At 42.0% G+C, this 72089-nt stretch overlaps 1 protein-coding gene across 3 annotated transcripts; it reads left to right on the top strand.

The window, feature by feature from the left end:
• The first annotated feature begins 1625 nt into the window (after positions 1-1625).
• On the top strand, positions 1626-22254 carry temp (protein prenyltransferase alpha subunit repeat-containing protein tempura). Of its 3 annotated transcripts, none has more exons than XM_076205544.1 (4): positions 1626-1898; positions 9203-9296; positions 9865-10022; positions 21078-22254. In XM_076205544.1, exons 2-4 carry the CDS (start codon positions 9229-9231, stop codon positions 21941-21943), a joined length of 1092 nt encoding a protein of 363 aa, XP_076061659.1. In that variant the 5' UTR covers positions 1626-1898; positions 9203-9228; the 3' UTR covers positions 21944-22254. The 3 variants fall into 3 exon arrangements, with proteins under 3 accessions (XP_076061659.1, XP_076061661.1, XP_076061660.1); XM_076205546.1 differs by lacking the exon at positions 1626-1898 and adding an exon at positions 1958-1980; XM_076205545.1 differs by lacking the exon at positions 1626-1898 and adding an exon at positions 2283-2419.
• The last annotated feature ends 49835 nt before the right edge of the window (positions 22255-72089 follow it).

Raw genomic sequence — 72089 nt, forward strand, 5'->3', positions numbered from 1 at the left:
ACAAGAGAGTTCCGAAACGTCGGCCAATATAAGAGATCTCCTAAACAGACTTACAGAAAATGATAAGTCAACTATTCGTCGTATAGAGACTATACGCAAGAAGATAATCAAAAATGAATCTTCAATAGCATTTAACCTCGTCTGCCTGCAAGAAAATATATATATATATACGTGCTCGCAGCCGATGGTTCGCTCGAGTCCTCGGGCGTAAAAGATCCGAAAGTGGGTCATTAATATTATATATATATATATATATATATATATATATATATATATATATATATATATATATACATACATATATATATATATATATATATATATATATATATATATATATATATATATATATATATATATATATTGTCAGACATTTACACCACCGTATCTGAAATTAAAGGTGATTTATGGCAACCGGAGAATAGAACACAATTAAGTAAATACATTTCTCAATTTGTTTTGTTTATATTCTTCATGTTATGAAGGGCTTTTGGCAGTAATCTCACCTCACTGCCAACTAGTTTCTGGTGAGATATTTCTCTGGTGTTACCTTATTCATTATATTCGGTTAAGTCCTATATATCTATAGGGTGCCCAATGGTCCACGCCATCATTATGACGGTACTCCATATATCTATGGGGAATTTCCCTGTTCGCCATTAGGGACATACTATAGTTAGCAGTGGGTCCTGCGACTGTGTGTGAGCTACTCAACGCTGAGAGACCGAAAGAGAGCATACTAGAGTGAAATATATTGTGGAGGTGGTGAAAGAGAGGAAACGGAATTGGGCAGGTAAGTTAGTGCGAACGACTGGTGAGCGATGGAGCAATTGTGTTATGGAATGGACGCCGCGAGATGGAAAGCGTGGAAGGAGACCAGACAGGAGGTGGAGAGACGAGATTGAGAAGTTTACAGGAGTGACGTGGCAGAGGTTGACGCGGTTGTGTGAATCATGGGATACCATGAAGGAGGCCTTTGTTCAGCAGTGGACTCAGGATGGTTGATTTGATTGATTGATTGATTTCTCAATTTGACCTCCCTCACCCTGTATACCTATCAGATGCTTTGCCATTTCTTTACAACCACTCTTCATATGCTCGTTTATTATTTTTTTCCTGCCATCCCCGTCATAGCGTCTTCATCCTTCCATCCGTTGCCTCTTCAATATCTTATTATCTTCCTCATCCCACATACAGTCTTTGCGCGCTTAACACTTCATCCTTTAAACATGCTTATTCTTCTTTTACTGTTTCTCTCAGCTTCATCCGACATTCTTTATTCTTAGGTGACAGAGTCCCTAACCTTAGACCCTTCACAGAAGATACGAGTATATAGTTTTCAACGAGTGAATGAGTGATAGACTTCGTCTGCAGCCTATTTCGGAAAAAACAATGGGAATCCGGGTAAATCGAAGAACTCAGTGCCCAGAGCTCAGAGGTTTGTATTTCCCGGTTTAAAAGGCATATCCCAACATTGTGATGTATATATGTATGTATGCATATATTTGGTAGTAGGAAGAGAATAAGGAGATTAATATTTTCATAATTCGTAATATGCTAAAGAAACCAGAACCCTCAAAGTTTAGTTAGGAATTATCTGTTCACTGAGAGCATAAGTGATTAGAGTGAATGGGTTGAGACGTGCCAAACAAAACATGTTTTCGTTAGCTAAAAAAATACTTCTGAAATCTGATAGTTTATCTAACTTTGTATGGAATTTTATTACAGAAGGAATCGTAGTTTTCATTATTTTAGAATAATTTTCAACTATCATCACGCTTTACAAGTATGAAGGTTTGATTTCAGATTATTAGTAGCAAACGTTGCTTTATAGTAATAATGTCGTAATCAGCAGAACTCAAACGTCAAATGCGTGCAAAACATTACCCAAAACGAAGGTGAGAATGAAAGTATTTCCATTTATGAATTGGTGTGTTAATGTCTGACCGGAGTGACTGTTACCCCCAGCAGAAGTGAAATGTAACCAATATTCGTGTTATCACTCATATTTTGATTACGAACGAAAATTATAGATGTTTACATTAACATTTGTTACTGAGGATTGTACAACTAAGAGGCTAGGCACTAGCCAATACTCATATAATTATGAAATGAAGAAATATGAGCCGTATCATGAACAAATGTTAATGTAGTGAGAAAAAGGTTGGACTAAGGATAGCTTCCAAAGGTGTCGTAATTAGTGGTGGTTTTAATTAAGGTGACAGTTTATATGACAAATTGACCTGGTCATAAAACTCGATATTTTGAATTTTCAGTTTTGGGTGCAAAGTGAGGTGCATACATCAAGAGATGTTTGGCTGCGACCGGAGTCATCACTTTTGCCCTTAGTACTCTGTTTGCCAGAACAAGTAGCAGGAACGGTATTTTAGGATACAAACATGAACCTGCTGCATATGAGGCAAAGAAGGATGTTACTTATATGTATTATGTGTTACTTGCTATGCTAGGATTATTTTGTATCTAAGCTATTGTAAACTTTTACTTTATCAAATGTAAGGCATGGAATGTTCAAGTTCACATTTGATGTGTTTGGCCTTTCTAATGGCACACCTTTACTTGTGATGCTTTTTTTTTTATCTAACTCTGTCAGATTACCATAAAGCAATCAGTAGTGATTCTACTGGGTTAGCTAGGTCAAACACCGCTAGAGGTGCCACCGTCTATGATGTCTGCCAATAGCGTGTCATTTTATGTGCACGCCATTCAAACGGGCAAATTTACATATCGCGGGAAATCTAATTAATAAAAATGTCATGTGAGTGTATTTACTATGATCATAGTAAATTCAACCAATCAAATCATCAGTTACATGTCGGTACATAAAAACATAAGATAAACATGGCAGCCTGCTTTCAGCAGTAAATCGAAAATTTGTTTTATATTTCAACATGAAAAATTAGCTAAAACAAAAACCCATCAAATGGGCAACAAACCCAAATAAACGAAATCTACTAGTCTCACGGATTATTCTAATACCAAAACCAGGGCAGGGTATTATGGGAGAGCTGAGAAATTGTAAATACAAATTAGTTTTTTTTCCTATCGGGTCGGATTACAGGTTAACGTCAAATGTATTGTGACATTTCAACCGCTGATGCAGATGTGTCCGTCAAAGCATGCTATAGCCTACACACAAAATACAACTAGGTAAATACATGTTTTGGCCTGATTTTCTGGGACAAAATAGGCCTGATTTTGTACCCTTCAAAATGCAATATCTCAGGAACCAGGACAGTTAGATGGATAATTCAAAATGCATTGTACTCATAGCGACTTTCTGCATCCCATGAGAACAACTTCAGCTCAAATATCAGGAATTCCATTTTTATGTAGACCTAGCTAACTGGGTATAGGTAGATACGCGCGAATCCGAGCACAATGCCACAATCGCCGACGTATTGCTTACACGGCCATCATTTGCAGCTGGTTGGAGTATGTATGCATCAGTTTTAATGCTTGTAGTTTATGCCCAGTTTTTCAAAACTTAACTAATTTTTACCGAAATGTAAACACAAATTTTGATATTAGCCTTGGTAAATTAGTTTTCTGAGTAAAAATCTAAAGGCTAGAAACTATAAAATATAATATTTAATGCATTTATAATGTTTATTAGCCTCTATTCTCCTAGATATGAGCAACTTTGAAATTGTTTGTAATAGCGCAGCTGTGCAATCACAACCCTCAGATTGCTCGACATATCGAGATTCTCCGATACTCTTGTTTGTAATAGTCGTAGTACGTAGTCGTAGAGGGTGTTGTTGACAACTAATACATCGTTCTGGTATGAATTTTAAGATGTTGGACAGGCTATGGCTATGATAGCAAATATATGAAATAACTATTAATAATATGGTCAGTATTCCATATCGTGGACCATGTCCATGACCATGAGTCTAGACTGGTAGAGGTCTAGAGACAAAACTTAATTTTCTTCTTGGTTTCATGATAATAGACATGAGCTACTGAAATAAGGCTGTTTATTCAGATTATCATGATTATAGATAGCATGATTAAATAAGATGACTCCTTTGAAAGTAAAACTACTTTATTCTTTTTTCTATTTCAGTAAGTTGTTGTAAAAAATAATGCACCAGTATCAACGTAAATTTAAGTTAGGTCTTAGAATAGTTGCAGTACTGACTGGTTAGTGTATTGAGAGGCAATTTAAGGTAAGGGCTAAGGCTATATATGCACTTTTTAGTATGATAGTAGAGTTCTTTTATACATTACATTGTGCATACATTGCATTGATGGAACATGTTACATGATAAATGTTAGTAAGAATAGTATAAAAGGAAGGTCCTACGTTGTTTTTGACATACTCAGGTGATTTTATGACCCATAAAATATGTATATGCCAAGTTGCATGTCAATTGTGCCAGGGGTTTGGATTTTACAGATGATTATCTCAAAATTGACAATAGTTGCTATGACAACATGAAAGGTGTTAGTAAGAATAGGTTTGTGTCTTCCAGCATTTTCGAGTGTTCACTTTCATTCCATGCATGAGTTTAAGTGGTACATAAGTCACTGCATACTTTCTATTTTTCATATTGCTATCCTCCACATTGTTCTCTCCTCCTGTGATTTTTGTTGCATTTAGGCCTTTCTTGGTTAGCAACATGACTCTTCCACCCTGCTTTGTTTCTCTGTTTCTGATCCAACAATCCTTGGCCTATACTATTTGGTGGTAATGATCCTTTCAATTTCGTCTCCACAATCCTCATTATATCTGGTTTTTCTTGTTCCAGATAGTCATTCAATTCATCTATTCCTGATATCAATCCATCTATGTTGGTATATGTTACCTTTAATTTTTTTCCTTTTCTGCCTTTTCTTCTTGCTCCTGCATTTCCTTTTCCCTTATGTACCATTTCCTCAGTCTCAAGTCCATCACTCTCCAAAAAAACTCCTTCCTTTCGTTCTCCATTCTTTTCTTGTTCTTTTCCTTAGCTTCCTCTTTTAGTGTTTTTTCTTTCTCTTTTTCCTCATCACTCAGTTCCTTTTTTATCCATAAATTTTTGTAGTTATTACTTTTTGCTAGTCTTCCTGCATTTGTTAATATTTCTTCCACTATCCTCTGCGAATTTAGTTTTACTTTGAGAGGTCTATTCTTCTCTTCAGAATATTTCCTCATTCTGTATATTTCATCTGTTTCCTTTTCAAATCCTTGTCCCTCTTGTATTTCTTCTAGTATTTCCCTCGCTATATTCTTCTCCTCTTTTTCACCTTTTTCACTTTGGAACCTGATTAGTCCATGTTTTTCTTTAATACCATAGATTACAATACATTTTTTCTTGTCTGTTGTGTCTCTTACCCAATCTCTTTTTTTTCCTTTATTCCATTACCGTGTCCTTTGTACTTTCGTTCATTTGTTCTTTGACTATTTCTTTAAATAGTATTTTTTTGGTTTTATTTCATTTGGTTTTTAATGTCCATGTTTTTTATTTTTTATATTTTCACCAACTTTGCCTGCCTCTATTAGTATCTTCTCATTAACTTCCCTCAACCATGTATTTACCATGTATTTACCCAGTTATATTTTAAGGGAAGGGGAGCTATGCTCGTGGTGTCCTGTCTTCATATCTCATTTTATCTAAACTAGTTTTAAATTCATGAATTGTTCTTGCACACACCACTTTTTCATCCAACTTGTTCCAGATGTCTGTTACTCTGTGGGGAAAGCTGTTCTTTTTCAGGTCCCTTCTATAACTGTCTTTCTTGATTTTCTTTCCGTGTCCTCTTGTATTTCTACTATCCCATTTTATTAGATCCTCTCTATCAATAGTTTCTATGCCTTTCATGATTGTATAAATAGTTATCAAGTCTCCTCTCTCCTTTGTTCTAATGTCTGTAGTTCAAGTTTTATTAGTCTCTCTTCATATGATAGTTCTGAGAGTGTTGGTGTTAGTTTTGTAATTGCTCTTTGTATTTCAAGTTTTGTTATCCATTTTTTTGTACTTGGTGACCACATCGTTGCTGCATATTCCAATCTTGGTCTAATCAAGGTAACTAGTATTTTCTTCGCCATTTCTTCGTCCAGGTATGTAAAAGCCACTTTGATTGTTCTTATTAAATTATAAGTTTATCCAAAAATTTTGTTTATATGCTTCTCAGGGGACATATTATTCATAATAATGACTCCCAGGTCCTTCTCATTTTCTACTTTTTTCATTCCTTCTTCTCCCAATTTATATGATCCCACTATTCTTTTTTTGCTTTTTCCAAATTCCATTATACTACACTTCTTGATATTGAATTCCATCTCTCACTTCCTACTCCATTCCCATACTTTATTGAGATCACTCTGTAGCGACTCACAATCTTCTTCAGTGTTCACTTTTTTCAACAATTTTGCATCATCCGCAAAGAAGCTCATATAACTTTCAATTCCTTCATCCATATCATTAATATATATATATAGCAAACATTATTGGGGCCAGAACTGTTCCTTGTGGGACACCACTTATCACTTCATCCCAAAAAGAGTGTTTGTCTCTTATCGCCTCTCTCATTTTTCTTTCATGCAAGAAGTCTTCCATCCACTTCAGTAGTTTGTCCTGTATTCCTCCTGCAGTTTCTAATTTCTTAAGCAACTTCTTATGTGACACCTTATCAAAAGCTTTTTTCAGGTCTATAAAGGCACAATCAGCCCATCCATTTCTTTCTTGTATTACATCTATTAGCCTTGAATAGAAACATGTTAAGTTTGTGATGCATGATCGTCCTTGTCTAAATCCTAATTGTCTTGGATTTAGTACAACCACTCCTCTTTTAACGATGACAATTGGGACCAGCGTCGCCGTCGTTAACCAAATTGGTCATTAAGCGAAAGTGTATACATATACGCACATTTACTGTATGTACAATGTCCAGCAAAACATATATCTTTAGCTTCGTGTATTTTCCCTCTTTTATACAGTACATTAAAGCTTTATTTACTGTTTTGATAGTACAGAAAACCCTCAAATAACGTGGTGGTTAGGTTCCTGATATTACCGTGTATGACCAAATCCGCGTATGCTGACATTCCATATTAAATACCGGGGTATTTTTTTAGTTTCGACCATGGGCGCAATATAGCAATAGAAAATTAATTATTAATTTTGTAAATTAAAATGTATCAACGTAATATGCAATTTTGTGGGCGGAAATGAAAATAAAAAATACCTTGCTACAAGCAAATATGCTAATGAATGAAGTCGGTAGCATAGGATCGGGACGCCATCATGTCGTCTGTCAATTGACGGCCTCGGTACTTCCGATAGTACCTTGCCAGGTATATTTTCTTGAAGGAATGTTATGGAGCGGAGGTACATGCATTCCTTCAAGCTGCAAGAACTTTGTATACCCCGGAAGCTAAGAGAGTGGTTGAAAAGCCCGCCAACGTCTCTCACGACGACGACAACGAAGACGAGCCGGATGACATATAACTTGCAGGTAATGATTTATTAAACACAGGTTAGGTTAGTTTAGGTTAGACGAATTTATCATCCTTTCATTTCTTCGATGTCGGCATCTATCATAACAAACATGGCGTACCATTCGTCCGACACAACTTCGTTACTTACGAAATCTGTTTTAGCACCTTTTTTGTTTTATTATTTCCGCTCACAAAATTGCATATTATGTTGATACATTATAATTTACAAAATTAATAATTAATTTTCTATTGCTATATTGCGCCCATGGTCGAAACTAAAAATTTACCAATACCGGTATACTGTATACTGTACCCTAGGTAGTTTTTGCAGCTTGCATGATGGTAATGTAGACCTAAGCTTCAGAACACTTTACCTCACAGCTAATATCCACAGTACAAGTTTATTTATAACATCAAACAAAGTTGCCTCAGCCAACTTATTGTACACAACGTCGTAACTTTGGGAGATTTACGTTAAACGAATAATGGTCTGTCATAAAGCCCGTCGTTACTCCGCGTTGTCGTTAACCGAGTAGGTCGTTAAATGAGGAGTGATTGTACGTTGTTTTTTTCTAAATGCTTTACCCATCTAGTTTTGATAATTCTTTCACAGATTTTAGCTATCGTACTTGTAAGGGAGACCGGTCTATAGTTAGTAGGGTCTTCTTTGTTTCCCCCTTTATATATAGGTACTATATTTGCTCTTTTCCAATCTTCTGGAACTTTTCCCTCTTTCAATGAACTGTTTATTAGGCTATGTATTTTGTATGTATTTACCTAGTTGTATTTTGTGGGAAGGGGAGCTATGCTCGTGTTGTCCCACCATTGTATCTCTCAGTGTCTAGTTTGCTTTTAAACTCGTGAGTGGTTTTTGCGCCTACTATTTCATTATCCAGTTTGTTCCAAGTGTCTAAAACTCTATGTGGAAAACTGTTTTTCTTCAGTTCTCTTCTATACCTATGTTTTCTTAATTTCCTTCCATGTCCTCTTGTGTTTCTCTTGTCCCAGTTTAGTAATTCTTCTCTATCAAGTATCTCTGTGCCTTTCATGATTCTGTAGATGGTCAGTAGGTCTTCTCTCTCTCTTCTTTGCTCCAGTGTCGGTAGCTCCAGTTTAGCCAATCTCTCCTTGTATGATAGGTTTGCAAGTGCAGGTGCCATTTTTGTAGCTGCTCTTTGGATTCTTTCTATTTTCTTTATGTTCTTTTTGGTACTGGGGGACCACAATGTCACCGCATACTAGTCTAGGCCTTATCAATGTAACCAATATTTTTTTTATCATGTCTTCGTCCAGGTAAGCAAAAGCCACTTTTATTGATCTTAGCAAGTTGTAAGTCTCCCCGACAATTTTGATAATCTGTGTATCATAGGACAAGTCGTTTGTGATAATAACTCCCAAGTCTTTTTCGGATCCTACTTTCTTTACTTCCTTGGTTCCAATTGTATATTTTCTTGATATTCTGTTTTTGCTTTTTCCAAACTCCATTATGCTACACTTCTTAGTATTAAAATCTACTTCCCATTTCTGACTCCAGTTCCATACCCTATTCAGATCTTCTTGCTGTGTTCCCCTGTTTGATTTCTTAAGCCAAGGGATGAATGTACAGTAGATGGCAATACAAACTTTGTTAGTCACCTATGGCCAGCCTGGAGCTGTGGCTACCTTAGGGTTAAAATTCTCCTGAAACCTTTGAATACAGAGATCTGTTACCTATTTTTCAATTATTTTATCTTTAACTCAGTTTTGTTATACTTGCAGCTGAATGAATTTTGGATATAGAAGAAATGGAGGAAGCAACTTGTGAAAGAATCATCAACCACATTAATGAAGTACTTTGTAAAGATCCATTAGTGTAAGTAGTATTAATATTTAGGGAATATGTTTTGTACTTGTAGTTTCTTTTCACATTCTTTAGTTGGCACCAATTCCTGCTTTTGTATTTTTCCATTTTCAAAGTCCTTTTCTATATTTTTAACTTATTTCTCTCATTGATACACTCATATTGTTTCAAATCCTCCATTACACTTATGAGTAATTGAGTTTTAAAGGTCCATTACAGCACCATTACACACTAGATCTAACAAATGACCTACCACTTCATTTATGAAACACAGCACTTTTAAGCATGCAATTAGTTGATTCTTCTTATTCAGTGTAAATTGGCTGTGAACTAAAGAAAATAAAGTGGAAATTTTCACAGAAAGCAGTGTAGTGATACTCTTGCATTTTAGCACATTGAGTTCTTAGAAAATAAAAACAGATTAACATGGTATTTTATCATTACATTTTAGAATGTCTTATATTCTTCCTTCTTTCAAATTTACTCACTTTTAATTAGTATAAAGTTACTTTTTAAAGGAACAAAGAATATGATCCAGAAATACCCAAAAATATATATTGATATGCTACTCTATATTTAGGGATGAATTTGAAGTTGTGGTCTCAGGTGGAGATGTGAATCGATGTCCAGTGTTACACATTGACCACAAACTTGGCCTGGAGTCATGGTGTGTTCAACATGTCTACTCATATGCATATGCCAAGATCTTTGCAAGCCGAGTAAACAAAAGGAGACAAGGTAAGAAAAGATGGAAATGAAATAAGTTTTTCATGAAGTTCCTATGTTGAATATTTTTGAGACAAGGTATTTTGAGAAAGATGTTAGGTGTTTCAAGAATGGTTAGAGTAAGAAATATGGAATTGAGACAAAATGTGTGGGAAGAAAGCTATTAGATGGAGTAAAACAGTGCTTACCAAGGTGGTTTTGGCATATGGAAAGAATGAATGAGTCGATACTAGCAAAAAGAATATGGGAATATGAATCACATCAAGCAAAACAAGAATAAAATGGATGGGTGTGGTGAAGGAGGCTTTAGCAGTATGGTATGTCTTGAGCAGGGAAGGTAGGGTGCTCCAGTAGTGAATGGAGGGACATTGTGATTGGGTGAAGAGATAGCATAGTGTTAAGGGATGTTCTAGTCTGTTTCATAAGTATATTTTGAGTGGATGAGAGGATCACATATAGTGAATCATACATACATATACCAAAAGCTTTTTCCCCTTTATAGGGGATGTAGCCAAAAAACAAAGGCATAAAAACCACTCCCAACCATTCCATCCCTAACATACTCCACTCCCCTCCACCCTCTTCCCTCCCTCTTATCTTTGCACCTCCTGGATGATGGGTCATCCCTACATCTTGCCCATTGCCCTGGGTCAGAAGCAGTGTTGCAAGACACAGCACATCCACAGCAAGGCCGCTTATTTAGATTGGTGAACTCCCCTTTCCTTCCCCTCATGCAGAAAAGGAGATGGGGAGAAATCCCTTTGGGCTGCATCAATTTATTTCTCACACTTACTCCCTCACCCCCCATCCCTCACTCACTCCCCATCATGCATCACAGCATTATCCATACACAACCATTCTCCATTCACCCCTATCTTCTGTCCTCTCCCGTCCTTCCTCAACTGACATTCCCATCTTTCTGCCCCTTTTACCCCATCCATTCATCTCATCCTAGGTCGACCCCTCATGTTCACTCCTTCCACCTCTGCCTTCCACATCTCTTGTACTAGTCTTTCTTCACTCATTCTTTCCATGTGTCCAAACCATCCCAATACTCTTTCATCAACCCAATCTCCCAACTCTTTTTCCACCCCTGTTCTCTTCTTCGCCTCCTCATTTCTCACTCTCGAGCCTAGTAATGCCTATCAAACACATTAAAACTCTTCTCTTTTGTCAAATCCCTCCCTGTCTGTCCAATATAAACTAGGTCACAGCCTTTACATGGTATCAAATAAACACCTTGACTATGTTCTTCTTTCAACCTTTGGTGGACATATACCGTCTGGGGTATTGGCTGCTTGTTATTGTGGCAAAGTGGCATGCAGTTGATACTTTAGGGTCTATATGGGGCGCCCCTACAGACCAGAGCCACACATCATTTTGGCTGTGATAGAGGAAAACTCTGTTCACTTTTATACTACGACTGTCCCTTTGTTATGCTGTCCCCCAACCCCTTGTTACTGTCCTGTACAGTTTCTCTGAATATTCATTTCCTTTTTCACCTGCCTTCCCTGTGGTGGGGGAAAAGAATACTGCCACCAAGTATTTCCACTTGGATCGTATGAGGCGAGAAGAAAGGGACGGGGATTGGGACTAGGCATCCTTCTTCTTGTAGCCCCACAGGGGACATTCCTAAAAGAAAAAGCAAAGGCATAAGAGGGTCTGGGAGTTTTCTGACCAGTACCCTAAGGTTTGGGTCTTTTAATGTGCGTGGATGTGGTACAGATGAGAGTAAAAGGGAAGAGATAGGCAGTATGTTTGTGAGTAGAAAGATGGATGTGTTGGCTTTGAGTGAAACTAAGCTGAAAGGGAAGGGCGAGTGTAAGTTTGGGAGTGTAAGTGGGAGGTTATCAGGAGTGAAGAGAGGGCGAGGGAGGGAAGGGGTGGCTATACTAGTAAGTGAAAAGATAGGTAAACGTGTAGTGGAGTGGAAGGAGGTTTCCTCAAGGATAATGTGGATGAAGGTGAAACTGGGAAAGGAGATGTGGGTGTTTGTAAGTGCATGTGGGCCTGGCAGTGAGAAGAGCGTAGAAGAAAGGGAGGCTTTTTGGATAGATTTAAATGAGTGCATAGAGGATTTAGGGAGAAATATCAATGTAATAGTACTGGGAGACCTTAATGCTAGGGTAGGAAATAATCCAATTGATGGAGTGGTTGGGAAATGTGGAGTTCCAGGAAAGAATTGTAGTGGAGAGTTGATGGTGGAAATGTGTCTAGAAAGAGAGTAGATGATAGCAAATACAGTGTTTCGGAAGAAAGTCAAGCATAAGTACACATGAGAGAGGGTGGTGGAGGGTGGTAAATAGGATTATGATAGGAAGAGTTAAGGATGTCCATGTGCTAAGGGGAGAGGGTGGGGGAATATCAGATAATTTTTTGGTTGAAGATAAGTTGAGAGTGGAGGATAGATGGAGAAAGAGGAAAGGGACAAAAGGTAGGGAGGTGCTTAGAGTGAACTCTTTAAATGAAAAGGAAAAGGAGTACGAAAAGAAGCTGAAGGAGGAGTGGGAGGGAGTGAAGGATAGAGTAGAGCTAGGTGTGGAGAAGGAATGGGGATGGTTCAAGGAGGGAGTCACAAAGTGTGCAAAGATGGTGTGTGGAACAAGAAGGACAGGGGGAAATAGAAGAAAGGGTAGTGAATGGTGGAATGAGGAAACAAAGAAGGTTGTAGAAGAGAAGAAGCGAGCTTTCACAGATTGGTTACAAAATAGGACGAGGGAGTTATATGAGAGGTACAAAGAAAAGAAAAGAGAAGTAAAGCAAAAGGTAAAGGAGGCAAAGAGGAGATCAGATGTGAAATGGGGTAAGAGTATGACAGAAAATTTTGAAAGTAATAAAAAGATGTTGGAAAGAAATTAAGAGAGGAAGAGGAGGCGAATCAAGTAGAGAAGAAAAGGTAAAAGGTGCAGATGGAGAGATGATAATGGAAGAGAAGGCAGTCAGGGGAAGATGGGCAGAGTATTTTAGGGAGTTGCTAAATGTGAAGGAGGATAGGGAGGGAAAGATAGCTGCAGTGGGAAATGCTAAGAAAATGAGAGTGATGAGTGAGGAAAATGGAGGAGAAATAAGGAAGGATGAAGTGAAGGCAGTTGTTAAGATGATGAAAGCAGGTAAGGCACCTGGTCTGGATGGATGCCATGCAGAATGTCTAAAAAAAAGGAGGTACAGTGATGGTGGACTGGCTGATGAGGTTATTTAATGTTTGCTGGAGAGAGGGTAGAGTGCTGAAGCACTGGAGGAAGTTACACTTTACAAGGGAAAAGGGGACAAGTGTGAATGTAGTAGTTTCAGAGGGATTAGCTTGTTAAGTGTAGTTGGGAAGGCTTATGGGAGGATCTTGATTGAGAGGATTAGGAGAGGAAGAGAGGGAGTAATTGGTGAGGAACAGTGTGAATTTAGGATGGGTAGAGGTTGTGTAGATCAGATTTTTGTGGTAAGACAGATATGTGAGAAAGCTATAGGAAAGGGGAAGGATGTTTTTTGGGCCTTTATGGACCTGGAAAAGGCTTACGACAGGGTAGACAGAAAGACACTGTGGGAGGTTTTGCAGATATACGGGATAGGAGGAAAGCTTCTAGGAGCTGTCAAGAGTTTTTATGGGAGTAGTAGAGCTTGTGTCAGGATTAGAAATGGAGAGAGTGAGTGGTTCGAGGTAAAGGTGGGACTTCGTCAAGGATGTGTTATGATGCCCTGGCTGTTCAACTTATACATGGGTGGGGTAGTGCGAGAGGTAAATGCAAGGGTAGTGGGTCAAGGATTGGAGATGGTTAAAGAAAATGGAGAAAAGTGGGAGATCAGCCAGCTGTTGTTTGCGGATGACACTGCGCTTGTGGCAGGATCGGAGGAGGGATTGAGGAAGTTGGTGACAGAGTTTGGGAGAGTATGTGATAGAAGAAAACTGAAGATAAATGTGGGTAAAAGTAAGGTGATGAGATGTACAAGGGGTGAAAGTGGCAGTAGTCTGGAAGTGAGCATTAAGGGAGAGCAACTGGAGGAAGTGGATAGTTTTAGATACTTGGGTGCAAATGTGTCAGGAAAAGGTGGAGTGAAGGTGGAGGTAGAATGTAGATTGAGAGAAGCGAGTAAATGCCTTGGTGGATTAAAAAGTGTAATGAGGAATAGACATTTGGGAATGGATGCTAAGAGGAGACTATATGAAGGAGTGATTGTGCCAACAGCACTGTATGGGGCAGAAACATGGAACATAAGAGAGGAAGAGAGAAGGAGTTTGAATGTGTTTGAGATGAGGTGTCTGAGAAGTATGATAGGGGTTACTAGGCTGGATAGAGTGAGAAATGAGGAGGTGAGGAGGAGAACAGGGGTGGCAAGGGAGTTGGGAGGTAGGGTTGATGAAAGAGTATTAGGATGGTTTGGACACATGGAAAGAATGAGTGAAGAAAGACTAGTAAAAGAGGTATGGAAGGCAAATGTGGAGGGAGTGAACATGAAGGGACGTCCTAGGATGAGGTGGATGGATGGGGTGAAGGGGGCTTTGGGGAAGAGGGGATCTGTTGAGGAAGGATGGGAGAGGACAGAAGACAGGGGTGAATGGAGAATGGTTGTATATGGATGATGTTGTGATGCATGAGGTGGAATGGGCCGGGGGATGGAGGGTGAGGTAGTATGTGTGAGCAAATTTTGACGCAGCCCGAAGTGATTTCACCCCGTCTTCTCCTTTATGCATGGGGGGACGGAGAGGTGGGGTCGCTGATTTAATGAAGCGGCCTTGCTGTGGATGTGCTGTGTCTTGCGACGCTGTTTCTGACCCAGGGCAGTGGACAAGGTGCAGGGATGACCCGTCATCCAGGAGGTGCTAAGTTGAGAGGGAGGGTGGAGGGGTGTGGAGTGTATTCAGGGATGGAATGGGTGGGAATGATTTTATGCCTTTTCCTTTTTGGCTACCTCCCTTGTAAGGGGGAAAAAGCCTTGGTATATGTATGTATGTTGAGGTAATGATGAATTAAATTTAATTTGTCCTTGGGAAGAAACTTGGTTGTAGGATTAAATGATTCTGAAAAAGGAATGATTAAGGAGCTCTTATCCAATGAAAATTTAGAAGAAATGGGGGTGGTGTTGAAAAAATTAGATCTCACTCGACTGAGGGCTTTGACCTAGAACTAATCTGGACAAGTTGAATTGCTAAGTTGAGATTTAATTACATTTAATTCTCCGTCTCAAAACTGGGGGCTGCAGATCCTTAGAGCTTGAAGAAATAAACCTGAGGTGATGCTGCTTTTTACTTTGGGTGACTGCTTAAGAAATGGAGATAACTACCAGAATGGGTCTCTTTTCTGTAGACCGTCATGAACAATAAGAACATCTAAAAAGGGTAGCTTACCTTTTTCTTTCCATTCAACTTTAAATTTAATGTTGGGGGCTAAAGAATTTAAATTAACAAAAAAGTTATCAAAAGAACCCCAGTTTTCTTTCCATACATACATATACCAAAGGCTTTTTCCCCCATACACAAAAAAGAAAAAGGCATAGAAATTACTCCCACCCATTCCATCCCTCTACACATTCCACTCCCCTCCACCCTCCCTCCCTTTCATCTTGGTACCTCCTGAATGATGGGTCATCCCTGCATCCTGTCCACTGCCGTGGGCCAGAAGCAGTATTGCAAGACACAGCAAATCCACAGGAAGGCTGCTTCATTAAATCGGCAACCCCCCTCTCCGTCCCCTCATGCAGAAAAGGAGAAGATGGGGAGAAATCCCTTTGGGCTGTGTCAAATTGTTTCTCATACATACTTTCTCACTCCCCATCCCCCACCCACTCCCCCGCATGCATCACAGCATCATCCATACACAACCCTTCTCCGTTCACCCATATCTTCTGTCCTCTCCCGTCCTTCCTCAACAGACATTCCTCTCTTTTGTAAAGCCCCTTTCACCCCATCCATCCATCTCATCCAAGGATGCCCCCTCATATTCACTCCCTCCACCTCTGCCTTCCACACCTATTTTACTAATCTCTCTTCACTCATTCTTTCCATGTGTTCAAACCATCCTAATACTCTTTCATTAACCCTATCTCCCAGCTCCCTCTCCACCCCTGTTCTCCTCCTCACCTACAAAGGATTACAAAGGCGGAGCATGCTGACAGGAGACCTTTTGGTCCATATCTAGGTCGGATGCAAAAACAAATCATGATAATAATAAAATATTAAATATAAACTATAATAATGTAAATAAGAAATAAAATACATAAATAAATGCATAGGTATAGTTAAATAATAAACAAACAGGTAAATAGTAAATAATAATAAATTGACATATAACTAATGATAAATGAAAATCAGACAGACAAATGATAACAAAACAAAAACAAATAATATAAAATAAATTATAATCATTACAGCATCTTGCTTAGGTGTTTATCTAAATGATTCTTAACCACTTTACTACAGGCCAAAATCTCGTGGGCAGCATTAGCTGCCAGACGTACGATGTTTCGTAATAATACTCGCATCATAAAAAATAGTCACCGCTTATATCGATCGTTCTCTCTTTCACCCATGAATTTTGATAACCATAGAAAATGTGATGGACAGTTTAGAGAGTATGTCATTATGCAGGGGCAACTACAATGAATATAATCAAGACGCCGATATGGCAGCCTCGCGTATCCACTTGCTCCTCATGCCGCCTACGTAGGCGGCACCGTATGGAAGGGGTTAAAGCTTCGAACTGAACTACATTGTACTACCTGTGCAGGAAGTTTATTCCATTCATTAACTACACGGTTGGCAAAGTTGTTTCTACCTACTTCCAAATTGAATCTATTTCCGGACAGTTTGAGACCATTGTTTCTTGTCTGATTCTCATTCAATGTGAAAATTTTGTCACTTTTGATGTTGTCAATTCCCTTTGAAATCTTAAAGACCTGTATCAAGTCACCTCTGTGTCTACGCTTTTTTAGGGAAAACAGATTCATATGTTTTAGTTGATTTTCGTATGATTTATTTTTGATATTTGGAATCAGTTTTGTGGCTCGCCGTTGTACTTTTTCCAGTCTGTCAATGTCTTTAATGAGATTTGGTGACCATACGGAAAGAGCATATTCCAAATGTGGACGAACTAACAATTTATATAGCTTGTTAATGAGTGATGGACTTTTGAAATCAAAAGATCGCGCAATCAGTCCTAGAACCTTATTTGCTTTCTCAGAGGCTGAAATACACTGCTTGGATGATTTGAGGTCGTTACTGAAAATTACGCCGAGATCTTTTTCACTATCCACTTTTGTTAACGAATTTCCAAATATCTTGTAATCGTACTTACTGTTATTTTTACCTATGTGCATTACCTTGCATTTACTTGTATTAAATTTCATTAGCCACTTTTCAGACCATTGCTGTAATTTATCTAAATCTTCTTGAATATCTAATTGGTTTGAGTGATCATTTGCCACTCCGCACAATTTTGTATCATCAGCAAATTTGGAAACAGTAGATTTTAGTCCATGGTCTAGCCTAGTAACTCCTATCATACTTCTCAGACATTTCATATCAAATACATTCAAGCTCCTCTCTTCCTCTCTTATGTTCCATGTTTCTGCTCCATACAGTGCTGTTGGCACAATCACTCCTTCATATAACCTTTTAGCATCCATTCCCTGATGTCTATTTCTCATTAGACTTTTTAATCCACCAAGGCATTTACTCACTTCTCTCAATCTACATTCCACCTCCACCCCCACTCCTCCCTTTCCTGCCACATTAGCACCCAAGTATCTAAAACTATCCACTTCCTCCAGTCTCTCTCCCTTAATGCTCACTTCCAGCCTGCTGTCACTCTCTCCCCTTGTACATCTCATCACCTTACCTTTGCCCACATTTATCTTTAGCTTCCTTCTTTCACACACCTTCTCAAACTCTGTCAATAACTTCCTCAATCCCTCCTCTGATAGATTTTGAAGATGGATAATTAGGAAATAGTTCTCTAGTATTCATTTTACAAAATCACACTTGTAAGTGTCTGTAAGTGCTTTCTTATATAACCAAGGGAAAAGTTATCACATGTAATGTGTAAAAAGAATACATTTATTTATTCAAATAAAGAAGTATACTTTGGTAAGTACATATACTAAAAGGCCCTTTCCCCTTATAAGTAGATTGGCTGAAGAAGCAACAATTGGTGCCACCTATTTTCAAAACTGACTAAAACCTTTTCACAGCATTCACAGATTGGTTACAAGATAGGACAAGAGAATCATATGACAGGTACAAAGAGAAGTAAAGCATAAAATAAAGGAGGCAAAGAAAAGAGCAGATGTGAAATATATAAAAGTATGACAGAAAATTTTGAAAGTAATAAAAAGATGTTATGGAAAGAAATTAAAAGGTGAATCAAGTAGAGAAGAAAAGGTAAAAGGTGCAGATGGAGAGATGATAGTGGAGGAGACAGCAATAAGAGGAAGATGGGCAGAGTATTTTAGGGAGTTGCTAATGTGAAGGAAGATAGGTAGGGAAAGGTAGTTGCAGTGGGAAGTGCTAAGAAAATGACAGTAATGAGTGAGGAAAATGGGGGAGAAATAAGGAAAGATGAAGTGAAGGCAGCTGTTAAAATGATGAGAGCAGGTAAGACCTGGGTTGGATGGGTGTCATGCAGAATGTCTAAAAAAATGAGGTACATTGATGGTGGACTGACTTGTGAGGTTATTTAATGTTTGTTTAAGAGAATGTAGAGAGGGGGAGGACTGGAAGAGTGCCTGTATAGTTCCACTTTACAAGAAAAAAGGGGACAAGTGTGAGTGTAGTAGTTTCAGAGGGATCAGTTTGTTAAGTGTAGTTGGGAAGACTTATGGGAGGGATTTGATTGAAAGGATTAGGAGAGGAACAGAGTAATAGCTGAGGAACAGTATAGGTTGTGTGGATCAGATTTTTGGGGTAAGATAGATATGTGAAAAAGCTTTAAGAAAAGGTAAGGATGTTTTTTGGGCCTTATGGATTTGGAAAAGGCTTATGACAGGGTAGACAGGGAGGCACTGTGTGAGATATTGTAGATATATGGATAGGAGAAAAGCTTTTAAGAGCAGTCAAGAGTTTTTATGAGAGTAGTAGAGCATGTGTTAGAGTCAGAAATGGAGAGAGTGAGTGGTTTGAGGTAAAGGTGGGGCTTCATTAGGGATGTGTTATGTTGCCCTCTGTTCAGTTCATACATGGATGGGGTGGTGCAAGAGGTAAATGCAAGGGTAATGGGTCAGGGATTGGAGATGGTTAAAGGAAATGGAGAAAAGTAGGAGATAAGCCAGTTGTTGTTTGCTGATGACACTGTGCTTGTGGCAGGATCAAAGGAAGGATTGAGGAAATTAGTGACAGAGCTTAGGAAGTTGTGAAAAAGAAGGAAGTTGAAGATGAATGTGGGTAAATGTAATGTGATGAGATGTACAAGGGGAGAAAGTGGCAGCAGACTGGAAGTGAGTATTAAGGGAGAGAGACTGGAGGAAATGGATAGTTTTAGATACTTGGGTGCGAATGTGGCGGGAAAGGGAGGAGTGGAGGTGGAGGTAGAATGTAGATTGAGAGAAGCAAGTAAATGCCCTGGTGGATAAAGAAGTGTAATGAGAAATAGACATTTGGGAATGGATGCTAAGAGGAGATTTTGCTGACAGTATTGTGTGGAGTAGAAACATGGAATATAAGAGAGGAGGAGTTTGAATGTGTTTGAGATGAGGTGCCTGAGAAGTATGATAGGGGTTACTAGGCTGGATAGAGTGAATAATGAGGTGAGGAAGAGAACTGGAGTGGAAAGGGAGTTGAGAGATAGAGTTGATGATTGGGATGTTTGGGAATATGGAAAATGAGTGAAGAGATTTGGGAAGAGAGGTGTGGAAGACAGAGATAGAAGGAGCGAACATGAGGGGGCAAACAAGGATGAGATGGACAGATGGGGTAAAAGGGGCATTGGGAAAGAGGGGAGTGTCTGTTGAGGAAGGACGGGAGAAGACAGAAGATGGGGTGAATGGCAAATGGTTGTGTATGGATGATACTATGATGCATGAAAGGGAGTGGGTGGGGATGGGAGGTGAGGGAGTACTTGTAAAAAAATAATTTGATGCAGCCCAAAGGGATTTCTTCCTTTCTCTTTTTCTGCTATGTATGTATATACCAACACCCTCATCACCTGAAGATCCAACCATTAGGGATTGGTGCTTGGTCTTGACTAGGCCCAATTTCTCTTTATCAACTTTGACTACCCCCCCACACACACTTTTTCATTTAAAAAAGAAATGTCATCCAGTTACTTCTGTCTTCCTTTTCCCCTTCCTTTATTCCTGGAGTACTGCATAAGTTTTTTTGCGGGGGGATGGGGGTGAGGTAGTATGTGTGAGCAAAATTTGACGCAGCCCGAAGGGATTTCTCCCAGTCTTCTCCTTTTATGCATGGGGGGGGACGGAGAGGGGGGGGGTTGCCGATTTAATGAAATGGCCTTGCTGTGGATGTGCTGTGTCTTGCGACACTGCTTCTGACCCAGAGCAGTGGACAAGGTGCAGGGATGACCCGTCATCCAGGAGGTGCTAAGACAAGAGGGAGGGTGGAGGGGAGTGGAGTGTATTCAGGAATGGAATGGGTGGGAATGATTTTATGCCTTTTCCTTTTTGGCTACCTCCCTTGTAAGGGGGAAAAAGCCTGGTATATGAATGTAAGATTTTAAGGACTTTAATGACACCTATAGACCAAAGTCACCCAGTATTCTTCTATGATTGGAGACTGATCTCCACTTATAAAAGAATGCTGATGATATTTATCCTATGGTATCCTTCCTTTCTACCTTCTTCTTTGAATCTCTCATTTACCACTTCTGTGACTCTTTTCAGTGCAATTTTCTCTTAAGAACAGAAGTGCTGTTTGTCACTGATGAAATATTTATACTCATTCTCTTTTGCCTCTCACTGCTTCTGGTGCTAGTTGGTGACAAACTGCTCAAAGTTCCTCCCCTAAGTGTTCTGTGGGAGGGTTTAAGGACTACTTCTAGCCACTGTGGAATAATGAGTTTATGAGCAGAAAACTGCTTTGATTGGGCAAAAATATATTATTTTAACCTTTCAAATTTTACCTTTCAGATTATATTGTTCTGGAAAAATGGACTCAGTTTTGTCTACTTGTCGCTCCAGAAGTTTCAACATTGTGGAACATTCGTAAGGAAATGTTGTTACTAGGTAGTATTACTTTGCAGCACGAGCTTCAGGTAACGAATTTGATCCTTACAAGGAAAGCAAAATGCATGGAAGTGTTTCAGCATAGAAAATGGATGTTTCATCATATGTTAAACAGAGAAGTAGCCCACAGCAATGGTGATTCTATAATGGATCAGCATGGGGAAATCATCAACTTCTTGACCACAGAATTGAATCTTTGTACAATGACAGCTACAAAACATCAGAATAATTATCATTCATGGAATCATCGATTATGGATTATGCAGCAGTTGGAGATATTAGGGAACTTTAAGGAAACGCTCCTTTCAGAATATGAGTGGACACAGGCATGGGTCAGTGTTCATGTGAGTGAGCACAGTGGTTTACATTATCGACAGTACATTTTGAACTCCATTGCTCAGTTGATGATTGAAAAGAAAATTAATAATGAAATATTTACCAATTTCAGTTCAGTAAGTGATTTATATCTTAAGGAACTAGAGCTAAACAGAGAGCTCATCATTCACTATGAGGAACATGAAGCATTGTTTTGCCATAGGCAGCATTTGTTAATATGTTTAAAGGACTTCCTCTGTTCTAGTCCTGATCGCACCCCTTCTCCACCATCACCTGCTATGAAACGGTCTTGTATAGAAACTGTGAATGAGAAATGGGCAAAAATATTGAGTGAAGAAGGGAAATTGATTGAGATATGTTGTAAAACCAACTCATATCAGCAGGTACTTGGCAAGAAGCATTCCAAATGGATTACAGATGTTATAGCAACTTAGAAAGTTGTGAGAAGGAGTTGAAGAAAAGGAAACTGAGAATGATTGTTATCAGGGAATGTGGAATGCTAAACCTTTATTTTTGTACCAAACCTTGTGTGAACTGCATGTCACCTCTTATATTATGCATTTTTTTTAGCAGCTGTTAACAAGTTAATCTTTGTTAGATATGTTGAGAGTATATATTACACTATATGTTCAAGAATGTATTATATCATTGTTTCGATATGTATAGGTTTCTAGTTATGATTAATTTACTTTATGTAAATTACTTGTTTCTTTACTGAGATTATTCTAAATACATGAAACAAGAAGTTTGACTTTTAATCCAGTGACAAAAGATGCAAGCTTTATGATGACTGTCTATTCTATCAATATACCAAGAGGTTTTTCCCCCTCATAAAAGAGGTAACCAAGTGAAAGCCATGTGGATACTCCCATCCACCACCCTTTTGCCCCTCTCATCCCAGTTCCTCTCAGATGATGAGCCACCTTTGCACCCCGCCCTCCACCCAGTTGAGCAGTAGTTGTCACTCAGGTCAGGTCATGCGGGTAGCTGCTTCAATTAGTGATATGGTGAGTGGTTGTGTTACCGTGTTCAGCGCCGATGAGGTGCAATCTCTACTTAGTAGAATTGAAGCCTTGGAGGATGCTGTAAAGTGCCTTAAAGAGGAGAATCGAGTTCTCTGCTCGAAGGCCCAAAATATGGAAGACAAAACTAGCTATGAGCTTGGATGAAAAATGACGAAAAACAAGATGTAGATTAGTGGAAAAAAGTCCTCACCAGCTCCGCTCACTTGCAAGAACTTGTTTCAAGTTCTAACAAATCTGCAGGAAGAAGAAGCAAATGAAACTCAAGAGAAGAAGGGAAGGGCAGACGCTGGATCCCTGCCCACAGGTAAGATTTTGGTTGTAGGAGGCAGTCAAGTGAGGTACTTAGACAGGGCTTTCTGCGATAAAGATAGGAAACGTAGGACGCAGGTGTGTTTCCCCGGTGCGGGAATAGGAGATGTTAGAGATAGGATTGAAGAGTGTTTAGTAGGGGAAGGTAAGGACCCAGTAGTTTGCTTAAGTGCCGGGGGCAATGGTATAGGTAAGTTTGGGAGTGAGGAATTGTTTGTGCGATTCCGGGATGCGCTATACAAGATTAGAAATAGGGGAGGTGTCCCTGTTGTATGTGGAATCCTTCTGAGGCGTAGAGTTGGAGGCATGTGGCATTCCAGGGCTATTGCAATGAATTGTAGGCTGGCAAATCATTGTAAGGCCAATGGATGGGCATTTGTTGACAACTGGGACTGTTTTTATGGTAGAAACCATCTGTATACAAGGGATGGGGTGCACTTGTCGCCCAGAGGATTTTGGCTCCTTGCTGAATCCCTTGAGCGAGAAGTAGGCATCCTATAGGGTTTTTCAGGTAGATTACGTGGGAGTAGGGGGTGGGGGGAAGTATCAGAATATAGTTTAGGCAATAGAAACAACTCAGAGAGGGACTGTGAAAAGAATCACCAAAGCAGGTGGAGGGAAGATAAACTTGAAGTTTACTATACAAACAGCAGAAGCATAATTAACAAAATTTATTTGCTGCGAGGTATAGCATGCGTAGAGAACTTCAATATTATAGCTATTACTGAGTCCTGGATCAACATGACTGATAAACATTTCCTTCCGGAAATCGAAATAGAAGGATATAAGTTTTTTCACAAAGATAGGGTTAGCAGGAGTGGGGGAGGTGTAGCACTTTTCGTTAAAAATACAATAAACTGTATTATCAACAATTCGATTAAGGAAGAGGACTGTACGGAATCCATTTGTGTAGAGATTATAGGTAAGAATAAGAAAGTTATTATTGGCGTCTTGTACTTGTACAGACCTCCTAACCTCAGCATTGAGCAGGCTGATCCCCTGATTCATGAAATTCACAGAGTGTCCCAGTACAAAAATGTTGTGATTATGGGAGATTTTAATTATAGAAATTCCTAGATGTGGTGCAGGATAATTTCCTAAAACAAGTGATTACCGATCCTACGAGAGGAGTAAATACTCTGGACTTGGTTGTAACTAATAGTGAGCACCTAATGAGTAACGTAAAAGTTGGAGATAGTCTAGGCTCTAGCGATCATCAAGAAATAAGATTTAATATTATTTGGGAAGAATTAAAAAGTACGAATAACGTCCAAGTACCAGACTTCAGGAGAGCAAACTTTGACGATATAAAAACCTATTTGAAATTGAATATGAAATATTGTCGAGTCTCTGTGCGTGACCGGGGGTCAGGTCATGACTAGAGGTTGGGTCACGGAGGGTAACATGCATACCTTGGGTCAGGTCATTTGGGGGCGAGGACTCAACAGACAGGTCAGCGATTTTGATGAAATGTATAGCAATCTAACTGATTTAATTATTAATGCACAAAATACATTTATCCCCATGAAGTCAATACGGAAAAATAGTACATACATACATACATATACCAAGGCTTTTTCCCCCTTCCAAGGGAGGTAGCCAAAAAGGGAAAGGCATAAAAACACTCCCACCCATTTCATCCCTAAATACACTCCACACCCCTCCCACCCTCCCTCTCATCTGAGCACCTCCTGGATGACGGGTCATCCCTGCACCCTGCCCACCGCCCTGGGTCAGAAGCAGTGTCGCAAGACACAGCACATCCACAGCAAGGCCGCTTCATTTAATCGGCGACCCCCCTCTCCGTCCCCCCCTCTCCGTCCCCCCTTGCATATAAGGAGAGGACGGGGAGAAATCCCTTCGGGCTGCGTCAAAATTTACTCACACATACTACCCCACCCCCCACCCCCCCGCCCATTCCTCCTCATGCAATCACAACATCATCCATATACAACCATTCTCCACTCACCTCTGTCTTCTGTCCTCTCCCTTCCTTCCTCAACAGACATTCCCCTCTTCCCCAAAGCCCCCTTCACCCCATCCATCCACCTCATCCTAGGACGTCCCCTCATGTTCACTCCCTCCACATCTGCCTTCCATACCTCTTTTACTAGTCTTTCTTCACTCATTCTTTCCATGTGTCCAAACCATCCTAATATTCTTTCATCAACCCTATCTCCCAAATCCTTTTTCAATAGAAAAATAGTAATACTCCCAAATGGATGATGGACAGATTGAAACATGAGATTGGAATGAAAAGAGGACTTTAAATAAAAATGAAAAATGGGGAAACACACCATAGATCAAGATATAACGAAATAGTAAAGCTGGTTGAAAAGAATACACGCACAGTGAAATGTAATTATGAAATTAAGGTTGCTAGTCAAGCAAGATCCAACCCAAAGAGTATCTTTCATCTCTATAGAACAAAAAATAAAGAGTAGGACCAATTAATAATGATGAAAATGTCATGATAGAATCAGAGGAAAAAATGAGTGAGGAGTTTAACAATTATTTTCTATTGGTGTTTACTAATGAAAGGTTAGATAAAGTACCTGACTGCGATCCAATTTTCAGAGGGGATGAAGAAAGTAGTCTAATATCAGCATTAGTAAAGTAGAAGTAGTCAAGCAGATCGAAAGACTTAAAGCTACAAAATCCCTGGGTCCAGATGAAATTTTTCCGAGAATGCTAAAGGAGTGTAAATTTGAAATCTGTGATCAGTTAACTGAAACATTTAATAAATCAGTAGACACTGGTTTTGTGCCTACTGCTTGGAGGCAAGCAAATGTTGTTTCTGTTTTTAAGAAGGGAGATAGATCGTCTATATGGAACTATAGGCCAATCAGTTTGACATCAGTTAAAGGAAAAATGCTTGAATCAGTAATAAGAACATAAGAAATAAAGGAGACTGCAAAAGACCATAAGGCCTACACTAGGCAGCTCTGTATCCATCACCACCTGTCATCCCCATCCATAAAGTTGTCTAATCGTTTTTTTAAACAACTGATAGTTTCAGCACTTACTACATGGTTACTAAGTTTATTCCATTCATTGACCACCCTATTAGTAAACCAATTCTTGCCTATTTCCTTCTTAAATCTAAATTTGTCCAGTTTATACCCATTACTGCGAGTCCTGCCCTGTTGTTTTATTATGATGACCTTGTTTGCATCATCTATAGTAAATAGACTCAGAGAACACATCAAAAGATAATTTAATTCATGATTCACAGCATGGTTTCACCAAAGGTAAGTCATGTGTGACTAATCTTCTATCCTTTTACACTAATGTATAGAAGGCATCAGATAACAATGATAATTACGATATTATTTACCTTGACTTGTAAAGCGTTTGATAAGGTGCCACACCAGAGACTACAAAATAAAATCAAAGCCCATGGCATAGGAAGAAAAGTGTTAGAATGGATTAGAGCTTGGATTAGTAACAGAAAACAGCGGGTCACCATAAATGGAATAAAATCTAGGTGGGGCAATGTTACTAATGGGGTCCCCCAGGGCTTGGTTTTGGGTCCCTTGTTGTTCATTATGTACATAAACAAAGTAGACGATGGGTTAAATAGTGATGTTAGTAAGTTTGCGGACGACACTAAAATAGGACGTCTAATTAGGTCAGGAGATGATGCAGAGATTCTGCAGGATGATCTTGACAAATTGTTCACATGGTCGGTGAAATGGCAAATGAACTTCAATATCTCTAAGTGTAGCGTGTTAAACGTAGGGCTACACAACCCCAAAAATAGATATAGCTTAGATAACACGCTTTTAGAGAAAACTGAGTGCGAGAGAGATTTGGGAGTTCTAGTGAGTCTGGACCTTAAAACTAGGAAACTGCATTAGTGCCAAGAATAAAGCTAACAGAGCATTAGGTTTCATTGGTAAGATGGTAACGAATAGAAGTGCAGAGGTAATTATCAAACTCTATCTAGCAATAGTTAGACCCATCCTTGACTATGCGGTACAGTTTTGGTCTCTGTCCTACAGAATGGACATCAATTCAATAGAGTACAGAGAAGAATGACCAAAATGATACATACATACATATACCAAGGCTTTTTCCCCCTTACAAGGGGGGTAGCCAAAAAGAAAAAGGCATAAAATCATTCCCACCCATTCCATCCCTGAATACACTCCACACCCCTCCACCCTCCCTCTTATCTTAGCACCTCCTGAATGACGGGTCATCCCTGCACCTTGTCCACTGCCCTGGGTCAGAAGCAGTGTCGCAAGACACAGCACATCCACAGCAAGGCCGCTTCATTAAATTGGCGACCCCTGCTCTCCGTCCCCCCATTACATAAAATGAGAAGATGGGGAGAAATCCCTTCGAGCTGTGTCAAATTTTGCTCACAAAATGATACATGGCAAAATGATACATGGACTCAGAAATTTGCCTTACAAAGAGAGGCTTAGGCACCTTAACTTACACTCTCTGGAAAGATGCAGTGTGGGGTGATCTAATAGAGGTGTTCAAGTGGATCAAAGGCTTTAACAAGGGTGAGGCAAAGAAGGTCACTATATTAAAACAACGGGGTAGGACTCGCAGTAATGGATATAAACTGGACAAATTTAGATTTAAGAAGGAAATATGCTAGAATTGGTTTACTAATAGGGTGGTTTATGAATGGAATAAACTTAGTAACCATGTAGTAAGCGCTGAAAGTATCAGTTGTTTTAAGAAACCATTAGACAACTTTATGGATGGGGATGACAGGTGGTGATGGATATGGAGCTGCCTAGTGTAGGCCTTATGGTCTCTCGCAGTCTCCTTCATTCTTATGTTCTTAAGATACAGCTCATCCACAGCAAGGCTGCTTCAGTTAATTGGCAACACCCATCTCCATCCCCTCATGCAGAAAAAGAGAAGACTAGAAGAAATCCCATCCAGCTGCATCAAAATATCATTCACACATAAGCATCCCCCATCCCTTGCACCTACACAGTCACCCTCCACTCAGCCCCATCTCCTGCCTTCTCCCTTGCTCAACAGACAGTCCTCTCCTGTTCAACAATCCCCTCAACCCACCCATCCATCCCACCCTTAGCCACCTCCCTAAGTCCACCCCCTCCACCTGCCCTTCACACCTCCTCCACCAATCATCACCCACCACCTTCCATGCATCCAAACCATCTCAATAATCTTCCATCAACCCTCTCTGCCATCTCATTTTCCACTTCTCCCCACCTCCTCATCTCTCACTCCATCCAACCTAGCAGCCTCCACTATACCCCTCAGACATTTCATCTCAAACATTTCATCTCAAACATCTCTTCCCATCTGCCTCTTTCAATTTCCAAGACTCTGCCCCACAGAATGCTGTCGGCACAATCACTCCTTCATACAAACTCCGCTTTGCATCCATTCCCAGATGCCTATTTCTCAAATCACTTTTTAATCCCTAAAGACACTCACTTGCTTCTCTCACTCTACAATTTACCTCCAAGTCCATTGATCAAACAAATAGAATTATCATTGGGAAGGCCCTGTCAACCCATTTGTGTCAACTCCTACTCTTCCAGCTGCAAACCAAAATTGGCCCTTCTATGCATAATACCTTGTAGAATGGGTAACAGCTGAAAAGTTGGAGTTATCAATCAATCTATTTCCCAGATCTCTCTTGCTGAAGGCCCACAGGCCCCAAGTAACTGGCAACCACCACCAGATTGATCCAAAAGTCGCCCAAAGAAGATATATTGTGTTGTTTGACAAAGGCCAGAGTGGAGCAATGTAGGATGTGTTCATGGTCTTCTGTGTTGTGATTACATATGGGATAATTTCCATCTGGCTAGGCTAGTGAGAAAAAAAAAATCTTTTAATCGCAAGTTTATTATTATTATTTTTTTTTACATGTCCAAATTTGTTCAGATATTTAATATCAAGTATATGAAAACAGGTGTAAGTACTTGATTCATCCCTCCACATATGCATATCTACCTTATCCAAGGAGACATCAGACACGGTGTAAAAATAAACAAGTAATTGACCTTTTTAGTCAGGACTCAGATGCTGCAACAAGTGTAGATACTGTATGTGGGCCAAAATGGCTACCTTACAAAATTTACTCTTAGTATTATCTACAAAGATTAAACACTCCAAATTTCCTTGTCATGAATGGTTAAACATACACATAAAATAGGATATACAATAAGGTATGCACAAATTAATCATGGTCTATGAGCCTGGAAAATATGAAAAAAAAAAAAAATCCATTTTTTTGTCATTTTTTTTATGACTTTTTTTTTTTTTTTTTTTTTTTTTTATAAAAATCAGCACATTTTTTGAGTTGTTGTTGTTGTCGTTCCCTAGACTGTCTGTCCGAGCAGTCCCGTCTCCCCAAGGAATGCTACAGCCGAAACTGGGTTTTCCCACAAATCCTTTATAGAGTGTATGTTGTGTTGTTTGCGTGCATGATTGTGTATAATGCAGTCTTCCATTATGTGTTGTATGGTATGGGGTGAAGTGTTACATCCTGGGCAGCTGTTCACAATGCGGTCATCCAGCCTCTTCTGGTAACTTAGAAGTGCTGGGTGGTGGCCGCACCGCAGTCTGGCCAAGTGGACTCTGTCCTTTCGTGGGAGAGAGGATTCAGAAGGGTGGATATCAGGGGGTCTGGCATGCAGCAGTGTGTTGTCTTTCAGTGTGTTAATGGAGCGGTGAGTGATATGATTATGAATATGTTTCCGGAGGCTGGTATTTGGTGGTTGTGGAGGAAGAGAAGAGAGTATTTGTGCGTAATAAAGGTCTTTGGGTGTTGTTTTAATGTTTCTTGGTGTGTGTGGGTATTCTGCTATGTAGTGTAGCGGGTGTGATGTGTTTGTGGTGGCTGCCGCAAGTGTTTGTGTGCCTCTCATGTCGAGGTGGTGCTTGACTTTGAGGACTTTTGTTTCATGGTGTAAATGGTCTGTTGGTGTTGTATTTGTGCAGCCTGTAATTGTTTTTAGGGCTTTGTTTTGTATGATTTGAAGGGTGTTGTGGTGTGTCTCACTGAGATTAGGAGCCCATGCAGGACTCGCATAATTCAACACTGAGCGTATGCATTGTTTGTATATTGTTATATTAGTTTCTTTGTTTTGTCCAAATGTCATTCCAGTGATTGACTTAAATGCGTTAAGTCTAGGTGTGCATTTGTTTTTTATGTTTGTGATGTGTTGTTTGAAAGACATGGATGTATCGTATGTTACACCAAGAATTTTCGGTGTGTTTGTGTGTGGTATTAGAGTGTTGTTGATGTAGAGATGAGGTATGTATTTGTGTTCTATTGTCCAGTTGGTGAGAAGTGTTGCTGTAGATTTGGTTGGAGCTATTTTGAGTCTGTTTGTGATGAACCATGTGTCGAGTGTATCAAGGTATGGCTGGATTATTTCTGCAGCTTTGTCTGTGTTACGATGTGTGCATGTGATTGTTATGTCGTCTGTGTAGGAAGAGATTTGTATTTCTGAGTTGTCTGGTGTGGGTAAGTCATGCATGTATAGATTAAATAGTGTGGGGGATAGAACTGAGCCCTGTGGTACTCCATTCTTAATGTTTCTGATGTGTGATGATTGGCCATTATATGACACGTAAGCATTCCTTCCTGCCAGATAATTGGTCAGCCATCTTTTGGTGTTATTGTGCATGTCTGTGTTATATATTTTATTTGTTAGGTTGTGGCGGGGGATAGCATCAAAAGCTTTACTAATGTCTAATGTTATGAGAAGTGTTCTGTGGTGGGGCCTGTCTGAATTGATGCCATCTAAAAAATTTTGTGTGAGGTTTATCAGAAGAGTGTTTGTGGAGTGTAGTGGCCTAAAACTGTGTTGTGAGTCAGCAAGGGGAATATGTGGTGTGTCAAGTTTAAGTATTAGGCATTCAATGACTTTAGAGGGGGTGCAGAGAAGTGTGATTGGGCAGTGCGAAGTTGGGATTGTTGGGTCTTTGTTCGGTTTTGGAATGGTGATTATTTTACCATGCTTCCAGATGTCAGGTATAGTGTTGTGTGAATAGCTGTAGTTTGCAATGTTTGTGAGTGCGTGTATACCTTGTGGTCCAATGTGTTTTAGGTGGATGTTGCTTATGTTATCAGGGCCACAGGCAGATGAGTGCTTGAGATTATGTATTATGAGTTTTGTCTGAATGTCTATGAAGGGTGTATAGTCTGAGTCTGTGGGGAAGTCTTTCTTACGTCGAATGGTGCGTCGGTCGTCAGGGTGAGAAGTGAGATGGCTTGTCTGTGCAAAATGACGTATGAGTGCATTTGCTTGTTGTCTGTTTGAGGGTAGATTATCTGTTGTTGTGATTATTGCTGCGTGAGAGCATGTAGTGTTACTGTTGGATAGTGTAATGCTGTTGAGTGTTTTGTACAATTTGCTGGTGTTTGTTTTGTGATCAAGTGCATTGATAAAGTTTTGCCAATTTTGTGTTTTTTGTTCGTGTATTTTATTAGCAATTACAGTGTTAGTGTTTGTATTTGGTCTGCTATGTTTTGAGGGATAGGTGTGGGGGTATCGTGTTTAAGTGTGTCACGTTGTCTAATGAGGTCTTGGATTTCTGGTGTGAAGTTGGGGTTGTGTGATTTTCTGTTGCCTCTAGGGATGTATCTCTTGTCTGCATTTTGTATGATTGTATTAAAAGTGTGCACAGCATTGTTTATGTTTGTGATTGGTGTACTGTTAAGTGTTTCAAAATGTTGTTCTGTCTCTTTAGTAAAAGCTTCCCAGTTAGCTCTATTGTAATTGGTGTAAGTGTGTCTGTGGCCAACTGGGGTGCATCTTGTTTTGGTGGTGATGATGATTGGAAGGTGGTCAGAACCAAGGGTTCCGACATTTTTTGAGTTGCATCTATAGGCTAGGCCTATTCTGTGTTGGTATTATTTTACACATGGATGGTGGCATGAATGTAGTCCTGCTAATTTGATTCTGTAGGGATAATGCCAAAAGTGCTTATTTTGCATTTACCTAGTTGTATTATATGGGAAGGGAGCTATGCTCGTGGTGACCCATCTTTGTATCTCTCAGCATCAAGTTTTTTCTTAAAATCTTGAATAGTGTTTGCATACACTGTTTCTTTGTCCAATTTGTTCCAAGTATCTATCAATCTGTGTGGGAAGCTATTTTTTCAGATCTCTTATGTAATTATCTTTTTTTTTTTTTTTTTTTTTTTTTTTTTTTTTTTTTTTTTTTTTTTTTTTTTTTTTTTTTTTTTTTTTTTTTTTTTTTTTTTTTTTTTTTTTTTTTTTTTGTGCTTGTTTTTCCATTGTCCCATTTCAATTAGTCATTCTTAGATAGTTTTAGATACTTGGGTGCAAATGTGGCAGGAAAAGGTGGAGTGAAGGTGGAGGTAGAATGTAGATTGAGAGAAGCAAGTAAATGCCTTGGTGGATTAAAAAGTGTAATGAGGAATAGACATTTGGGAATGGATGCTAAGAGGAGACTGTATGAAGGAGTGATTGTGCCAACAGCATTGAATGGGGCAGAAACATGGAACATAAGAGAAGAAGAGAGAAGGAGTTTGAATGTGTTTGAGATGAGGTGTCTGAGAAGCATGATGGGGATTACTAGGCTGGACAGTGAGAAATGAGGAGGTGAGGAGGAGAACAGGGGTGGAAAGGGAGTTGGGAGATAGGGTTGATGAAAGAGTATTAGGATGGTTTGGACACATGGAAAGAATGAGTGAAGAAAGACTAGTAAAAGAGGTGTGGAAGGCAGATGTGGAGGGAGTGAACATGAAGGGATGTCCTAGGATGAGGTGGATGGATGGGGTGAAGGGGGCTTTGGGGAAGAGGTAAATGTCTGTTGAGGAAAGACGGGAGAGGACAGAAGACAGGGGTGAATGGAGAATGGTTGTATATGGATGATGTTGTGATGTATGAGGTGGAATGGGTGGTGGGGTGGGGGTGAGGTAGTATGTGTGAGCAAATTTTGACGCAGCCTGAAGGGATTTCTCCCCAGCTTCTCCTTTATGCATGGGGGGACGGAGAGGTGGGGTCGCCGATTTAATGAAGCAGCCTTGCTGTGGATGTGCTGTGTCTTGTGACACTGCCTCTGACCCAGGGCAGTGGACAAGATGCAGGGATGACCCATCATTCAGCTGCTAAGATAAGAGGGAGGGTGGAGGGGTGTGGAGTGTATTGAGGAATGGAATGGGTGGGAATTATTTTATGCCTTTTTCTTTTTGGCTACCTCCCTTGTAAGGGGGAAAAAGCCTTGGTATACTGTATGTATGTATATAATTCTATAGATAGTAAGTCTCCTCTTTCCCTTCTTTGTTCCAGAGTTGGTAATTCTAATTTGGACAGTCTTTGTTCATATGTCATTTTGGAAAGAGTTGGTGCCAGTTTTGTTGTTGCTCTTTGTATTCTTTCTAACTTCTTTATATTCTTTTTGGTACTGGGTGTCCATAGTGTTGCTGTGTACTCAAGTTTTGGTCTTATTAGTGTAGTTAAATTTTTTATCAATTCCTCGTCCAAATAGGCAAATACTGTACCACTTTTATTGACCTCAATAAATTATATCTTTCTCCAACTATTTTATTAATATGTTTATCCGATGTCATGTCTTTGCTGATCATCACTCCAAGGTCTTTTTCCGAGTTTACTTTTTTACCTCTCTTCACCAATTTTATAATCTCTCGATATTCTGTTTTTACTTTTTCAAAATTCCATTATACTACATTTCTTGATATTGAATTTCATTTCCCACTTTTGAGTCCATTTCCAGATCTTGTCCAAGTCTTATTGTAATGAGTTGCAATCCTCCTCCGTATTTACTTTCTTTAGTATTTTTGAGTCGTCTGCAAAGAAATTCATATAACACTCTACTCCTTCGTCCATGTCATTCATGTATACAGACGCTCCTCTACTTACGTTCATTCATTTTACGTTTTTTCGATTTTTCGTTTGAACTGACTGTAAAAAAATGTAGGTAAAAAAGATTTTTTTTTGAGTGAATTTTTGAGTTAGTGTGCTCTCCATAGTATGAGATGTTCAAACTATACTTACGCATGATGCTGTGTCCATTGTTTACATGGCACAAACGACAGACTGAACGTGCCTTGCCTCCTCCTCCTCCCCCTCCTCCTACTCCTCCTTCTCCACCATCTCACTTTATGTTGCTTGAATTTAATTTATTTGAAATTAATGTTATTATTTTACAATGTTATGTTTATAATTAATGATTTAGGGGTGTTTTATAAGATACGGTAATAGAATTTATGGATGTATAGTACAGTATGAACGGTCATACATTACTGGAGCGTACAGTGACAACTTATGTTCATTTTCATGTTACGTTCGGCCGTTCAGAACGTAACTAAAACGTAAATTGAGGAGCGTCTGTAAAGCAAACATGATCGGGGCCAGTACTGATCCCTGCGGGACACCACTTCTCATTTCTTCCCAATTTGAGAATTTGTCTCTACTACTCTCATTTTTCTCCCAGTCAGGCAGTCTTTCATCCATTCCAATAATTTTCCTCTGATGCCACCTATTGATTCTATCTTCCTTATTAGTTTATTGTGTGGTACCTTACCAAATGCCTTTTGTAGGTCCAGAAAGGCACAGTCTGCCCAACTGTCTCTTGTATTATGTCTATTAATCTTGAGTAGAAGCAGATCATGTTTGTTGTACATGATCTTCCTTGTCTGAATCCAAATTGATTTGGATTCAGTATAGTTTTTTCTTCCAAATGTTTAACCCATCTATTTTTGATGACCTCTTCACAAATTTTTGCTACTGTGCTTGTCAGGGAGACCTGTCTGTAATTTGATGGGTCTTCCTTGTTTCCTTCCTTATAAATTGGTACAATGTTTGCCTTCTTCCAGTCCTGTGGCACTCTTCCTTCTTTGAGTGAGAATTTAATTATATTGTAAATTTTGTCTGTTAATTCTTCCATGCATTCTTTCAGAATCCAATTTGCAATTCCATCCGCACCACGTGATTTTCTGACATCAAGGATTTTGATTTGGTTGCTGATTTCCTTTTGTGTTACAATTATTTCTTTCATTGAGGGTGATCTCTATTTCCTCACAGTTAGGTGAGTTTTCTATTGTGAATACTGATTTGAAATGGTTCATAATTTCAGCCATTTCCAGTTCTTCTGTATATTCATGTTTACCTTAGCACAGCTTTTCTATTTCTTGTTTGTTCTTCAGTTTGCCATTTACATACCTGTAAAAGAGTTTGGGTTCTTGTATTTTTTTTTTCATAGTTTCTCTTTTCATCTCTGTGTATTTTTACATATTCATTTCTTAATTTGATGTACATTTGCAATTTGCTAGTTTTCTTGTCTCTTTTCCATTTCTTCCAAGCTTTGTCTATTTTATCCTTAGCCTCACTACACCTTTTGTTATACCAGCTTTTTATGTATGTTCTTTCCATTTTTTGTTGTGGTACGTATTTATTTACTCCCTCATTGTAAATTTCTTTTAGTATATTCCATTTCTCTTCCATCCCTGTTTCTTCATTTAGGAATTTTTCCCAGTTCGCGTTGCGAATTTTTTATTTCAGTTTCTCAAAATTTGTTTTGTTGTACATTAGTCTTCCTATTCTATGTTTATCATTTCTGCTTTGACCCATTTGCTCTTTCAACTCAAATTCTATTAGTATATGGTCACTCTTTCCTATTGGAGTTTTGTAATAAATGTTATCGACAATTTCAGGCTCTGTCGTAAGTATTAAATCCAGCCTTGATGGTTCTTCACTACTTCTATATCTGGTATTTTCCCTTATCCACTAAGTCATTGTGTATTCAATGGTCATGTCAAGCAGGACATTGCCCCAGAGTTCCTCTCCACCCTTCACTGTCATTTCTTCCCAACATATTTCCTTTGAATTAAAGTCACCCATAATTACTGTATTTCCTCTGTCCTTCTGTATATTAGTTAATTCGTATTTTGTATCTTCTAATATTTTGGAATGATCACTTTCTGTCCAGGACTGTGGTTTGGGGGGCACATACACCACTACAGATTTTCTACTCCTCATATATTTGCTTTCAACTTGTATCATAATTGATTCTACATTATTTTTTCCTTCATTTATTTTTATTACATTTAAATCTTTATTAGTCAAAATTAATACTCCGCCACCCTGTTTATCCTTTCTGTTCTTTGTCCAGCAGTTGTATAAACAGTGTTGGGTGGTGGAGTACACTTTAATTTAGTTTTCACTATTCCCATTATGTCTGGTTTTTCTAAGGCCAGGTAATCATTTAATTCATTCATTCCTGAAGTTAATCCATCTATATTAGTATAAGCTATTTTTTATTTCCTTTCTTCTCTCCTTTTTCTGTCTTTGTTTCCTTTTTCCTTATATACCATTTTCTCAGCCTCAGGTCCACCACTCAATTTTTTTTTTTTTTTTTTCAGTTTCGGTTCTCTTTTTGTTTTTTTCATTCGCTTTGTTTCTAAGTTTTTTTCTTTTTCTTCCTCACTCATTTCTTTTTTTACCCGTCTGGGGTATTGGCTGCATGTTATTGTGCCAAAGTAGCATGCAGTTGATATTTTAGGGTCTATATGGGGCACCCCTACAGATCAGAGCCACACATAATTTTGTCTGTGATAGAGGAAAACTCTGTTCATAGAGAAATGATGACTTTTTTTACTATGATTCCTCCATTATGCTGTCCCCCAACCCCTTGTTACTGTCCTGTACCATTTCTCTGAATATTTATTTCCTTTTTTCACTGACCCTGTGGTGGGGGAGGAGAATACTAGCACTAAGTCTTTCCACTTGAGTCGTAAGAGGCGACAAAAAATGGGACAGGGGATGGGATTAGGAGTCCTGCTACCTGTAGCCCCAAAAGGGGACATTCCTAAAAAAAGTAAAGGCATAAGAGGGTCTGGGAGTTTTCCAACCAGTACCCTAAGGTTTGAGTCTTTTAATGTACGTGGATGTGGTACAGATGAGAGTAAAAGGGAAGAGATAGGCAGTATGTTTGTGAGAAGAAATATTGATGTGCTGGCTTTGATTGAAACTAAAATGAAAGGAAAGGGCGAGTGTGAGTTTGGAAAAGTAGCTGGGAGGTACTCAGGAGTGAAGAGTGGATAAGGGAGAGAAGGGGTGGCTATACTAGTAAGTGAAGAGATTAATAAGTGTGTAGTGGAGTGGAAGGAAGTTTCATCAAGGTTGATGTGGATGAAGGGGAAGCTGGGAAGGGAATTTGTTTTTTTGTAAGTGCGTATGGGCCTAGTAGTGAGAAGAGCGTAGAGGAAAGGGAGGCTTTTTGGGTAGATATAAATGAGTGCATAGAGGGATTAGGAAGAAGTGTCAAAGCTGGGAAGGGAATTTGTTTTTTTGTAAGTGCGTATGGGCCTGGTAGTGAGGAGCGTAGAGGAAAGGGAGGCTTTTTGGGTAGGTATAAATGAGTGCATAGAGGGATTAGGAAGAAGTGTCAATGTAGTTGTATTGGGAGACCTTAATGCTAGGGTAGGAAATGAATCAATAGATGGAGTGATTGGGAAGTATGGAGTTCCAGGTAAAAATTGTAGTGGAGAGTTGATGGTGGAGATGTATCTTGGAAGAGAGTTGATGATAGCTAATACAGTGTTTAGGAAGAAAGTCAAGCATAAGTACACATGGGAGAGGGTGGTGGATGGAAGAGTGGTAGATAGAACATTAATGGACTATATAGTGGTGACCAGGAGTATGGTAGGAAGAGTTAAGGATGTACATGTCCTAAGGGGAGAGAATGGGGGTATATCAGATCATTTTCTGGTGGAAGGTAAATTGAGAGTGGAGAATAGGTGGAGAAAGAGGAAAAGGGCAGAAGGTAGGGAGGTACTTAGAGTGAACTGCTTAAATGAGAAAATAAAGGAGAATGAGTATAAGAAGAAGCTGAGAGAGGAGTGGGAGTAAAGGATAGATTAGAACTGGGAGTGGAGGAGGAATGAGGATGGTTCAAGGAGGGAGTCATAAGGTGTGCAAAGATGGTGAGTGGAACAAGAAGGGCGGGAGGAAATAGAAGAAAGGGTAGATTTAAAAAGGAAATAGGCAAGAATTGGTTTACTAATAGGGTGGTCAACAAATGGAATAAACATAGTAACCATGTAGAAAGCGTTGAAACTATCAGTTGTTTTAAGAAACGATTAGACAACTTTATGGATGGAGATGACAGGTGGTGATGGATATGGAGCTGCCTAGTGTAGGCCTTATGGTCTCTTGCAGTCTCCTTCATTCTTATGTTCTTATGAGGAAGCAAAGAAGGGTGTAGAAGAGAAGAAGCAGGCATTCATAGATTGGCTACAAATTAGGACGAGGGAATACGAGAGGTACAAAGTAAAGAGAAGGGAAGTTAAGCATAAGATAATGGAAGCAAAGAGGAGAGCAGATGTGAAATGTATGACAGAAAAATGTGAAAGTAATAAAAAGATGTTTTGGGAGGAAATTAAAAGAGGAAGAGGAGGAGAATCAAGTAGAGAAGAAAAGGTAAAAGGTGCAGAAGGAGAGATGATAATGGAAGAGAAGGCAGTGAGAGGAAGGTGGGCAGAGTATTTTAGGGAGGATAGGGAGGGAAAGGTAGTTGCCGCGGGAAGCGCTAAGAAAATGAGAGTGATGAGTGAGGAAAATGAAGGAAAAATAGGGAAGGATGAAGTGAAAGCAGTTGTTAAGATGATGAGAACAGGTAAGACACCTGGGTTGGATGGATGCCATGCAAAATGTCTGGAGAAAGGAGATACAGTTATGCTGGACTGGTTTGTGAGGTTATTTAATGTTTGTTTAAGAGAGGGTAGAGTGCCGGAGGACTGGAGGAGTGCCTGTATACTTCCACTTTACAAGGAAAAGGGGGACAAGTGTGAGTGTAGTAGTTTCAGAGGGATCAGCTTGTTGAGTGTAATTGGGAAGGCTTATGGGAGGGTCTTGATTGAGAGGATTAGGAGAGGAACAGTGTGGGTTTAGGACAGCTAGGGGTTGTGTAGATCAGATCTTTGTGGTAAGACAGATATGTGCGAAAGCTATAGGAAAAGGTAAGGATGTTTTTTTGGCTTTTATGTAACTGGAAAAGGCTTATGACAGGGTAGACAGGAAGGCACTGTGGGAGGTACTGCAGATATGTGGGATAGGAGGAAAGCTGTTAAGAGCAGTCAAGAGTTTTTATGAGAGTAGTAGAGCTTCCGTTAGGATTAGAAATGGAGAGAGTGAATGGTTTGAGGTAAAGGTGGGACTTCGTCAGGGATGTTCAATCTTTACATGGATGGGGTGGTGCGAGAGGTGAATGCCAAGGTAGTGGGTCAGGGGTTGGAGATGGTTAAAGAAAATGGAGAGAAGTGGGAGGTGAGCCAGTTGTTGTTTGCTGATGACACTGCGCTTGTAGCAGGATCAGAGGAGGGATTGAGGAAGTTAGTGACAGAGTTTGAGAAGGTGTGTGAAAGAAGGAAGCTGAAGATAAATGTGGGCAAAAGTAAGGTGATGAGATGTACAAGGGGAGAGAGTGACAGCAGGCTGGAAGTGAGCATAAAGGGTGAAAGACTGGAGGAAGTGGATAGTTTTAGATACTTGGGTAGGTAGAATGTAGATTGAAAGAAGCGAGTAAATGCCTTGGTGGATTAAAAAGTGTAATGAGAAATAGACGTCTGGGAATGAATGCTAAGAGGAGGTTATATAAAGGTCAACTCCATTGCCACACAATAAGATTTTATGTTGAATAAATTTGTTGTGATAAATACACAGACCTTATTACAAGGCTTTATTCAACATAAAATGTATACCATATTCTGTAAACAAAGAGAGAAGAAATGATATAAGAATATCAAGCACAAAACATAAATATAAACAAACAAATCTATACCATATTCTGAAAACAGAGAAAAAATTATATAGGAATATCAAGCACAAAACATAAATATAAACAAACAAACCAGACATAAACATAAACACAACATCATACATACATACATACATACATATACCAAGGCTTTTTCCCCCTTTCAAGGGAGGTAGCCAAAAAGGGAAAGGCATAAAAACACTCCCACCCATTTCATCCCTAAATACACTCCACACCCCTCCCACCCTCCCTCTCATCTGAGCACCTCCTGGATGACGGGCCATCCCTGCACCTTGCCCACCGCCCTGGGTCAGAAGCAGTGTCGCAAGACACAGCACATCCACAGCAAGGCCGCTTCATTTAATCGGCGACCCCCCCTCTCCGTCCCCCCTTGCATATAAGGAGAGGACGGGGAGAAATCCCTTCGGGCTGCGTCAAAATTTCCTCACACATACTACCACACCCCCCACCCCCTGCCCATTCCTCCTCATGCAATCACATCATCATCCATATACAACCATTCTCCACTCACCTCTGTCTTCCGTCCTCTCCCTTCCTTCCTCAACAGACATTCCCCTCTTCCCCAAAGCCCCCTTCGCCCCATCCATCCACCTCATCCTAGGACGTCCCCTCATGTTCACTCCCTCCACATCTGCCTTCCATACCTCTTTTTACTAGTCTTTCTTCACTCATTCTTTCCATGTGTCCAAACCATCCTAATATTCTTTCATCAACCCTATCTCCCAGCTCCTTTTTCACCCCTGTTCTCCTCCTCACCTCCTCATTTCTCACTCTATCCAGCCTAGTAACCCCCACCATACTTCTCAGACACCTCATCTCAAACACATTCAAACTCCTTCTCTCTTCTTCCCTTATGTTCCACGTTTCTGCCCCATACAGTGCTGTTGGCACAATCACTCCTTCATACAGTCTCCTCTTCGCATCCATTCCTAAATGTCTATTCCTCATTACACTCTTTAATCCACCAAGGTATTTACTCGCTTCTCTCAATCTACATTCTACCTCCACCTTCACTCCACCTTTTCCTGCTACACTTGCACCCAAGTATCTAAAACTATCCACTTCTTCCAGTCGCTCTCCCTTAATGTTCACTTCCAGTCTACTGCCACTTTCACCCCTTGTACATCTCATCACCTTACTTTTACCCACATTTATCTTTAGCTTCCTTCTATCACATACTCTCCCAAACTCTGCCACCAGCTTCCTCAATCCCTCCTCCGACCCTGCCACAAGCGCAGTGTCGTCCGCAAACAACAGCTGGCTCACCTCCCACTTTTCTCCATTTTCTTTAACCATCTCCAATCCCTGACCCACTACCCTAGCATTCACCTCTCGCACCACCCCATCCATGTATAAGTTGAACAGCCAGGGCGACATAACGCATCCTTGACGAAGTCCCACCTTTACTTCAAACCGCTCACTCTCTCCATTTCTAATCCTGACACAAGCTCTACTACTCTCATAAAAACTCTTGACAGCTCCCAAAAGCTTTCCTCCTATCCCATAAATCTGCATAACCTCCCACAGTGCCTTTCTGTCTACCCTATCATAAGCCTTTTCCAGATCCATAAAACCCAAAAAAACATCCTTCCCCTTTCCTATAGCTTTCTCACATATCTGTCTTATCACAAAGATCTGATCTACACAACCTCTACCTGTCCTAAATCCACACTGTTCCTCACCAATTACTCCTTCTGTTCCTCTCCTAATCCTCTCAATCAAGATCCTCCCGTAAGCCTTCCCTACTACACTTAACAAGCTAATCCCTCTGAAACTACTACATTCACACTTGTCCCCTTTTCCCTTGTAAAGAGGAACTATACAGGCACTTCTCCAGTCCTCCGGTACTCTACCCTCTCTCCAGCAAACATTAAATAACCTCACCAACCAGTCCACCATCACTGTACCTCCCTTTTTCAGACATTCTGCATGGCATCCATCCAGACCAGGTGCCTTACCTGCTTTCATCATCTTAACAACTGCCTTCACCTCATCCTTCCTTATTTCTCCTCCATTCTCCTCACTCATCACTCTCATTTTCTTCGCATTTCCCACTGCAGCTATCTTTCCTTCCCTATCCTCCTTCACATTTAGCAACTCCCTAAAATATTCTGCCCATCTTCCCCTTACTGCCTTCTCTTCCATTATCATCTCTCCATCTGCACCTTTTGCCTTTTCTTCCCTACTTGATTCGCCTCCTCTTCCTCTCTTAATTTCTTTCCAAAACATCTTTTTATTACTTTCAAAATTTTCTGTCATACTCTTACCCCATTTCACATCTGCTCTCCTCTTTGCCTCCTTTACCTTTTGCTTTACTTCTCTTTTCTTTTCTTTGTACGTCTCATATGACTCCCTCGTCCTCTTTTGTAACCAATCTGTGAATGCTCGCTTCTTCTCTTCTACAACCTTCTTTGTTTCCTCATCCCACCATTCACTACCCTTTCTTCTATTTCCCCCTGTCCTTCTTGTTCCACACACCATCCTTGCACACTTTATGACTCCCTCCTTGAACCATCCCCATTCCTCCTCCACACCCATCTCTGCTCCACCCTTTACTCCCTCCCACTCCTCCTTCAGCATCTTTTCGTACTCCTTCTCCTTTTCCTTTTCATTCAAGGAGTTCACTCTAAGAACCTCCCTACCTTTTGTCCCTTTCCTCTTTCTCCATCTATCCTCCACTCTCAGCTTACCTTCAACCAAAAAATGATCTGATATTCCCCCACCCTCTCCCCTTAGCACATGTACATCCTTAACTCTTCCTATCATAATCCTATTTACCACATCATAGTATGCACATATACATATATAAGATAATTTAGAAGTTAGTAATAATGACTTTAGAAGGTACCAATAATAATTCTACAAGATGCTAATAAAAATATATTCATAGAGTACCAATAATAAATTAACTTGATAAGGTCCTTCTAAAGTTATCATGCCTGGAACCTATTACAGTTACTATCATTATTACCTTTTAAAGCACTCATTATTATCCACTAAAGTTATCACTGTAAGTACCTTCTATAGTTGTCATTATATTGGTAATATTTGTGTACCTTTTAAATTTATCATTATTTGTATAATCTAAATTTATCTTTTTCTACCTTCTAAAAATATTATCATTATGTGTACCTTCATGATTTTTTACATTACGATACTATAATAATGAGTTCATTCTAACTTAACCATTATAAGTACCTTCTGAAGCTATCATTATTAGAATCTTCTAAGGTTATCATTAATAGTGCTTTCTAAAGTTACAAAGTATTACAAAGGAGGAGCATACCGACAGGAGACCATTTGGTCCATAACTAGGTCAGATGCGAAAAAAATATAATAATGATAAATAAGTAAAAATTATATAATAAATAATAATAAATTAAATAAATAAATAAAAATTATGAAATAAATAATAATAAATTAAATAAATAAATGTATAGGTAGAGTTAGATAATAAACAAACAGGTTAATAGTAAATAATAATGAATTAAACTGGGCCTATGTTTAGGTGAAATAAAGGAAGGTTTGCACGTTTGTCTTTTAAAATTATCATTATTAGTATTTCTTGAAACCGTAGTTAACAATACCTTAAAAAGGTACATTTTAAAATTATAATTTTGTACAATTTACATTAATCTTTATTTGCATTATCTCTAAAATTAACATTATCATTATTAGTACCTTCATATGTATATATATATATATATATATGTATATACCGGATATGTACATGTATATGTATACTTATATACACTGAGTTAAACACCACAGCATTGTCACAATTATTTATCTTCTTCCTAATATTTTTAATTCTCCTCACTATAGTTCTGACTTATGTATATGAGCATGTATATGTATAATGATAATGATAATAATAACAATCATCATCATCAGTTTATTGGGTATAGCAGCATTACTGCTGAAAATATCCTACAAGATTATAACAATATAAAACTATGACAGTGAAAAGATGTTACAAGCGTGCAAGACAAAAGACAGTAAGCTGAGGAATAGATGTGCAGTACAACAATGATAATTCTTGTTGATTCCACAAATGGTGAGGGGCTCTTCTTGTACCGGTCAGTGTGTGCTCTGATCGGCTTGATGGTATTATGGTGCCACACCTGCAGCTGTGGTTGTGGTACCCATGGAGGTAGCAGGTTCCGGTGCCTAGGATGTTTAACTAGGGTGATCGCAAACGACCTCAGACTCTGAAGATAATAATAATAATAATAATCATAATCATCATTGGTTTATTGGGTATAGCATTATTACTGCAGAAAATATACATCCTACAAGATTTTAACAATATAAAACTATGACAGTGAAAAGATGTTACAAGCGTACAAAAAAAAAAGACAAAGGGTAAGCTGAGGAATAGGTGTGCAGTACAACAATGTTAATTCTTGTTGATTAAGTCCACAAATGTCAGTATGGGGCTCTTAAACCGGTCGATGCATGTTCTGATGGGCTTGATGGTATTATGGTGCCGCACCTGCAGCCGTGGTCGTGGTACCTGTGGAGGTAGCAGGTTCCGGTGCCGAGGGTGTTTAATTAGGATGACCGCAAACGACCTCAGACTCTGAAGATAGCAGTCAGCAAGGGTGGGTAGTTCTTGTGTGGTGAGAGCGTGCTGGTAGGTGGTGTATTTTTTGCCAAGGATGGTGCGACCGGCTCTTTTCTGCACTATCTCCAGCTGTCGCTGCAGCGTGATTGTGAATGAGGAGGCCCAGGAGGGTGATGCGTACATCAGCTTGGGTAAAATGAAGGAAGTGTAGATGGTCTTGAGAGCTTCAGCCTGAGCCCCTAATGAACCCAGTCAATGCAGCATATACAGCTTGTAGGAGGCTGCCCTGATGGTGTTGGTAGTGTTCTTCCAGGTCAACTTATTGTCGATGGTTATCCCGAGCAGCTTAGTTGACTGGACCACTTGTAGGGGTTGGCCGTCAATTGTCAGCAGGAGAGGGGGGAGAACGTCATTGGAGGTGTGGAAGTGCATTACCACTGTTTTCTTGTGGTTGATGAAGGCTGTTGTGCACTGTCCATGTGTGTAGCTTGTCTAGCGTGTCCTGCAGTGGGTCGTAGTTGAGGTCAGGGTTGGTGTGCCTCCCAGGGCATCGTTGATGAGTATCAGGAAACACAGTGGCCCTATTCTTGTTCCCTGTGTAACCCCACAGGATAGTTGCTGGACTGCAGAGACGTGTCCCTGATGTCTGATAGCTTGACAACGGTCCGTCAGGAAGTCAGATAGCCAAGCCACCAAGGAGGTAGGAAGGCCAAGGTGGATGGCTTTGGTGATGATAGTGGTATGATCAACAAGATCGAAGGCTTTCTTGAAGTCAATGAACGCCACTGCAAGTGAAGTCTTGCGCTGCTCGAGATTTTTATAGATAAAGTCAAGGAAGCCAATAAGATAGTGAGTGGCGGAGGAGGTTTTCGCGTTACCAAACTGCTGGGGATCAATTAATTTGCTGACTTTGGAGTATGCCCACTTAAGACAAAATCCTCACAAGACTAGGGTTGGAAGTGATAGTAATGGGTCTGAGATTACTAAAGGATTGGGGATTGGAAGATTTGGGGATGGGAGTAGTGAAGCCTGTCTTCCAATCCGTGGGACATTTGCTCTGCTTAAGTGAGACATTGATTATTGAACAGATCGGGATGGCAAGTTCGCGAGCAAATTCACGATAAAGTTTAATGGACAAGTCTACGGGTGTAGAGGACAGATTTGACTTGCGAGCTTATTGGCAACCTGGAAAACATGCACAGTGCTCGACAAGGATGTATGAACGGTTAGCGAGAATGAGTGTTGGGAACTGTTTTTGCTGAAATGCACAATTTTATATAAAGAATTAGCATATGGTTACATTATTTGATCTATTTTCTTTAAAATGTGTGATTTCCATGTAATTTGATCAAAGAGAAGTTACAAAATTACCAACCACATACTTACTAATTGCCGACCTCAACCAAACAATGACAGTTTTTGCTCAAATGCACAATTTTTGATAAAAAATTAGCATATGGTTGCATTATTTGATCTATTTTCTTTAAAATGTGTGATTTCCATGTAATTTGGTAAAAAGTTACGTTTTTATCCTCTGCAAAATTACCGACAATAGCTATGAATACCGTTCTGTTTTTGCTGAAATGCACAATTTTATATAAAAATTAGCATATGGTTGCATTATTTGACCTATTTTCTTTAAAATGTGTGATTTTCATGCAATTTGATCGAAGAGAAGTTACGTTTTTATCCTCTGCGAGATTGCAGATCGACTCGCTCATAGTCGACCAAACTCGAACAAGAACGGTTATTGCTGAAATGCACAATTTTATGTAAAAAAAGTTAGCATATGGTTGCATTATTTGACCTATTTTATTTAAAATGTGTAATTTCCATGCAATTTGATCAAAGAGAAGTTACGTTCTTATTCTCTGCAAAATTACCGACAACAGCTATGAATACCGTCCGACTCACTCATAGCCGACCAAACGGTCAGGTCTAGATTCCATACTCGCTAGTAGATGACGTCACGTTTTTGTGTTGTTATCACTTCGGGCAATGTCGGGTATTTTCGGAAGTTTCCGAAGTCCGATGTGACGGAAGACATTCAGAGGCCCAAATAAAACGCAATATTAGACTTCAAGCTTCTTTTATGGAAGAAAATTAAAATATCAAAACTTTATAACATTTTTTCTCGTGGAATGATGAATTATATAATATATAAAAATATTACTATTACTGGGTGGACGTTTTTTACATTAAAAAAGTTTGAACTGCTAGGAAAAGACAAGAATCTGTCATTATCTGATATTTCGGATACAGGTCAGTGCTGAGCGGAGAAGCATGCGCAGTGGGCGCTACCTGGAGTAATACAATGCCTGCATGGTCGCCGCCATCTTGCACAGGAACTGATGACGTATACAACTATACATCCTTGCATATGATCCCGTGACGTCATCTACTAGCGAGTATGGAATCTAGACCTGACCCGACCGAACTCGAACAAGGACGGTTTTTGCTGAAATGCACGATTAAAAAAAAAAAAAAAAAAAAAAATAGCATATGATTGCATTATTTGCCCTATTTTCTTTAAAATGTGTGATTTTTATGTAATATGATAAAAATAAGTTACGTTTTTATCCTCTGCAAACTTACCGACCACAGCTACGAATATCGTCCGACTCATTATAGTCAACCAAACATTCATTCATGCTCCTTCGCCACATTATCCCCCTCTACAAAGCTTGACGACCCGTCAGCTTTCATCTACAGACTTACAAAAGAACTTAAACAGAACATTTTGTATCAAAAATAAATAATCAATTCTTCATCAGGAAAACATTACATCTGAAAAAAAAATCACATCAAATGTCCATTACATAGTCTGTTAACCACGCTGGTAACTTCCTACTGAGAAGTCGACCAGGGGCCGTATACACAAAACTTTTTTGTTAGCCTTAACAATCTCTGCTAGCTAACAGAAAACTACTAAAAGTTATACACCAATGCTTAACTAACAACTGTTAGCTAGTAAACAGTTGTTTGTCAAGTTGCGCTAAACAGTGCTAAAGTTAGCAGCTTATGAACGTGTAAATGGACGTATTATTAAAAATTGCACACATAAAACAGTGTTATTAATGCAGTTGTTCAAAATCTATTAATAGAGTATCATGATAGCACATAAATATCGTATGTATGGTTTTTTTAGGAGTACTTATTAACCAACGACAGATATTTTTGGACGAAGGCGCATTGTGTAGGCGGCCGCGCCACAGACAAATCTTCCGACAGATGACTCAACAATTATTTCAGAGGATATAGACATGGCAGAAGAATCACAGAAAAAGAAAAGGAAGCCAAACTGGTCACAAGAGGAAACACTCCTCTTGGTCAACGTGATTATGGAGGAAAAAATAATTATAAATGGGCGATTCAAGCCAAGGACACAAGGACAAGAAGGAGGCATGGCAAAGCACGTTGATGCTGTGGTATCGTTTTCTGTTTACATATAAATGTTCATCTACACTTGGAGCCACAATTCTAATATTTGTGCCATCTATGGTACCCACAACACCGGGAAACCTACAGTCTTCCATGAACTCTGCTTGTTTTACTTGCGCTTCTTGGTTCTGATAGTGCATCAATTGTTTGAGTAATGACACGGCTGATTGTTGCTTGTGAGGTCTCAAAGTCGTCGCTGCTGCATTTTACCTGTGGCTAAATATCATAGGGTAATTTCCACCTTCGTCTCAGGACTCGGTGGTCGATTCCGTTCTGTTCGGGATTGAAGTTTGTCCCTCACTAAATCAGTCATTGTTATTATACCAGCACGGTTCATTCTGAAGCGTTTGATGAGTTCGTCGTCATTGTACTCGTTAAATATGTCCCGTCGCTGTCGACATACTCGCCGTCGTCTTTGTATTTGTTGTTGTTGCTCCGCCATCTTTTCTACTAACAGAAATTTGTTAAGAGCTTAATAGTCCTCCACACCACTTTTACCTTAACAGTACTTTTAAGGCCCTAACAAGTTTTCTGTATCCACTGTTAGTGCTTAACAGCTAAATGTTAGTCTTAACAGGAATTTGTTACCCTTAACAGCTATTTGTTAGTGCTAACAAGTTTTGTGTATACGGCCCCAGGTCTCTGATCTCTCTCTACTTCATCTTCACTTTCTTTCTCCAAGTCTTCATGTGTGTTAGGTTTTTATTTAAGCTTGCTTACAATAGGGCTCTTAGCGGGTGACTGACTACCCGCGCTTGGGGTAGTCTCTACGAGCGTGACTCGCAGTTGCCAGCTCTCACAATAAAAACTCCTACATCTCCCCCTCAAGATTGTGAGGGAAAAACAAAACAAATACCTTGACAATCTGATTACATTGAACAAGACAATATACTGTAAATGGCAATTCCAATGACATACAATATGAACAAAATTGAACAGCTAGATTATGTAGTCGTCCAGCCATCTCGGCCGAGACGTGTGCCTTTGAGGACGTTCCCTTCTCGGGGAAGCAGGCGGAGGCGTCCCCTGGGTCGGTGGTTGCGGCTCGGGTGAACCCCCGGGTGATAATGGCCCCCGTGGTGGCAAGGCCATTCTCAAATGGCCGCGGGTGCGCAGTGAGATGCGACCGCTTCCGTCCATCCTCACTGCATACTGGCGGTGTGGGTGGACTTCGACTACGGTACCAGACTTGCTCCATGCCTTAGAAGTCTGGTCTTGAACCCACACACGGGCTCCCGGCTGCAGGCGGCGCCGTCGACGTCGCTGGCCCGTGCTATTCTGTCGTATCTCTGCATGATGTTGCGCCATCTGAGTCTCCCTCTCCTCCAGGGTCCGCTGCCACTCACAATTGACTTTGTAGTTCTGTTTGGCCGTGGGGACTCCATCACGTAGCTGTCTGCCAGTTGTCAATTGTGCGGGGGATGCGTTTCCTTCTCGTAGCGGGGTGTTGAGGTATTGGAGGAGGGCAAGCGACACCTTGTCATTGTCCAGGCTGCCGCTGGTCCCTGTGTTGTCTCGCAGAATCCTCTTGGCTGTCTTCACGGCGGCCTCGGCTCGGCCGTTGGACTGAGGGTACTGAGCGGAGGAGAGGCGGGTCGTGACGCCCCATCTCCTGAGGAAAGCGGTCATTTCCCCGCTCACTAGGTTCGTACCTCCGTCAGTAGAGAGTTGTTCTGGGGCCCCCCATCTGGTGAAGTAGTGCCTTAGGTGCTTCATGATTTCGCTGGACGTGGCACCCGAGGGTAGGTGCGCAACTTCTAGCCAGCCAGTGAGTCGGTCGGCGTAGACTAGGTATGTTTGACCTACCAGCTGGAATAGGTCTGCCACCGTCTGCTGAAAGGGGTAATCGGGGGGTGGGGTGAGAATGAGGGGCTCAGGTGGTTGTGACGGCGCGTTAGCATTGCAGGAGTTACATGTGCCCCTGTAATGCTGCAGGTCACCCTCCATTCCAGGCCAGTACACCGTCTGTCTGGCTCTTCTTAGCATGGAGTCGAGGCCCTGATGGCTGGCGTGAAGGCTAGCTGCCACTCGTTGTCGCAGAGCCTCAGGGATGACAAGCCGCACACATCCCTGATCATAGGTATAGGTGACTAGGCCACGGGACACTGCCAGTCTGTCTCGTACACCGTAGAAGGGCCGCAGGCAGGCGGGCTCCCGTGATCTGTGAGGCTCCCAGTCGCCGCTGCTCACTCTTAACACCAGTGACTGGTAGGTGTGGTCCTCAAGGGCCGTTTGCAGCACCATCTCTTCGTCGATGGTGGCGCACCCACTCAGGTCAAGGGCGGCTACAGTAGCTGCTGACATGGCTGCGGCGATAGCGACGTCTTGTTCTTCATCCATCTCGTCCGGATTAAACTTGGCCACGGGATACCTGGATAAGAAGTCGGCTGCCGCGTTGTGTTTCCCCGGCAGAAAGCGCATGGTGAACCTGTACTGCAGGGTCTGCTCCTTCAGACGAAACAGCCGTGGGTTGGTGATGTCCTTGAGGGCCTTGTCGCCAAAGAGCCTAACTAGGGGCCGGTGGTCTGTGGCGATAACCAGGTTGGGGCACCCCAGGAGGAAAAGCCGGGCTTTACGCAGGCACCACGCTACCGCCAAAGCTTCCCCCTCCACCGGTGCATATCCCGACTCGGCCGGGGTAAGGTGCCGGCTTCCGCATAATGCCAGGCGCCAGCCTCCCTTGCAGCAGTGTGGAGCAGTGGCTGGCGGGCATGAGCAGTACTGCTGCATCACCACGAACCCGATGCCGTCCTTGCACCAGTCCGTGATGGCGATGGTAGGTCGGGTCATGTCGTAGTATGCTAACCCCTGTTTGGCTAGCTGACAGATGATCTCTTTGGCTTGTGTGAATCTATTCTGGAGACACTCGTCCCAGTAGACAACCTTACCTGCTGGTTTTTTCAGCAGATCCCTGAAGGGCGCCATAAGAGGGGCAGTGGCTAGGAAGGGCGCCAGTTGGTTCACGAAGCCAAACCAGGAGCGCACGTTTGTGATGGACGGTTTTTCTGGCATCTTAAAGTCCCTGATGGCAGTAAGGCGCTCTGTAGTCGGTTTGTATGTGTCCCAATCCAAGTGGTAGCCAGCGAAGTCGACCTCCCTCTGGCAGAAGCGAAATTTCTCCGGCTTTAGTGTCACTCCAGCCTTGGTACATACTTCCAAAAAGTCGTAGGCATGCCAGAAGGCTTCTTCTATGCCTGCGTCATAGAGGAGTGTGTCGTCCACGCACTTGTATTTTCGCGGCAGGTCGATGATGGCGTCGTCGAATCTTTTGGTATATGCATCCCCCGCTGCGCAGTGTCCCATGGGCGTCCGGCAATACTGGTACCTGCCCCACGGTGTGATAAACGTAGTGAGGCGCCTGCTCTCCTCGTCCAATTCCACCTGGTGGAATCCCCAGTGCGCATCTGCCACGGTTTTGTAGGAGTGTGCCGGGACCCCAGAGGCCATGTCAAACGGGGCAGGGGTGTGGTGAGTCTCTCGTAGGCAGCATGCGTTGAGTTTCTGGAAGTCGACCGTGCGGCGCGGCTTGCCAGACTTTTTTGCCACCACGACCATCCTGGCACACCACTCTGTGGCCTCTCCCGCGGGGACAGGACGGATCACGCCTCTCTGGACGTCCTCATCCAGCTGTTGCTTGACCTCCGCTTCCCAATGTTTCGGGACGGGGGCGGGAGTGTGGCAGGCATAAGGGACAGCGTCGGGTGATAGATGGATATGATGAGGGGGCCCCGCCATGATCGGCAGCGGGTACCTGTCGGTGTCGAAGGACGATGTCGAGAAGTGGCCCAGCAGCCATTCCTGTAGCCTCGGCACGTTTTCCTCGAGAGGAGGGAAAGGCATGGTTGCTGGTCTGGGTGGCGGACCCCGGCTGTCGCTGCTCCCCCCGCCCACGCTCGCTATGGTCGGTAGTGGCGGATGCGGAAAGCCTTCGTGTACCAGGCCCAGATCCTTGCAGGCGGCGAGGGACAGATAGACCTGCCGCACAGACCGTACGAAATACACCTCCTGTTGGGTGGAGCGGCCAGGGATGCTAAAGTGGCAGGTTATGGTCCCCAAGGTTGGTAGGTTAATATTGGCGAGGTCGCGCAGGCCAGTGCGTCCCTTAAGTTGCCTGGGCGAGAGGCCCAGAGCTTTCAACAGCTTGGGTCCCGCTACACATACCTGCGCGCCTGTATCTGCGATGGCTGTGGTGGAGTGCTGTGTGTCGCCATCCGGCCCGGAGACGATGACTTGAAGCCGTGGCTGGCTCATCACCCCGGCGGTCGCTACCACAGCACTGGCCACAGCGTCCTTCTTCGCAGGCTTCTTACCCCCTTTGCACACTTTCTGGAAGTGGCCCAGCTTTCCACAAGCAAGACACGTGGCGTTTGCTGCCGGGCAAGCTGCCCTACCGGGCTGGTGTCGGTCACCGCAGTGCCAACAAGGGCGGTGGCGGGCTTTCCCGGGACCAGCAGCAGCGATGACGTCGTCGTCACTCGCAGCGTCGTGCATGACGTCACCCGCGGCAGCCTCGGGATGGCGGTTTGGCGGGAAATCATGCGCGTCCCTCTGAGCTGCTTCAAATGCCACACAGTAAGATCTGAGGCTGTCAACCTCTTTGAATTGAGCGTAGCACTGTAATACCTCGCGTCTTAGGGTTGGTTCACGCAACCCAGCAATGAGCTTTCGCACTAACATATATTCACTTAAACTCGCGTCACAGCTTGGGCACTGAAAAGCACAATCTAACACCATCTGGGAACACTTCGTGAAGTAATCGCCCACCGACTCCCCCGAGGCCTGCTTGACACTAAAGAAGTCCGACCACTGTACTGCCTGGTTCGCCGCACGCAACACTAATTTGCTGACGTTCTCCAGGGCCTCGGCAGCGGGAAGGGTGTCCCAACGAGCCTTGGGGAACCTGGCGTCGAGCGCCTTTTGGAGCCTTGGGGCACATAAAAGCCGGATGTAGCGCGCGGCGTCGCCGTCGCCGACAGCGTTGAGCTCGATCCAATCTTCCAAGGACCGACGCCATGACCTGAAGTCTGCTGTAGTCATGTCCAGGTCGCACTTCTCCAACCCAGCTGTGCTAAGGGCCTTGCGGCTTGGTGTCCCCATCGCCGCCATGTTTCGCTGCAAAGCCGCTATGGCTCCCTGCTGGGACAGTAAGAGCGTCTGAGCCTGTGCTAGGAGGCCTTCTCCTTCCCTCCGTCTACCTGATGTGGCAGGGAGCCTAGGGCGTCTCGGGGTGGTCATCGTAGATGCGTAGGAAGGATTATCACTGCGCCATGTTAGGTTTTTATTTAAGCTTGCTTACAATAGGGCACTTAGCGGGTGACTGACTACCCGCGCTTGGGGTAGTCTCTACGAGCGTGACTCGCAGTTGCCAGCTCTCACAATAAAAACTCCTACAATGTGCTACACCTTCGTCACTCTCAGTGTCACTATCACTATCATATTCACGTTCTACACCAAGATTATTATCACAATCATCACAACTACTACCACTGTTACTGTCTCTCGACTCTCCATCACGTTCACCCTAGGCAGTGGCGGATCCAGGAAAAAAATTGGGGGGGGGGGCTAACCTGAATTCCTTCCTTCTGAGGTATACTTAACTTAATAATGTTTTTCAGATTTTTCAGTATTCTAGACATATATAATAGAATGTATATTCGTTTTATATTGTTACACGCTTGTGCTAGTCAGTGATAAGGCACTGGCACGCGTATACTCTCGCAGAGAAATTATTGCAGGATCCGTGTGTAGTGTTAATGCACATGGACTCGTGGAAGTAATAAAAAATAAAAGTAGCTTTATAAAAATCAGAAATACAAAAAAACGTGTATGAACTTCTGAACCTGTTAATAAAAGTATCTAAATTACATTAACAACACACAGCATTGTTCATGGGATCTCACACGAACATCAACCTCCTGTTTTTTGGGGCAAATGCATTGATTACACTGTCTATTTCAATATTGATTTCATTGTGAACGCCGAGTAGCGCCAGGCCGTTGAGGCGATCTTGACCCATAGTATTCCTTAGGTAGGTCTTCAGTCGCTTCAGGGTTGAAAATGAACGCTCGGCCTCTGCGTTCGAGACTGGGAGCGTGATCAAAACTCGGAGGAGCTTGCCCAGGTTCGGATACATTCGGGTCTGGGCGTGGGCAAGGGCATCTCCCAATGGATTCGAACTTCATTGTTGTTGAATATCAGCGCTCTGCTTCCGCCCTCACGAGGCTCAAGGTCTCGATGTCAGCCTCATAAACCTTTGCCGCTTCCAGTACAGCAGCAACATCTCCGTCAGCGCTGCTGAGCAGATTCTTGATCTTGAAGCCAACAGGAATAGTATCATTCCCGAACCGGGTCTGCAGCTCAGTCAATACATGGTCGAGGAATGGGACATATACAGATCTTCGGTAATACTTCTCAGCTGTCTGGAAGGGTAAATTCGCTCGCTGCGTTTGGCGCTTGCAAACTCGAGGTACAGGAATGGTGTCGTGTGATGAACCGATCTCCTGGAGGAGCCCCTCTGCCTTCTTGAAGATGTCCTGGAAGCTGGTCAGTGCACCTTCCCGGGTCTTGTTTAGATGCGTCACCACATCACCAATCGTAGCGTACACTGAGACTAGATCGATCATAGGGGACTGCAGGTCTCGGCTCGGCTCCACAGTGTGAGCTAGCACAGACTCAACGACGGCGAGACTAATCAGAAAGCGCGGCTCTCGGATTGCTATTAGTAGTAGTCCCGCCGTCGCGTCCGAGTTGCTCACGTTCTCCAGAAAGACGGCAATAACTGGCAGGAATTCCATAAACACAATGACTGAGTCGTGTCGCTCAACCCATCTAGTAACGCAGAGGCTGACCAGCTTCTTCCGCTTCGCGGACGTGTGGTCTTTAACGAGCTCAGTATCCTCCGTTCTTAGGCCAGTCATAGAGGAGTAAAAAAAGGCGAATAAGGAAAAAAAATCAGGGAAAGCTGCAATAAGCTTTAATGTGTTTATAATACCTTACTTAATAACATATTAATTTTGCACCCCTCTACCCCCCCCCCCGGGTTTGGCCGCCATCTGGAAAAAATGGCGACCAAAAACAGTTTTCTCCAAATATCTCACTAGAAAATAATTTTAACGAAAAATGTATCGAAACAAAATTGATTCTACATAAAATTTTCTACAAAAGTTATTTCATTCAATTTTGTGATATACCTCACTGTTTTTGCGCTAAATGTGCGAAAAGATTGTGTTTATCTTTATTTGATACCTACAGTGCACAAAGATCATATAATAATTTCCTTTGTATGCTATACTGAATAAAATATCTAAGTTCCTAACTTGATTATAGTCTTTCTTTTGTTTCAGAACTATTAAAATAGATAGTTAAAGCTTCAGTGAAACCCCAGGCAGTTGTTGGTGCAAAATGTCTTCATTGGGGAAATGTTTAATATGCGATGGACAGCTTTCTGTGGGTGAGACTAGAGAAGTTAAAGAGAAAGGAATAAAGACACTGATTGATTATAGCATTAAGTGGAAAGACGGAAAACATTCTCTGTTAGAAGGACTAAAAAGTGTGAAAGTGCATGAAAAATGTAGAAAAGTGTATACAAAAGAACGGAGAGCTGAAACTTTCCAAGCAAGGCAGAAAACCTCGCAAGTGCCGACAACGTCACTGAGAAGTCAAGAATTACAGTTTGATTTTCTTCATGATTGTCTCTTTTGTGGAAAAGATGCATCAAGTGACTTTTTGAAAAAAGAAAGCAACAAATATTTAGGTGATCGTGAATCTGTGCACTGTATAGAGATGCTGCATGTTAAGGATACTATTTTGAAAGCTGGTGAAATGAGAAAAGATGAATGGGGCAAAGAAGTATGTACTCGTATATGTAACGTAGTGGATTTAGTTGCTGCTGAGGCAAGGTACCATTCAGCCTGCATGAAAAAATTCTACCAAACATCTTCTGGTATGAAACGTGGTCGTCCCAAAAGCTCTACGGTTTCTGAGGCAATGAGTCATGCTTTTAACTACTTGGAGGAAAATCGAGAGGAATGCCAGTTTACTTTCAGTGAGATTTTTTCAGAATATGAGGGTGAGCTACCAACTGATAAAACCATAAAATCTGAATTGATAGATATGGACATGATATTATTGTTTCTGTGAACAAAAATAGAAAACCAGTGATCTGTTTCCGTGACACAGGAAACAAAATTTTGACTGACGCTTGGTACGAAAATCATAGAAGTCATGACGAGAAGGAAGAACGGCTTCGGATTGTAAAGACTGCCGCCAGAATAATTGCTGAAGATATAAGATCGCAGATGTACGAAGCAGATCAGTATCCACCACCAGAAAATTTCCTAGAAGAATTGGATTCACTTATTCCAGAAACTCTCCAGTGCCTTGTTAAGACAATAGTCTTAAAAAACAAGAAAGGAAATCAAAGAAAATGGAATAGGAAATGTACAGCAATTTCACATGCTATCCTTACAGCAGCTAGACCAAATTCTTTCATATCTCCTCTACAAATAGGACTTGCTGTTCACTTAAGTCAGAAGTATGGCTCTAAGCATCTACTGAACGTGCTCTCTGCGTTGGGATTATGTGCGTCTTATGCTGAGGCAGCACTCTTTCAAGTATCTGCTTTGCAACATCCAGCCAAGGAACCTCCGAATGATTCATTTGCACAGTTTGTATTCGACAATGCAGATGTGAACATCTCTACTATTGATGGATTTAACACATTCCACAGTATGGGAGGAATTCAGTGTGTTACTCCTCAGAATAATATTACTTCAGATCAGCCAATCACTAGATTAACGAAGATCCCTAGTGCATCGTTTGTTGGGCAGTTTGGTCATAATCCTATTAAAACCTTTGAAAGTAACAGTGTAAAAGGACTCTTGAATATAAAAGTCAGGGATTTGGCAAGTATCAATCCAGTGTCCACTACTGTATCAATAACAACAACAGAGCTTTTATGGCTACTTGGAAAATGGCAAAAAAATGCAGAGTGCCCAGGTTGGAATGGTTACATGGAGAAATGTACAGCACACTTCCCATATGATGTGGGAAATGACTTGCCACCTACGCAGTGGGGATGGAAGGCTACTTCAAAAGGACTGGTACCAGTCACTACAGATAAAGACCCTGCTCCACCAGAACTGATAAATATTGTATCTTGCAAGTGCCACAAAGGTTGTGGGACCACCTCCTGCAGCTGTAGAAAGGCAGGCTTAAAATGTTCCATGATATGTGCTTCTTGCAAGGGCCTGTCATGTTCAAATGTTGACATCATCGTTCATGAAGATGACTGTGATGATCCTCTTGATGCCATGTTAGAAAACTTCCTAATGCCAGAAAGTGAAACAGCTCATTGAATCAGAAAAAAATATATTGTAAGACAACAGTCAATTTCCTTGTTGTTGTAATTCTACAAAATAACAAGCAAAAAAGTACTAGCAAACAAGACAATTGCTATAAAATTGATAACTGATATAGGCTAGCAATAACTATAATTGATAACTTCACATTTTGGGTGGATGGTTGGGTGTAAGGGTGGTAACTCCGCCAGTGAGCAATCACTGTCTGTCCTAAGCCAGAATCAAGGAGGAAGGACACCCTTGGGAGAAGATATTCGAGACTAAACTCGGAAATGGAAAGTATAAAATATTATATGTGAATCTTTCCACAGCTCTAGCGCAAAAACGGTGCAACCTATGGAAAACATGACATGGACAAATATTATAGGAAATTTTATGTAGATTATTTTTTGTTTCGACTACTTTCTCTGTAAAATGCATTTCAAGCGAGATATTTGGAAAAAATCGTTTTTTTCGCCATTTTTTTCAAAATGGCGGCTAAATCCGGGAAGGTAGAGGAGTGCAAAATTAATACATTATTAAGAACCACATTAGGAAGAAAATAAAGCATATTGCAGCTTTCCTTAATTTTTTTCCTTATTCAACCCCCTATTGACTGGCCTATCTTCAAAACTGAATATTTGAGCCACAGGTATGTTGAGCACCAGGTAGGCTGGAACCGCCTCTTTTGACCACCTTCGTAGCTGAATGGAAGAGCCTCGATAACTGGGACTTTCTGGTGGATGATGACCACCTTCTCTGCATCTGTTCCCTTCTTCCCCACGAAATCAGCAATGTCAAGTCGAGGCTCTTGAGAAGCTGCCACTGCAACTGTGCCGTCTTCACGTGACGAGTGGGGGACCTCGGCAGTCTTGGCTTCCTCCGGAACACTTGCCTCTGTGGTGGCATTATCCATCTGCACACATTCAGGTCGTCGCTTGAAAAATGCAGTGATCTTGGCGGGATCCCCTGCTTGCTTCATTTCACTGGACCTGCCAGCTTGGCAGGGGCAAAAAACAAATATCTGACACAGGCTTATTTTCATAGAAGAATTCTGCCACAAACATAATCTCAAGTAAGGTCTCTAGTAAAAATTATAGAAGGAAATGGAAGAACATTGTGGAGAACTGCTAGATTAGATTAAATATAATTTGGGAAAATACATGGTAATCTCGATATCAAGTTAAAGTAATAATTTTCTTTTATAGAAAGGTGTTCCACTATTCAATTTCCCTTTGGGTTATTAAACAATTGCAAGGGATATTATAAACGAATAAGTAATAGTTTACCTGCTTACTCGAGTAGATGCTTACACCTCAACGTTTAACTGCAACTGTGCATTATACTTGCCACAACAATGATTTCGCCAATTGTTTGATAACTACATTTAATGAAGAAATTACTAAATGACTAAAATAACATCAAGAAGAAAGATACCAATCAAACCTTGGATAACAAATAACTTATTGAAATGCATCAATTTAAAAAATAAACTTTATATAAAATACATTAAGTGCAACTCTGAACTTAATAAACACAGTTTTATCAGATATCGTAATGTTCTCAACTCATCAATTAAATCGGCTCGCAAGCAATACCATCTCAAAAAACTTGAAGAAAATTCATCGGTTCCGAAGAAACTGGTCAATACTTCTTGAAGTAATTGATAAAAAGAGAAGTAATAATACTCCCAATTTGTTTATTCACAATAACAGGTAGGTAACTGACAACCATGAGATCGCTGACATGTTATAACTTTTTCTGTTCAATTGGTAGTTTATTGGCTGATAAGCTGCCAAATGACCCAGGAAACCCACTTCAATATATAACTCCAGTCCCATCACAATTTATTCTAATAAAACCATCAACTCACGATATTTTACGTATTATAAATAATCTTAGAAATAAGTCCAATGGCTATGATTGCCTTAATTAATTCAAAGATCCTTAAACTTGCTGCTCCCAAAATTATTCATTTACTCATGCATTTAATCACTTTGTGCTTTCAACAGAGTTGCTTTCCTAATGTCCTAAAAATTGCTGTAGTACACCCGATCCATAAAGATGGGCCCACATCAAACGTATCAAATTTTCGTCCGAATTCGATCCTTCCGGTATTGTCTAAAATACTTGAAACCGTTATTCTTGAGCAATTGGTAGATTACCTTGAGTACCATGGGATCATTTTCGATAATCAATTTGGATTCCGTGAAAATCACTCAACATAGGCTATATGCCTGTTGCTCTCTTACATGAATATATTGCAACTCGACTATCTAATAAAAATATGTGCCGCAGTTTTTCTAGACATTAAGAAGGCTTTTGACATAGTTGATCATAGTATTCTATTGATGAAAATGGCTGAGTACGGAATAAAAGACTTTAAACTTCAGATGTTTCAGTCATATTTATCTAATCGTAATCAAGTTGTCTTATTCAACGGTATTAAATCGAGATTAATGGGTGTAAGTATGGGGGTACCTCAAGGTAGTATTCTAGGTCCTATTTTGTTTTTGATTTACATTAACGGTATCTATAAAGCCTGTGGTATTCCTGAATACTTACTATTTGCAGATGATACTTCTTGATTGATTGCTTCAACTTGATTGCTTCAACAACACAAAACAATCATATAGGTGACAATACAGGTATGTTAAACGGCCAACGAACGTGGTATATCTCCTTTCTATCCCTTTTCAGCGCAACTGAGACACAACCCTGGCAACCCTACAACACGCGCAGCACAAAACAGATGAATGGAAAACACATGCCAAACACAGCACAATTCCGCCCAAATACCGCACACATGCTGTCAGATTATTTAACCCCCGGACCTGGCAAAACATCAGAAAGTACTAAAATCGATTAAATGACATCCTTACAATGATTCATGGAAGAACAAAATTGGTGGGGGGCTTCAGACCCCCCCCCCCTTGGATCTGCGCCTGATCCTAGTTAAATTCTCCCTCGCCTGGATGTTTCCATAACCGATCGACATGCACTACTTTACTCGCCCGTTTTCTGCCAGGCATTATTTTCTAGTCGGTAATTCACTGCGGATAATACGTCCGTCACTTTATATGGTCCTTCCCAGTCAGATTGGAGTTTCGGTGACTTGCCAGGCTTTCTCTGTGGATTATGCAGCCAGACCAAGTCGCCGGGCTGATGTTCTGCATTTCTGGCGCGACCTTGGTACTGATTCCACATAGCCTGACCGGACACTCGCAGATGTTGCCTCACCCAGCGGGAAGCCTCCTCTAGGCGCCGCTGCATCGTCATCACGTAATCACTATAGGTATGTGGGAGTTCTGCTCCCGGTGGTCGACCGGTAGAGAGGTCGACTGGCAGATGAATTTCCCTGCCAAACATTAACTTGGCTGGCGTGAATCCCGTGGCCTCATGCTCAGCTGAACGACAGGCCTTGAGAACGTACGGCACCCACAAGTCCCAATCGCGCTGGTCATCCCAACAGTACTTGGCCTGATGCTGGACAATCGTCGCCTTAAATCTCTCCACCATACCGTCGCCCTGGGGCCTCAGGGGAGAAGTACGAGTCTTATTGATGCCAAGCAGACTGCAGCACTCCTTAAAGACCCGCGACTCAAACTCTTGTCCTTGGTCTGAGTGCAGTTCCCCTGGGACTCCATGGCGCACGAACACCTCTTCCACGAGGAACTGAGCTACAGTCTCTGCCTCGTGGTTAGGTAGAGCACAGACTTTGGGCCACTTCGTGAAGTAGTCTATTACCACACACAGGTATTTGTTCCCCCTCTCTGTGCACGGAAAAGGGCCGGCTATATCCACAGCCAGGCGTTCCACCGGCACTGCGGTGTGATATAGTTGCAGGGAGGCGCGAGTCTTGTGGGCGGGGCTTTTCTTGGCGGCGCACACACGACAAGTCTTGCACCACTCCTGAACGTCTCGTCGCAGGGCCACCAAGTATACTCTCTGCCTCAACTTTTCGAGAGTGCGTTTCACTCCCAGGTGACCGCTGGTATTCCCCTCCAGATGAAGTTTCAGTTCAGGTAACGAAGTGCAGACATGCTATGAAGAAAAAAACAGAAACCTCACTTGATAAAACCAACCAGGTTTTTACCTTTGCCAATGCTACACTTCCTGACAATGCAAAGGCCCATCTGCCAAGCACTGAAACTTGTAAGCGTATCTTGAGGAGGACGCGTGCCCTCAATCATCCACAGGATCCAAAGACTGCAAGAGCATGCCGGTGCATGGGCCATGACAGCAGGTGACAATCCACAGCAGTTCCTTCTACATGATAATGGTCCTGATACAGATGAACGAATTATCATATTTGCTACTGAGGCTCACCTCCTGAGCAATGGAACATGCACGAGGTAACTGTGGATTATAAACCAAGGACAAACAAAATCAGTGGTGTTAACGCCCACTCGTTAATAATAAAGTAGTAATCGTCATTCTGGCACGACATATTTTTGGGTGTCAGCGGTGTCACTACATTTTGCATGAAAAAGAGTGGATGATTAATTAATATTATTCTCATTATTATAGTTACCCCAACACAGATTATGTTTTCTATAATATTTTCTTGGAAAAGGAAAAGGATCAGAAACTGAAGGACTAACATATTAATGTTAACTAAATTGGAATGTACAGTATTATCTTAATTTTAACATCTAGATGGAATGCAATATATACTCGTAGAAAAATCTCCATTCTTGGTAATAAAAAATATTGGAAAATATTGATACATTATGCAGATTACCTCCGCTCTTGGAATTATATAATCTCGACCATAAATCTGTTAATAAGAATAACAAACCTGAAAATCAGAATGTTATTTTCTTAATTTCATTTTCGTTGTACTCCAATAAGACAAAATTTTGTATGGTTATGCTGAATTAAGAGAAACTTTTCATGAGCACTAAATATATAAATTAGACTATATTATATAAAACTGGTTCATCACTCGCTGAGGTAAGATGTAGGTACTGCTCTCGAAATGGAACGAGGACAATGTAACAAAGTACATAAGAAATTATGAAGCACTCTTGAAATTGAAAAGAAGTAACATACCAAAAGTTAGCCAACATCTCTATTCTGCAATAGAGCGTTATGATGTAGTGTTGGTGCAATGATTGTTTTCTGTATCCGACGAGAGCTTCAATATAATTTCCCCCTTATCCCTAGTTACTGTTTTCGTGTCTTTCATAATCTCTACAATCTTTAACCCTACCCCACCCCCACCCAGCTAGAGGCTTGTGACGGTCAGGTGGAGAAGTATGATCGGTTACTTCAGCAAACGTCCGAGACAGAACCTGCCTTTTGGTATGAAGTCTACGATAACCTCAGCATCTCGCCAGGGAATTGTTATGGGAGTTCCTTTATGACCCTCTTGTTTAGATTTATGCCATCCGGCCATCCTCTAGTCTATTTATGCTTCATAAGCATTATATTACGGAGTAGGCATGATTTTGACCTGCTTCCTTGAATAATTTATAAGATAATATGTCCTAGACAGGGTTGACAAAATCATCAGACACCGATCGGTGTAAACAAAATACATACACGTCACAATTTCGTCGACACAAAGTGGTGCATGTACTCCCAAACCAACTCTAGAAGCATATTCTCTTGCAGTGAAGATGAAGAGGACGACATCTCACATCCCGATCTCCACAGATCCAAGCGTCCTAGGGCTGCCCTCCCTGAGTTAGGGGACTGCCAACAAGTGGACCCAGAAGCGAGGGACCCCCTGCAGGAGCTGCAAGGAGCCTCCGCCCCACCTCAGGAGAACTCCCCCCGGCCCGCCGGACCCGTCACCGGACAACCCTCTCCGCCTCCCCCGCCAGCTGATGCTACCCCCTCCGCTCCAAAGGAAGGGGACAGGGAAGACGAATCATCGCGTAAGTCCTACGCCTCAGCCGTCACTTCCGGTGGAAATTGGCAGGTCGTCACCAACCGACGCCCACGCTTAAAGAAACCCCTCCCGGCACCGGGCCCATCCAAGTTCCCGGTTATCATAGCTCCTGTTGGCAACCCCACCGGCTTCATCAAGCTGGGGTCCTGGAGGCAGGCCCAACTACTCAAGGACACGGTTGGGCCTGTCGATGGTATCCGCCAAATACCCAGCGGCGAATGGCTTGTCAGCTGCATCTCCGAAAAGCAGCAAGGCAAATTACTTCGCACCACCACTCTTTCGTCGGCTCAGAAGCAGACGATACAAATCTCCACCAGAATCCCCAAGACCATCGTAGTGGGGGTCGTAAAAGGAGTCTCAATGGACGATGATGCCGAGCAACTCCTCAGGGCGGACTTGGAGGCCCAGGACCTGCCCGTTGACGCTGTCCAACGCCTCAAATCCAGGGATGGGACTGCGACCAGATCCGTTCGTGTGGCCTTCCTTATGACCACTCTCCCATCCTCAGTCAAGCTTGGCTACACCCTCCACCAGGTGGTCCCATATGTCGCCCCGGTCCGACGCTGTACTAAGTGTCAACTCCTGGGCCACTCAAAAAAGGAGTGCAGACGTAAGACCTCAAGGTGCGCCCGGTGTGGAAAGGGCCACCCTACAAGTGACTGCCAAGAAAAGCAGCTTCTGTGCATCAACTGCTGTGGCAACCATTCTACGGCGTACCCAAACTGCCCGGAGATCGCCATCAGGAGGATAGCACATGAAGTCAAGAACCAGCGGTACGTCACCTTTTCGGAGGCTCTGGTCATCGCCAGGGAGCGCTGGAGCACACACCTAAAGGAAGAGAGGGCAAAGGACAGGGACTTTGCACTAACCAAGGTCCCAAGGGCCCCGTCGAAAGTACCTGACCCATACCCGTCTGCCTCGGTGGGTGGCTCTCTGGCAGCCCTACCCACCCCAGGATATGAAGGGACCCCCACCGAAAGGACTACACCGCCCACCCCGACTCCCACAGCCACTCCTGAAGAGGCCGAAGACAAAGCCAAAGCCGAAACCGAAGGAACGAAGAAGACCCGCAAAAGAAAGAATCGAAGCAAGAAATCCGTCACCACCGCCCCCGCTGGCCCCTCCCCCGCGGGACCCACCCCCACGGCGAAGCTCGCTCCTCCAGAGGAAACCAACAGCGTGCCGGACCGTATGGACACCGTAGAGGAAGCACCTCCCACCCCTCATTCTCCCTCTACAGAGCCATCTATACATTGCAGCCATCTATACATTGCAGCCTAGCGGGTACAAACCCTCATATGGCCCAACTCCTGGATAGGATCTTCGTGATTCTCCAAACAATTCTGGACATAGCTAACCATGGACAGAATTAGAATCATGCAGTGGAACTGCCCGGCAATTAACATCGCCTGGGACCTACTGGTACAACACCTCGCAGACGCCTTTGCAGACATGAAGTCTACAAAAGCCCAGTGCAAGAAAACCATTGCCCAGGCCAAGCTCGCCTACTGGAACACCAAAAAGGACGATGACACCGACCTCACTGCAGCTTGGAGGAAACTGAAGATTCTGAAGTGCCGGTACACCCCCCCCCCCCCGACTCCCGACCTCACCACCCCTGATGGAATTATCCTCCGCACCGTGGAAAAAGTAGAGGGCTTCCTTCGCCACTTCTCCGAAGCGAGCTCTACTTCCAACCTCCCAGAGGCCCAACGTCACTTCCGTCAGGAGCAAGAGACCAATATGGACCTCTCCCCCCCTACGGGGGAGGACACTCCTCTCACCCTCCGTGAACTCCGCTGGGCACTAAGAGCAGTTCGATCCACGAAGAAGTCTCCTGGTGCTGACAAAATCACCTACCCACTCCTGCGCCACCTCCCCCCTTTACTACAAGAGACCCTCCTTTCCATCTTCAACAAGTGTTGGAAGGAGGGAACTGTATCGGAGGCATGGAAACACGCCATAGTGATTCCTATCCCCAAGAGGTAAACCCCGGAACAAGATAGCCAACCACAGGCCTGTTTCGCTCACCTCCCACGTAGGGAAAATCTACGAGAGAATGGTACTCAACCGACTGTCGCACTTCATGGAATCAAGAAGAGCCCTTCCAACACTCCAGGCAGGCTTTAGGAAGAGACGAAGCGTCACGGACCACATCGTGAGGCTGTCTGAACATATCCGAAGGGCCCAGCGACAGAAGAGGATCTTGCACACCTGCTTCCTGGACATCGCCAAAGCATTCGACACGGTCTGGCACGCCAAGCTCCTTCACAAACTAAAATCCTTGGGAGTCTCCCCAGCTATCTACGGTTTCACCCGATCGTTCCTCTCCAATCGCTCCATCTCGGTGAGATGGAAGGGAACCCTCAGCCAACAGGCCCCCGTCGACATGGGAGTTCCCCAAGTCTCTGTCGTGGCCCCCCTACTCTTCACACTACTGCTGGCGGATTTAGGAAAAGGCATGCGCAGCGACACGGTCGTCACTGCCTATGCCGACGATGTAGCACTATGGCGTAAGTCCAGGCACAGGCGTCCCATGCGGGACTCTGCACAACACAAAGCGGAACTTCGGGTATTCCAAAGCCAAATAGAGCTGGTGGTGGCACAACTCACGAGCCTGGGATTCTCACTCTCCTCGACCAAAACGGTGTACATGCCTGTACATCAAGTTGGCTACAATAGGGGAGAGTATCCCAACTGGAACCACATCACAGTCTGTGGCTCACCTGTGAAGCCCACGGCCTCAGCTCGATACCTGGGAGTCATTTTCCAGAGAGACGGACAGTGGACCAAGCACATCCAATAGGTCTGCCGAAATGCTAGACGAGCACTCAACCTGGTTCGGGCTATCCGACACGAGTCCTCGAGTAAGCACCGTGCCACCCATATTCCCATAGTCTAGAGTCTTGTGCACTCTCGGCTCCTCTTTGGCGCCCCTGCCCTCCACGACCTACCGCCAGAGACCCTACGCAACATGACCCGGATCGAGTGCCAAGCACTCCGCCTAGCGCTCGGTCTACCGACATCAGTCCCGCAGGAGCAAGTATACAGCGAAGCTGGGATCCTTCCTCTCCGACATCGTCTCAAGCGGGACGCCTGCAGATACCTTTTTGGCTCCGCGAGGGTCCCAAACTCTACGGATGCGGAACTGACAGAAGGCTGGGTCGAAAACCAGACTACAGCTCTTATTCAAGGCCTGCCCAGCTCAATAAAGGACATCTGTCTCGCAGCCGGACTTCGACCAGACGACCGAAGGCTTGTACCCTAGCATCAATTCGACCCTGTTCCTCCCTGGGACCTGGACCCTCCCGACGTCACACCTGGCATCCCCGGACTAAACCGCGACGACAGCCCCCACCTGCTGTTAATGCGGACCCGAGAGTTACTGGCGAGAAAATATGCGGAAGACTTCCTCGTCTACACAGATGGCTCCGTCCGTGATGACGGCTGCACTGGAGCGGGAGTCTTCCTGCAGCCGACAAACGAATCCTTCTCGGTGAAGCTTCCCCCCACCACCATCCAAACGGCCGAGCTCGTCGCCATCCGAGAAGCAGTGGTCAAGGTCATCAACCTACCCCAACCTCCACCACGAGTCACCATCCTCTCTGACTCCCGAACAAGCCTGACTATCCTGCAGGGAGCATACTACGAGTCGAGGCCCGAACTCCTCGACGACATACTACGCCTCTCGACTGAGGCCACAAATCTAGGCGTCCGCCTCCGTTTCCAGTGGGTCCCATCCCACGTGGGACTACACGGAAATGAAATGGCGGATAGCGCCGCCAAACGAGGCGCTCTACTGCCAGAGGAAAACCTCCCGGACACAATCCCCCCGGACAAAATACCTCCGGACAATATCCCTCCTGGACAGAATCCCTCCACAAAAGTGAGCGGGCTGGACAAAATCCCCCCACATTATTCAGATTAGCAGCTCTCCCATTATATATCATCACATACAAAGCAATTAACATTTTACCTTACCTTACCGAGGTGCTAATGAATACAGTACAGACATTTATATATTTGTTTGAATAAATAATTTATGAAAAAGGTTTTTTGCTTCACTACTACACCTTACAAACATATATGAAAATATTATATATATCAAAATACATAAATAAACATATACTCACACATACAGTCAAATATTATGAGAATATATATCAAAATACATTAATATATAAATACATTAACATATTAAAATACATAAATAAACATATACTGTAGGAGGGATTCTGTCCAGGGGGGATATTGTCTTCGGGGGATTCTGTCTTCGGAGGGATTTTATCCGGGGGTATTGTGTCCAGGAGGGATATTGTCCGGAGGGATTTTATCCGGGGGGATTGTGTTCAGGAGGGATTATGTCCGGACACCGGCAAATAAATAGAATACTCGTCGACGAATTTGTGATTATCGTTTTACAGAAGATAAAATTGTTAATACATCTGATTAATTAATATTCTTTATTCTAGTTTGACGCGGCCCGAAGGGATTTCTCCCCGTCCTCTTATTTTATGCAATGGGTGGACGGAGAGGGGGGGTCGCCGATTTGATTAAGCGGCCTTGCTGTGGATGTGCTGTGTCTTGCGACACTGCTTCTGACCCAGGGCAGTGGACAAAGTGCAGGGATGACCCGTCATTCAGAAGGTGCTAAGATAAGAGGGAGGGTGGAGGGGTGTGGAGTGTATTCAGGGATGGAATGGGTGGGAGTGATTTTATGCCTTTTTCTTTTTGGCTACCCCCCTTGTAAGGGGGAAAAAGCCTTGGTATATGTATGTATGTATGTACCATTACTATACATGTAATGTGAAGATAATGAAACTCACCAATCATTGTTAATATACATATAACATATCAAATATTGACTCATAACATATAATCTACTATCGATCTATGACTGAAATGCATTTAATTTGACGGTGGGGGGGGGTGTCAGCTTGATGAAGGGAAAATGTCCGCTTGACGAAGGGAAGGTGTTTAATTAGATTTTGTCTGGATGGATTACTGGCGGAGAGAATGTCCCATATTCACAAAAAGATATTTTTCATTGTGTGATTGGTATGGGTGTTTTAGTCCAACAATTTGTACTGGTATTCAGTTGCTTCTGACATAGAATATGCATTCCTCAAACAAAACATACATTTCACAAGGTGTATTTCAACAAGTTTAGGAGCCTTGTAGGCCATGCCAATCTCATCACCTCAAAGTTGATGGAATTCGTCATGTCTAAACAGATGCTGCAACCGTCGATGGAGCATTGCTCCAGGAAGAAGGGGGCCTTTGCTCGCCGTGCAAAGGGTAAGGGTGGAAGGAAATACTTCAGAATAGTGTAGCTCGCTACAAGGAATGAAAAACAACGAACGATCTCCAAGTTTCTTCAAGGCACCACTCAATCAATGTAGAATATATTGGAGAATTGTATGCTTGCTCAAGAGTAAAATATTGACCTTGGCCAAAACGTCAGAAGCGTGCGCTCATCGTATGTTACACAAGTAGTGAACGCTTGGACGTAGGGCAATGGGAAGGCGCCCAAAATACCTCCACCCAAAATACCTCCGGCCAAAATCCCACACCTAAAATACCTCCACCCAGAATACCTCCAAAAATGACCAAAACACCTCCATGCATATTGTGCTGTTTGTACTGCTTAGAAGGTTATTATCTTAGATTACCAAGTTTATTGGAATAATTATAATTTGCGGAATGAAGATTTAGATAAATTACAGGAATGGTCTGAAAAGTGGCTAATGAAATTTAACACAAGTAAATGCAAGGTAATGCACATAGGTAAAAATAACAGTAAGTACGATTACAAGTTATTTGGAAATTCGTGAACAAAAGTGAATAGTGAAAAAGATCTCGGCGTAATTATCAGTAACAATCTTAAATCATCCATACAAATGATAAGTGTTATGATAAGGACATTTGGGAATGATAATGTAAACAATATGTAGAGTATAGAATCCTATAGAAAGTATCATTAGAGGACTTTTTCGTTCAGGATTATGGTAGTATGGTATATCAAAGGAATAATCAATTCTATATAGAAATTGTTAATCAAATTAAATACAAATTTTTAATCAAATTTTTAATCAAAGGAATAATTAATTCTCTATAGAAAATTTTAATCAAAGGAATCAGACAAAACAATACAACGACTTCAGTTCACATGTTCACCCATAGGTAATTGTTTAATAATTTAGATACAATGGTCGTTAAAATCAGAAGTTAAATAAAATAATGTATTTTACCCTATATCAGTACATGGTCGCCATCTGTAATGGCATATAGTAATTGGAGTCAGAGGTACCTTATTTTATTTTATTTGTTTATTCATTTTATTTTTGAAAATCGGCTTAATTACTATATGCCATTACAGATGGCGACCAGGTGCTGGTATAGGGTAAAATACATTTTTTGATTTGAACATGTGAACTGAAGTCGTTGTATTGTTTTGTCTGATTTCTTTGATTAAAATTTTCTATATAGAATTAATTATTCCTTTGATCAAATGTTTTGTCTGATTCCTTTGCTTAACAATTTCTATATAGAATTGATTATTCCTTTGATCTACCATACTACCATAATCCTGAATGAAAAAGTCCTCTAATGATACTTTCTATAGGATTCTATACTCTACGTATTGTTTACAATATCATTCCCAAATGTCCTTATCATAACACTTATCATTTGCATGGAGGTATTATGGGTAATTTAGGAGGTATTTTGGGTGTGGGATTTTGGCTGGAGGTATTTTGGGTGGAGGTATTATGTCATGGATCCAGGGCAATGTGTTACTGGGACAGTTTACTTTGAAGAAGAAATATACTCAGCAGTGAGAAAAAATGTAGACAAACAGATAACTATGCGACATGCGTACATAAAGCAGCTGGGGATGTGGGCATTAATGAATAAACGAATGGATACATGTTAATTGTATTATTATTCATTAGTTATTGTACATCGTAAACAAATGCAAATAGGGTTCAGTCTTGACTAGTGATTTTTTCATAGTACACCATCCAGAAAAGATAATATTCAAAAGGCATGAAAGTAACAAATAGGTTCACAAAGGAATCTCCTCAAAGGAATCTTTGGAGGCGACGCTTTCGGTGTCAGAGACCCTCATGGGTGGGCAGCAGGCACAGGGGCTAGATTTAGTCATTGAAGGCTCTAGCCAAGGGAAGAGTCCAGTAATTAAACAAATCAGGCAGAGAGGAACAAAAAATAAGGGTAGAACTACGTAGAATTTAGCGCCGGAGAAAAACATCGCAAACAATGCAATTGTGGCCAGCAAGAGAATGCTGCACAGAATGCATAAAATATATCTAAACATTTCTGAGGTGTGGAATGTTAGTCCCTTAGATATTGGAGTGAAAGAATAGTGTCTTACAACCTCTTATATTCCTTTCCTTTGCTTGTTCCTTTCCGAGTGGTTAAGCTGTGATATTCATTAAGTGAAATAAACATTTAAATAAGTAATGCTTGAACAATTTTTTGTTGTTGAGGATTTCTGGACTCGAGGGGCAGCGGCCTCTTTGGATGACTACCAGGCTGGATCTAGAGTCTGATAGCACTGTGACGCGCGATGGTGGGTCGGGAAAGACGATGATTTTGTTCAGCGCTTCCTTGATGACGACAAGCTCAGCCGTAAGGATTGTGGTGGGGGTAAGCTTCACTGAAAAGGACTCCCTTGTGGCTTCTAGAAAAATGCCCGCCCCTGTGCGACCATCTTCAAGTACTGACCCGTCCGTGTACACCAGGAATTCTTCTTGATAGTTGAGAGCCTGCAGCTCCCGGGTTCGAGCAGCCAAGGGGTGAGGGTTGTCGTGTCGTCCTAGCCCGGGGATGTCAAGCTCGACCTCGGCTGGAGAAATTGTCCAGGGAGGAAAGGGGTCTACTTGGTATTGGGCGACCCGTCGACGGTCACTGAGCTGGAGTCCGGCTCTGAGGCAGAGATCCCTCACAGAGCTGGGCAATCCATGGATGGGTGCTGTGGGCGGGGCTGAAGTCCATTCCTCGTACATTTCATCTTCTGTTGAGTTTGGCACCCTTGCTGCACCTTTCTGACGAGGCTGCCAAACTGGGAGTCCGTCTCCGGTACCAATGGGTTCCCTCTCGCGTGAGACTCCACGGCAATGAGATGGCGGACAAAGCTGCCAAAAACGGTGCCCTGGCACCTGAAGATAGTGAGATTCCTATCCACCTCACAGCTAGTGACGCCATCAGAAGAATCGACCAGGAAAATGGGAGACGGATTACGCTGCCACGGCCTCCGCCCGTGGATGGCCCACGTCCTACCTTGGACCAAACCCTCCCACCCTAGTTTCACTGCCTTCACACATCTCCTCCACAATAAGTAGGATACGGGTAGATCACTGGCGTACCCAGTACACCGGTACCTACTGCGCCTGCGGCACGGAATTGGCATCATTCCGGCATTGCCTTCTCCTCTGCCCTGCACTGGAAGACCATTTCCGGCAACTAAGGACCCTCCTCGGCGACCCAGATTCAGCCCACGATAGATTGAAAGCCGACAGTACCCCCGACGTCCGGTACTTGGCAATGGCAGCGAAGCTCGTTTGCTCCTCACCAGTGGGAACACTACTGTAAATGTATGCAATCTACCCCAGCAATCACAAGAAACACACACACACACACACACACACACACACACACACGCACACACATTAAAAGTGGCCTATACTAACATTGACGGATTAATTTCAGGTCTGAACGAACTCAATGATTATCTGTTAGAAGAAAAACCAGACATAATGGGAATTGTAGAGACTAAACTAAGAGGAGAAATACCATCTATTGATATTGGACAAGGGCTATACAATTACTGGATAAGAAACAGGGACAAAAAGCAGGGAGGGGGAATCATGTTCTTGGCCAAGAAAGACCTAAACGTGACAAAAATTGCAGAGGGCAAAGGTAATGTTGAACTGATCATGATAAAAGTCGAAGGCAAGAATATGAAAAGTAGAAAGTTTGTGGTGACCTATGTGCCCCCAAGAACGAATGCTTGGAAAGAAAACGAACACACAAAAATGCTAGAAGATACAAGAAAATCACTAAATGAGATACTAATGGGTAAGGGTAATCTAGTAATTATGGGAGACTTCAATTGCAAAGAAATTTGTTGGGACAACATGACAGTACGAGGAGATGACGTGTGGGGCAATGTACTGCTAGACATGACCATGGAGTACACAAT

The sequence above is a fragment of the Oratosquilla oratoria genome, chromosome 22 (assembly GCF_046742065.1).
Source record: "Oratosquilla oratoria isolate Oo_2021 chromosome 22, ASM4674206v1, whole genome shotgun sequence".
Lineage (NCBI taxonomy): Eukaryota > Metazoa > Arthropoda > Malacostraca > Stomatopoda > Squillidae > Oratosquilla > Oratosquilla oratoria.

Coding starts and splice junctions, on each gene's coding strand:
- temp (XM_076205544.1), top strand. CDS start 9,229: ATGGAGGAAGCAACTTGTGAAAGAATCATCAACCACATTAATGAAGTA. Junction 9,297..9,864: donor CTTTGTAAAGATCCATTAGT/GTAAGTAGTATT, acceptor CTCTATATTTAG/GGATGAATTTGAAGTTGTGG. Junction 10,023..21,077: donor AGTAAACAAAAGGAGACAAG/GTAAGAAAAGAT, acceptor TTTACCTTTCAG/ATTATATTGTTCTGGAAAAA.